This window comes from Lepisma saccharinum, chromosome 1 (genome assembly GCF_977018435.1).
Source record: "Lepisma saccharinum chromosome 1, izLepSacc3.1, whole genome shotgun sequence".
In the NCBI taxonomy this organism is placed as follows: Eukaryota; Metazoa; Arthropoda; class Insecta; order Zygentoma; family Lepismatidae; genus Lepisma; species Lepisma saccharinum.
Window position 1 is genome coordinate 145,619,394 of NC_139229.1, and position 72,089 is coordinate 145,691,482.

At 39.1% G+C, this 72,089-nt stretch overlaps 1 protein-coding gene across 2 annotated transcripts; it reads right to left on the minus strand.

The window, feature by feature from the left end:
* Positions 1-12,280: 12,280 nt before the first annotated feature.
* Positions 12,281-45,205, minus strand: LOC146002201 (BOS complex subunit ncln). Of its 2 annotated transcripts, none has more exons than XM_083139921.1 (13): positions 44,919-45,205; positions 36,914-37,101; positions 34,956-35,100; positions 32,899-32,993; positions 28,845-28,928; positions 28,187-28,396; positions 24,299-24,406; positions 23,089-23,238; positions 21,984-22,133; positions 19,012-19,133; positions 17,986-18,084; positions 15,543-15,621; positions 12,281-12,617 (listed from the first exon to the last, which is right to left on the minus strand). In XM_083139921.1, exons 1-13 carry the CDS (start codon positions 45,091-45,093, stop codon positions 12,552-12,554), a joined length of 1,671 nt encoding a protein of 556 aa, XP_082996047.1. In that variant the 5' UTR covers positions 45,094-45,205; the 3' UTR covers positions 12,281-12,551. The 2 variants fall into 2 exon arrangements, with proteins under 2 accessions (XP_082996047.1, XP_082996052.1); XM_083139926.1 differs by lacking the exon at positions 44,919-45,205 and adding an exon at positions 44,414-44,789.
* Between the last annotated feature and the right edge of the window lie 26,884 nt (positions 45,206-72,089).

Genomic DNA, 72,089 nt, shown 5'->3' on the forward strand with positions numbered 1-72,089 from the left:
CACTGACTATGTACTACACATATGTATTCTTCCGATCGAGAAAATGCATTTTAATTTTTGAATACCCGTACCAAAGGCACGAAACATGCCTAATGTACACAATGATTGTAATCATACGCAAAGCATAGAAATAAGACTTATCTGACCACAGACAAAAAAACAATGCGACTTACGTTCATTTACCCGTCAATAAGCCTGCGTAGAGGAAACTGAAGAAATCGTAAGTTGCCGGTCAGTTTCATGGAAAGTGCCTGCTTTTGTTCTTCCATTTTTTCTTTAATTTGCAACCTGTATTTTATGTACGTATTCTTCTGAATCTAATTTTTACAATGGTGTAAGATACATATTACCATTTTCGTTGAATAACCCTGTCACTAAGAACAAAAGGTATCCTTCTTTTTTTTGTCCCTGTCAGCATTATCTTGTCGACTTTGGACATCGTTATTGTTTTTTATTTGTATCAAAAGGTATCCCATGCGGTCCGTTTCCAATACTAACTGCATGGAGAAAGCAGGAGAAAGTACGGACAGCGCGTTGTATATTGCCAGGTATAGCGTTGCTATGGCAACAGCGCCGGAAGTGACATTCACTAGACCAGCGTATTATGTGCAAGGTAAATTACAACAGAGCAATGTTTACGATATTGCTACATGGTGTTGGAAATATGATTGTATAAATTTACGAAAATACATGTTACTGGCTATTTACACGACATGAGAATATAAATATATAAGAATTAAGAAATCAAAAAATTCAAATACTTACCACAGTACAGTAATAATAGAAATAATAATAATAATATATCTTTATTGATGTCCGTGTGCACGAACGAAGATCAAATTTTAAACTCGGATTGGGAAAGAATCACTGGAAAATTCCATTGCACGAAGACGGTTCAACACTTGATCGCGATCTAGGAACATCAAAATGAGTTTATCTTCTGATCGGCCATTCGCGACCGTTTTGGTGTGTGATCCTGGTTCACGATACTGACGCTTCGACTGCAGGCAGTTGTTTTTTAATATAAACAACAGCGGAAAGTGATATCGACGGTGTGCAAAAATGCCTCGTGAAGTGATCACCTGTATCCTACGCCTTAGAACGGGACACGTGACCACAAACGAGCATCTGGCACGAATTCATCAAACCCCCTCTCCCAATTGCACCTGCGGAGAACATAAACAAACCCCCACCCACTTATTTTTCCAATGCCCGCTATGGAACACACAACGACAGGCACTCCTCCACAGCCTCCTTCGACAAAAGGTTGCTTTCCCCTTCTCCTTGCCCACTCTACTTTCATCTCCTTCCCCCTCTATAATGTGGATTCTCTATGGATTTGCCCGACAGTGCGACCTTCGCTTTTGATTCCCTCCCTCATCATTACTGTAGTATAGTGACAGTGAAGTGAAGTGTAAACCAATAGTGTGCTGTTTCTATTAGTGCGCGAAATTATAGCCCTCAATGTTCTCAGACCGTTGTCCAAGACTGCTACCATTCAAGCGGTGAGGGGCATGAAGAAGAAGAAGAAGAAGAAGACGGTGTGCAAACGCTAGAGATGTTGGATGTACAGTGAGATCCATGAGTATTACCGTGCAAATTGTCCATGACTATTTTCATTAACTTTCCTCTTACATCCCATGTGTTTTTAAGCGATGGATTTTTATGTATGCTGGTGCAGAAGTTGTCAAAAGCTTGTTTTGAGTTTTCTTTTAATTCTTGAAGCTCTTATTGGGTCAAATAAAGTACACAAACATGGTGATGGACAATTTGCACGATAATACTCATGGATCCCACTGTACAATGCTGATAATTCGAGAACTATGTAAACTAAAAACTGCCAAAATAACAATAATAATTTGTGGTTCTGTGGTACAAAGTCGTAATGTTTTTAAATACTGTACTTTCTATCCCAGAAAACAAAACATATATAAATGTCATATATTGCGTGCAAGGTAAATTAGAACAGAGCAATGTTTACGATATTTGTACATGGTGTTGGAAATATGATTATATAAATTTACGAAACATACATGTTACTGGCTATTTACACGACACGAACAATATAAATATATAAGAATTAAGAAATGAAAAATTCAAATACTTACCACAGTACAGTAATAATAGAAATAATAATAATATATCTTTATTGCGGGCGAGGTTCAGCGTACGCTGTTAAAAACATATATTGCTTAAATATGAAAAACTCAATATGCTGACCAAGACAGAAATTTATTTTATTATAAAACATAAACTAAACGTAACGTTTCAACCTTCTAGCAAGGTCTTCTTCAGACTCTGCACCCAGTACAAATGTAACAAGGTACAAAACAGGACGATATACGAGGGAGAATCAAATGAAAACCGCAAAACCATTTGAGGCCAGCGATACGCACAAAGTGAAGGGGATTCCTGAGTGCAGGTGTTTTGCTTCAACATGATAACGCCCGTCCTCATTCTGCTCGTGCAACCATGAAAACCATCGATGACCTACGCTTCAAGTGCCTACCACATCCGCCATACTCACCAGATTTGGTACCATCTGATTTCCACATCTTTGGTCCAATAAAGGAGAACCTTGGAGGGCAGAGGTTCAAGTCTGATGAAGACGTCCAATCAGCGGTGCAAGAGTGGCTACACAGTCAACCGAAAGAATTTTTCTCACGTGGTATCGAATCACTACCTATCCGATGCTGTAAGTGCATTGAACTGGGAGGGGACTACATGTAGAAAAATAATGTACAATCAAACATTATCCCTGCATTAAAGTAGTGGAAAAAATTAATTGCGGTTTTCATTTGATTCTCCCTCCTATATAAACAAACATTACTCCCCTCCAGACTATTAGAAAGTTGTTCTGGAACATTCTAGCAGGTGGCTTTCCCTTGTCAACTGTACTTTCACCTAAAAGGCTAAACATATTTTCTTCCATATAGAATGTGGTTCGACTCTCTATCTCACGCTCTTTTTCCTTCCTTCTTCTCTCCTCTTTCTCTCTTGTCCTTTCCACTCTTTCTAACACCATCTTCCATTCTTTGTTTATCTTCAGTCCCCCATTCCAGTAAATTGTGTCTTCTTCACCTTTCTTCTCTATTTCCTTGGCCTCCTTCCATTTTCTCACTAGTATTCTCTTCTCCCTTCCTATCTGCTTAGCCTCATCCCACTCTATGTCATGTCCTGTTTCTCTCGTGTTTAAATATCGAATTTCTCTCTCTCTTAAATCGTACATCATCCATATGTTGTTTCAACCTGTCTTTCAGCCTCTTTTTTGTTTCTCCTATGTACACACTCTGACATTCTTTACATTTCACTTCGTAGATAATCCCTTCCCCTTCCTCTTCTCTGTTTTCCTATTTCTTCTTTGCATTCTTCGCTAATCTTAAGATGCTTCTCCCTCCCTTCCTGTAAGTTTTAATGTCCGCTTTCCTAAGCACTTTGCATATCTTTTCTGTGGTCTTCTCCTTATTCCAAACCTCCTCTCTTTTTCTTTCTCTTCCAATTCTCCCCTGCCACTTTTCTTCCTTCTTCTGTTTATGTCCAGTCTATCCTCCTTCTCATAGCCATTCTTTTCCAGCTGTTTCCATAGGCTATTTATTTTGCCTTCTTTTTCACATTCTTTCGTGCATATTTTCTTGGTTCTGTCCTCCATATTCTTTTCGGTCCAGGAACCTTTTTTCCAGCTGAATTTAAATACGGTCCATGAACCTTTTTATGGCTCTATTTAAATATGTTTTGTGAACCCTTTTTCAGACTGAATTTAAATTCGCTCCAGGAACATTTTTTCCGGCTCAATTTAAATATGGTTCAGGAATCTTTTTTCAATTAAACAAAATGCAACTTCGATCGAATTTAAACTATGAGGAAAAAGATTCCTGTCCTGTTATGGAACCAAATAGAAATCATTAGAATGTGTGGATTTCTGGATCCTTAATAATCCCAGGGTTGTTAATTTCCAGGAATTGTAAATAAATTCAATTCCTGTCCGGAAGAGAAAATTAGCAAGTGTAAATGGGTTCTAGGCCGTAAAGAACCTTTTTATGTATAAAGTATTTTAATTCGATGGAGGAACCTTTTTTAGGATGAATTTAAATACAGTCCAGGAACCTTTCTCCACGCTCAATTTAAATACAGTCCAGGAACCTTTTTTTTTCTGGATCAATTTAAATACGGCCCAAGAACGTTTTGCCCAAAAACAATGAAACAATACGCAACTTGTACCGAATTTAAATTGTGCGAGAAAAAAGGTTCCGGTCCTGCAGCGGATCCCATTGGAATTTATGTGTTCCTGGACCTTCAACAACCCTGCCCGAAACACCACTATGGGGCTGTTTATTGACAAACGTTTCCGCTTGAGGCACCACCATGTTGTGTCCCTAAATAATTTCATCTGGTTGCCCTAAGCTTTACATTGGAGAGCAATAGGATGGCTATTCAAACGAAAGTAAGAATTTCTCGTGTAAATCGATAACAAAAATGTGTTTAGCAAACCTTTAAGATTATGTAGCAAGTCATATAAGTTTCCGAAAATAGCATTCTCTTGAACCTAACAATAAATATATTAAAGTGCAATGGCAAGCTAGCTCAGATGGGCTAAATAAGAGCACTAAACTTGACGTAATTTTGGTCATCCCTAGCTGGCATGGGTCTATAATACAAAAATTTCAATTTTTACACTAAACTGTTATGTCTCCTCTTGTTGCGACTTGTATGTGTAATTCAACAGCGGGAGTAGGAATCGGAGAAACTACCCAAATTACAAAGAAAAATGTATTAAGTGAGTAAGCGCATGTTATTTATTATTATACACTATGCTCTATCCGATAACTTAATATTAACATTTGGCCCCCATATTTGAGTCCTTTTTATTTTGGGTTACAACAATTTTAAAATTATAATTCCTGTAAATAAGAAAGCCCTAGAGGTTGCAAGACATGAAACAGAATATAAAATATTTTTTTGTAATAACTGTTCTCCTCGATAAATGTGTATGTATAAAATAGAGAACCATATTTACTAGCCATGAGGAAAAGTATGATATCACGTAAAAAAAGGAGTAAATTATTAACAACAATTATAAAAATAAAAGTACAGACACATGGAATTATTATGTATTATTCTTTTCCAGATTCAGAACAAAACACTTAAATTGTGAAAATTGCAAGTGACTTAAACAAGTTCTGTGCAAATTTTAAGGCTTTTTTGAGTTTTTTCTCTTGTTGATGATCATCTTATTAAAATACTTAGTTTCACAGCACTGAATTATTTATCTTTCATGTTCAGACATAATTTCTGAGGTTAAAATCAAATTAAACTTGCAATTTAATGTAATAGCAGCACGTTCAGCATGAAATTCCTCATGTATTTAAATGGGAGAACAACTGCCCATCAAAAGTGTGAGGACCCAACAGGAGTGCTACCACCTGCAATAGTTTGCTTTGACCACGCCCATTCGATTTTACACATACTTTTCCGAGAGAGAGAGAGAAAGAATAATACCCCAAAAGTTGTCTGGTATGACAGTGGAGACGCAAGCGTTAGTATTCTGTGCCTCTACACTAGTGTGACTCCGTTCTTTTATTCTACCATGATAATGAGGTACTAGCCTCAAAATATAGACATTTCCTTTTATTTGCGGTAAGTGTTTACGGTCTCCTACGCCATTTTTGAAATGTGCATTTAATATATATAAATCAAAACAGTCAATTTTTTTTTAGTCAATATTATGGTCACATACACTAATGGGGAATGGGCCTAAAGTTTAATGTGGAATCTAAAGTACCACCACTGTGCAATGTGCCTTCATTGGAGATCGAACTGATTACAAGGCAACAGCTTCTGCACCATCAGAGAGATCTGAAAGGAGCAAGATGTCATTCCGAAAAGTTGTCCACTTTCATGTTCTCTGCACACACTACTATTCATTAGTAATGTATGGCAAGAACATATATACATGCCCACCCACGTATGCATTTGTGTGTGTGTGCACAAATGGAACACACAGACATTTATGCATGTACACACCATATGCTGGCCACATGTCTGGTTCATTGGTCTCCTTAATTACTACATATAACCAGGTGACTGCACTATGTCGTAACTTTGAAAGAAACATTGCATATTTAGATATTTTTCTTCTTCACAAAAACAGAAGTTATGAATTACATTTTAACATGCATAAATTCCGAACACAGACACTATAACCTGTCACAGCTAACTGTGGAGCAGGGCCGTGCATAGCGGCAGAGGAGGAGGAAAATCGAGTGGTGAAAGTGCAGCATTGCCAACCGTAAGGTCATTACCGTACATGTACAGAGGTTTCATGGCATGTACGGATGTACGCTAAATGAACAGCTTGTCAAAATTTGCACTTGCTGTTTTATCCCTCCAACATTCAAATGTTTACTGTGAACGTGTTTTCAATAAAACAAATCTGATAAAATTAAAGAACAGGAACCTCTTTTCTACATCAACCATTAATTGGTGTATGATTTGTACTCAATGCATCGACAGTGACTGTACATGCATGAACTTTGGTTGATTTGTTGTTTTAAGTTCACTTTATACACAGAAAGGCTAATCGGGACTGTACCTACAGTTCAAAGTGGGATCCGAACCAATGTGTCATGTACCTGTACCATGTATCGAAACCGGGACACATTGATTACAAGGCAGCAACATTATTTCTACAAATCGGGGAGGCCTGCATGAACTATACGTATAAACCAACAGGAAAAATGAATAAGTCTGAGTCAAAGATGTCATTATATGATTCTAAACCTGGACCCAATTCTTCAGATACAATATTCCAAGACGACCAAGAGAACTCAATCAGCTTTGATTGCTAAAGTTTAGAAAGTCTATGTTTTTTCTTTTGTGTTGTTTACAAATGAGTCATTCCATGCCAAATCAACACAGATATGTGCAATTTCCAACCTGACCATCTCCGATTTTCATGAAATTTGGGGAGTTGAAACTTTGCATGGAACTTAGTAACTATGAAAACTTTTAGTCTCGTGCGTCTTGTAATTGTTAAATTATTCAAGGTCCAAGTTCGCGTAAATTGCCCTTTTTGAGCCTGCTTAGCTGCACTAAATGTGCTGTACCTCCGTCAATATTTCACCTAGGAAGCTCAAATAAAGCTTATTGTACAGGGAATTGAATAAGCTTTCCAGTGATATATAACAAGCCCACCTATCGATAAAAATATAATTTTGTCATGTGACCTTGACCTTTGACTTTGAATATCTCAAAACATGTCATCGCCAAAATGCGTGAAAAAAATATATTTGGCCCCTCATACTCTAAAACATATGAAAAAATTATCTGGGACTGACATGGGATCAGAAGATACAAAATAATATGTGTAGCTATGTGTCTAATAAATGCTTAATTACATTGTAGAATGTGGCCCGAAAGTTTGGAAAGACCCACATATCCTGCAAACCAAGGAAGGTAAGAAGTAAGACACCATTTGCCAGGAGCACTGTGGTATTCAGGGCCGATTACACTATTATGCAAGGATTCGAAGGTAACAAATAGAAAAATTAAGATGTTTGGTGCATAAGGCAACAGCTTATTTATTGAGGTATTTACTAAAGCATTAAATTAACTAAATGAGTTGAAAGTAATTAGAGATTACAATGGACAACCAACTAGAATAAGAAGTAAATTAAACAACACACTTGTGACTATAACTATTTCAGTAACATAACTGGACGTCTGACCATAAATAATATAACAATACATTACAAAACATGCCAAAAATACAGTTGGTATGAATCCCCAGAATATCAAAGTTCAAGAAACATATTTAATTTAAAATGAACCTTCAAACTGCAGAAGGTATGAACAATCACTTCAAGTTCAAACTAACTGAAAAAAATAAGAGAATGCACACAGAACTTACACCAACATCAATACTGACATACAAGATATTCGACCCTTTGTATTTCTTGTGGCGACATAACGTAAGTTCTTCTTGTTGGCGCTCTGACATCAACCTTTGTAAGGAAGGCTACCTTGTCCACAGCGAATATGTCAAGTTTCTCAGGATATGTAAACGAAGTGGATGGCCCATGAGGATGGAGAAAGCTGAGTGTAACCCGATGTGTATCTTCGTGTACATTTAACACACATCATAGCCACCAGTGACATCGTGCATGCACGTAACAAACCCAGTAATATCAGTGGGCTCTGATTCATGTTGCTTTCTCGTCAGTGATTCCTGTTTCATGTCAACAGAATGTGAGAAGACTTTTACATGAATAGTAGTGTGGCTATCTGGCACAACACAGTGTATCTTTTGTGTACCTGCAATTGTACGAATCTTTTCAAATCGCTGTTGAAGGAAGGAAGCCTGTTCACCGTATTCCATATTAGTGGTGAAATGAAAATAACACAATGTAATATTTTGTGAACACCATTCAAATAGCTGTCTTCGCGTCATGATCTGAGAGTTGTATGAAGACTGCAAACTTGCACGGGCAGCAAGTCTCTTGACAGTACCAGCGATACCGTCACATGGTCCATTGCCGTGTGATGTGGCAAAGAAATGCCACTCTGCCGAGACACTGAAATCAGTATAATGGTAACATATGTTAACAAAATTCTTCCGGTTCTTATACTGGGCTGCAGAACCATCAGAAAAGTAATAAATATGCTTAGGTGTTCTATTGAAGTGGGATATAAGAAACTTTATCAAATGGCGCTGGAAAAGATGCACACTGACAGTATCATGCTGAAGGCATTCTGATATTATAACAAAAGAAATGTGATCTAATGCACGGGTTTCACAATTTCTGTAATAAGCAACAAAAGGATGAATAGTGGCCTGTGCATTGTTCCAATGGAACCCCTGTACTTCATCCTGAAGAACAAATGCATAATTCTCTGCAAAATCACACAAAATAATGTATTCATTGTCGCAAACCTTCTCCTTCAAATCCCTTAGGAAGCGAGACTGCTGGGTTGCAATGAAAGAATGAGACAGGAGCTGTTGCAATTTTTCTTCAAAAATTTCCAAAAAGTCTTGTACAGGAGAGATAACTGATTGGAGAGTTGTCCTGTCTGTAGATGTCCACATGTGGTATGTTATTTCATCAATTCCGTTTACTTCAAACAATTGAGCTATATATTCTATTAAATGAGATGTACCAGGGCAGCTCTCACACGATGACAGGTAGCATTTTGGCTGCGCAGGATTACATATTATTTGCGCAAGACAGTGTTTATACGTGTTTAGTGGCCAGTGTGCATCCCGTGTCAACTCTCTTATTCTCCAATCCTGCAACATTAGCTTCACGTTTTGGTGTATAGTGCAAATACATACACTATGGGTACCACTTGCACCAGCCAGAACACAGTTCTTGGGTCGTAATTGACAAAATTTAGACAGTCCTATTTTCAGTTCCGGATTCTCATCTTTAAAGGCTCGATACACTTCTTTCAGATTTCCTAAAACCAAACGCTTCTGCTTGTGCACCCTGGTTCCATTTTCCTTCATGGACTTCCAGGCAAACATCGGCTTATGTCATCACTGTTATAGAATGCCGTCACCTCGAATACAATATTTTCACTTAGGACTCGTCCAGGTCTAGGATTAGGGGTTGCTAGTATACCACATTCTTTTACTAACTGTTTCACCTTCCTTACTAAATAGCTTGAAGCTTTGAATTCGTTCTCAACCTGTCGAATGCTCCACCTTTTTGGTAGAACTGTCAATATCTCAATCTTTTCACCGTTTGTAACACTACTATTGAATTTCTCTTTCAATTGATTCACGATTTCCGATTCCACATTTCTTTCACAACTTTCATTTCTTTCCACATTGGATACGTACATATTTGTCTGTACCTGAGTAACTCTCTTAAACTTTTCCTTTGGATATTGTTTTCCTTGCAATTTCTTCCTTTTTACTGGTGACTCACCGAGAAATTTAAGACTTGCATTTAATGAATCTAAAGCAACACTTGAGGCTACTACATAAGTCTCGTACGTCTCTGATGACAGTGGACTAGAAGGGTCCTGCAATTCTGTGCTTCCTGCATCCTTGGATGTACTTGAAGATGACAATGGCCCTTTCATCTGTGAGAGTTTCTTTCGACATTTGTCGCATATCTTTTGCTCCATACTTATACCATTGGCTATACGAACCATTCACACTTGCACATTACGTAGATATTTCTTGTATCTTTTGTGTCCATCTTCCCGGAAAGGATTACAACAGTATAGCAGCTTCTCAAAATCCATCTTCTGGGTTTGTTTTCTCACTAACAGCTTAACTGCTGTGTCCTGTGTAACTTAAAAATACTATTAATGGAACCCTGACTACTTTTTCACTAACAGGTAATGTGTGATACGTTAGGAATTCCTGTGATTGGCTTAGTGACATTGTTAGCTCACTGCGATTGGTCAAAATAAAATGCCTGTGATTAGCTTGTTGGCATGTCAAGCTTACTGTAATTAGTCTAAATAGAAATGTGTGCTATTTGAGTAGTCAAAATTTATAAGTTATTGGAATTGACCATAAGAGCAATGGGATATTATTAAAGATCACATTGAGTGACCTTAATTACGACCATCATTGTTTAGTATATATTGGAATGATATTATTTTCGTCTCTTTCAATATAATTAACAACAAAATGACACCAATTCATTGCTCAGATTGACAAAAATTAACAAAATGTGGCTTTTATCAGTCACATAGCTACACATATTATTTTGTATCTTCTGATCCCATTGCAGTCCCAGAATGATTTATTGATATGTTTTAGAGTATGGCATGAGGGACCAAATATATTTTTTTCACGATTTTTGGAGATGACATGTTTTGAGATATTCCAGGTCAAAGGTCAAGGTCACTTGACAAAATTATATTTTTACCCAAATGTAGACTTATAATATATCATTGGAAAGCTTGTTCTCTTCCCTGTACAATAAACTTTATTTGAGGTTCCTAGGTCAAATAGGGGCGGAGTTACAGCACATTTAGTATAGCTAAGTGGGCTCAAAAAGGGCAGTTTATGCGAACTTTGACCTTGAATAATTTAACAATTACAAGAAGCATGAGACTAAAAATTTTCATATTTACTAAGTTCCATGCATAGTTTCAACTCCCCAAAATTCATGAAAATTGGAGATGGTCAGGTCAAAGGCTGTGTTGATTTCGCATGGAATGACTCAAATACAGTATGCGTTATTTGGTGTCAAAACTGGGGGTGCAAGGACAGTTTACTTTTTCTTGGCAGGCAAGCCACCGTACAGAGGTATATTTTTACCATTTCAATCCGAGTGCTAATTTATTGTAATTTTTTTATTTTGTTCAGATACGATTGTTTGCAGATGTGCATCATTCATTATATAAGGACAGTATGTGGCAAATTAGATATTTTAAGTCCAGTGATTACAACCACAAATTACCCAATTCGAGGACATTTAGGTGATCTCAACTTAGATTCCATCCATCTAAAATACGCCACTAGTCTTAAGTTATTAGGATGCAGTTTGTCAACAATTTTTGACTATATCGTGTTTCTAGCATATAATTGTATGAAAGCCATTAATATAATGCTAAAATATATAATCAACCTTGAAAAACAGGCGTGCGTGTGTGTGTGTGAAAAGGGGAGTAAATATTTCCCTAAGACATTCTTAAACCAAACGTACAGACCTGGAGACAAAAATACTGTCTCCTTGCCATGTGCATACGGTTTTATCGGTTTCAAAAGTTGACAAAGCTGCCAGTGCAAAGCAGGGAGAGCACGCAACTCCAGTAGCCCATTCCGCAATCCCGTTACTCTCACTGTTCATTGGCGGAGCAGTCTCGCATCACTACTTGCACAGAGACTTGTTCTCGTTCGCCTGTTCTACAGTTAGCTGGTACAGGGTACATGTACAGTATAAGTAGTTAATAACAATTTCCCTGAGTGGACTGAGAAAAGTGGCTGTGTGAGGTTCCTATCGCTCTATACCTTAATCCTCTTGATTTCTTCTGGAGCATGCTAAAGGAGATTTATTCAGCAAAAATCAAGAAATACAATAATATCAAGCAATACATCACAAATGAATGTGATACAATCAATGGCAATACTGCAAAACCACATCATGTTCATATTAATTTCATAAAGCATGTAATTACTAATGGTAGAAACTGTTCAAAATGCCCATATTTGCCTGTTTACAGACTTTATGTCTACCCTGTAGAGGCCATAGCAACTTACCGAAAGGTATCATTCATAGATACCATTGCTTTATTCACTCACACAATCAGCTTTCGTGAATGACAATTCAAAATATTTATTACTCATAATTGAAGACATTATACAGTCCTTACAAAATATGCAGCAAAAAGGGCTACGGAACAGAACAGTAACAAAAAAATGACTCCATGATTACATATTACAAATGTACAGCTTTACAATAGAAAGGCACTTTAAAGGGAGCACATAACACAAAATGTGTTGGCATAAAAGTACATTGGAAGATGAGGGTACAAATATAAGGTGAACGGAGATCACATTTGTTTCTTGGTATGATCCATTACTACTACTACTACTGTGACTTTGACTTGCTTGCAGTAGCAAACCTTGATATTGCTGAATAAACAAGTGAGAAGTTCTGAAATGAAAAAGATAAGCTCAATTGAAATTTTAGTTTCATCAAAATGACATACTGTACACAGCAATGTGTAAAATCTAATCAGAATATCTATGCAAATATATTCACAGCTGGTTTGATAGTTTGTTACCTATCAAAGTAAAACAGCGATGAAACACTAATTTCTACAGGCAACATAAAGGTAAACTGGATGAGAGAATAACATGAAATATGACAGACAAATTAAGAAAACATCACATTTTCCAGTTCTTTCATCTCTTTTCAATTTTTTGTTTTAAGTCCATTTTGTGCACAGATAGGCAAATTGGAACAATCGAAACCACTATGAGCCTCCACCAGGGACCCCTTCACTACAAGGTGACAAAATTACCACTGCACCATGAGGGGGCTTTGTCCATATTTCAGTTGTTCATTTTTTGTGTTTATGATAATCTAGTTTTTATCTAGTGACTATGGAGTTCCTTTACAAATGTTTGATGTAAAATAATGGTAAAAAGCAGAGTTCTTCCCAGCGCATCAAAAACACAGAGGCATGTGGAGGTAGGGCTTCACACAATCTCAATTTGGAAGTGCTGTGATCAGTGCCACCCAACGGCCATCTAAGATACACACTGATGGATGGCCGAGTCATGCAGGGATGTTGTGCAATCATCCAGAAAGGGAATAGAAGGCAGGGCTCCCACATGACCATCAGATGCCCTACCAACTAGACTGCTGAGGTTTAAAGTTTCTTTTGATTCCATCAAATGCACAAACAGGCTAAACAGGACATGACTTACAGGATATAGTGGAATTTGAACCATTGAATTAAGGTCTCGGCAAGAAATGAAGTTTATAAAAACTAGAAAAGAATAGCAACACCTATAAATATGTAATGAATACACACACATATTTTAGGTAAATAAAATAAATTTTGCTGTTATAGCAATGAAAAAGCAGCATATAAAATGACATTTTGGTTTTAAAATTTTGAATATAATTCTAAATTTGATTTAAAAACTATGCTTATTACACAAAATAAACATATCCCTTCTAATAGCACATTTATGTAGTTACAAGAATATTAAGTTTATTCCTGTATAAAGGGGTCCATTTTTGCTTCTTAAATATTTACAGCAGAATTAATCAATTTTCTGTGAATTGCATAACTCACAGGATAAAAATCAAACTTCAGAAATTGTCGAATCTGTAAATAAACACTAAATTTCGTGTTTAAGAGTCTATTTTGCATTTTACAGTTAATTTCGCATCATTTTGTGACAAAACAGGGTAGAAAAATGCACCTCACACCATTCAGAAAAATGAACATTAGAATATGTTATTTCAGATTTCGTCAAAAAACTAAATATGCATGTCTCTAGTAATGAAACAATAAAGCCTTAAAAAAAACAGTTCATCAGTTTCTTTTATGCAATCTACAAATTGGTTTCAACCAAGGCTCAAATCCTGAATTACACTAATGCTGTCCACCAGTCTGGACAACCTGGAAAAGTCATTGAAATGTAAGGAAAATGTATAGTTTTTCTGGAAAAAAAATCAACAGTTTTGCAGTAGTGCACTAAAAGCATTTCTTAAACATCCTAAAAATGAAAATGACTAGTAGAGATACTGAGCATTGCCAGTAGTTACAGGAATAGAAATTGTACATTAAATACTCTATGAAAGGGGTAATCTTTGAAACTTATGTAAAAATCCACTACAACAAGTGGTTACTGGTATTTACCTCTTTCTTGTTGTAATTTTTGAGAACCGTTTGCTAGAGTAATATAGTACTAAATTTTACTGTAATGTAACTATGTATTATTTGTAAAGGGTGTCCCAATAAAAGCGACTGATTTAATATGCTTAAGAATATATATTGTATATTTACAAAATGGCAAATATTTTTACATCATTACAACAGGTAAATGTTCCAATTTAAGAATAAAAGATTTTCTTTGGACTTGCAATAACACTGTCACGCACAATAACGATGTTCTCAACAGACCGGCTAGATTGAGAGCGCGGTGTTTTAATGTCTGCTGTCGAACCTGTTTCCTCAAATTTCTTGATCAACTTGCAAACTTACTCTCACTAGGTGCACATTCACATCCAAGGATTGCTTTGATTGATTGAGTTTGTGTTTTAAGTCCACTTTATGCACAGTAAGGCTAATCGGGACTGGACCTACAGTTTAAAGTGGGATCCGAACCACTTGTGCCTCCACCGGGTATCAAACCCGGGACTTCTTGATTACAAGTCGGTGACGCTACCACTGTGCCATCGGGGAGGCCCACATCCAAGGATTGCACAAAGCTTCCTTACAGTCTCTGTATAACACCCACCATTCTTGAAATGAGTTTTCATTATCAAAACTCGATGTTCCTTTGTGTAACCCTCCATGTCAACTAAGCTTCAATAATCACTGATAAAGGTATTGTTAGAACATGTTGCGTGAATCAAACTTGGCATCCTTAAATCGGAGCATTTACCCGTAGTAATAATGTAAAAATTATGTCATTCTTCTTTAAAAAGTGTTCTATTCAGCATATTATATCCGTCGCTTTTATTGGGACACCCTATACTATGATTGTTATGATGATTTTTTTAGGAAAAAATCTGTTAATCATTAGTCAATATATTCCAAAGTATTACATGGGAACTCACTCCTTTCCTCCCCTTACAGGACAGTCAATTACTGCCTATTCAGTCTTTCTTCACATTATTACTTTCACATTGGTTAACTAAGACATTAATTAATTGTAAGTGTTAAGCTAAAATATAGTGACCTCCTTCCAGACATGTTTGAACAATAACTACTCTAATGATTTGGTCGGAAATAAATGGAAAAGACAGGGAACTTTATTTTTATGAAATTGTACACACCTCTAAGCTTAATCTCTACACATAATATCTATAATTCTAAAAAAGGAGCTTCAACCTTACCTGTATGAAAAGATATATGACAGCGAGATAGACTACGATGGCAATGGTAAGGAAGAGATCAAAAACAGCTGGCTTCACACTGAAATAATACAATAATTCTGACTAAATACAATAATATTTATTCCAAAACATGAGCACAGATAGGTTTCACATCTTCATGAAGTACCTTCTTGTTTACTTTTCAGACGAGTATATACCATACTGTTCATACTTTATCTTGATTGCTTGCTTGAAGTTTGTTATTTAGCATCACTTTTCTGCCAGTGTTGGCTAATCACGATGATGAGGATGAGTGATGACATGATGAAATTGATGAAGGCACACTCACAAAGAACACCCATGCCAATGCTAGGATTCAAACCCGGGACCCTCGGGGTCCTTTATTTTGATAAAAATTAAATATTACGATTTCAATTTTAATATAAAACAACAATAATTTAAATCTTGTGTTTTACATATTGCTACAATAACCATCTTTATATTTTTGGCTTTGAAAGAAGTGTCTTATGATGGGAGATCAGGATTAGAAATGTAATTATGCTTACACGAACTGCAGTTACTCATGGAAAGTTTGTTTTTATGTGGACAATGTCTCACAAACTTACTGTCATGGAAACAAGACATGAAAATCAATGATAGCTTCATGAATGCATTTCTCGCAGCAATGTGCAACAATTAACACAGGTGATCTTTTTAAAATTTGGTAACAGTGAGAGTTACCAGTTTTGATTAGGATGTGACCTGTCTAACAATAAGTATCCTTTACATTCAGAAGGCATTTCAGGAGGTTCACCTGTGGCTTTTCATGTCAATGGTGGCATAGGACCAAAACATTGGAGTAGACCTAAGCCATGTTCCAAGCTTTCTAGTTGAGTTTAATGTTATGCTACCCTGCAGTGAATAAATATACAAGGAAGAAGACAATCATTTATACATCATCTGGGAAGTGAGCTCAGAACCACTCGATGCACATAAAGTCAAAATTTTGGAGAAAACCATGGTGGCCAAGTGTGCTTTGATTTTAACTTAAGATCTTCATAACTTCTAAGGTAAGGTACAAGGTAAAGTTCCGCACGCATATAGCACCGTGCCATGAGGGCACATTTAGAGGATGTGGTGGTAGAGCCCCACATATTGTGAATCTCAGGGTATCTACCAAAATAACACATCCGAAATTCTTTACTTATTCATGACTTGTTCTAGACCTTTTTTCCCTCTTTCCATACATTTATGGAATAGCCCCCTACTTAGGTATAGTTGGAAATTAAGAAAATATATATTTTATTGAATGAAAAACCCCTACTACAAGGCTAGTTAAGATGAAAATTGAAGCTGTACTTTAACAAGAGATTTAGACTTGCTTTAATTATTAATAAAAAATGTAAAGTGCTCCCCTGTGCTTTGCACCACGCCATGAAGGAGTGAGTATAGGGGTGTGGAGTTAGGGCCCCACACTTTCTTGATCACGGCTGAAGATGGGAATGATGTGATCAGCTCCACGTCCCTGGCTGCCTTTACCCCCCAGAGTTTCCTCCAGGTACTCATTTTATACGATGCTGGGTGGGTGCCGGAGCCACTTGAACAGGTGGAAAAAATCCCGATTCTTCCCCACCGGGGATCGAACCTGGGTCTCTCGCATGGTAGTGAGATGCCCTAACCACTGAGCTACCTCGGCATTATTATTATAATTTTTACTTTATTATTAATGCATGTAAAAATTAATGCTTCAAACTTCATCCTGGATGGGGAAACCACAGTACTTTAATATTTTTACAAAACTTCACGCATTAACCACAACTAAATAATACAATTTTAGATTTCCAAATATTCAATTCTATCAAATCCCAGTACCTGCATACAACAATGTAAATTCACTTTACTGTAAAAAAAAAAAAAAAAAGCATAATTTCTTGAGTTTTTCTTGAGGTGATGCTCTAGAAACCATTAGCCCCCCCCCCCCCCAACTAGCCACTGGTTTGAGGCTGGGTGAGCCCTAGAACTGTATTATGCAAGGACAAGGCTGGAAAAATTCTGACCTTTTATCACCTATCCTGGGTCTCCCCGCATGATAGTCACACACACTACCGACTACACCACAGCAGCTTCTTTGTTTCTATTTTGGTTATTTTATGTCACTTTTCTACCTCTTAAGTTAATTGCAACAATGAGGATAAATGAACTGTTGAAACAAATAATGGAACGAACACAATAATACATCCATGCCTTGACCAGATTGGATGTAGGAGTTTGTTGCATCTTACATTTTATTATATCTAATCATTATCCATCCTCACCATCGTAATTAAGCTAAAAGAGGTACAAAGGAGACAAGAAACAAAGACAAATGTTTGGAGTTTGTGTGTATCTACCTTGATCGTATGAGAAACCACCACTGTACCATATGTAATGCATTAAATGTGAAAAATGCTAAACAAATGCTTACCCGTATACATTCACCACAGACTTGGAGACATCATAAAATACAAATTCGGGATCTCTTTTATCAGGCACCAAATAGCTCACTTTCACTTCTTTGAGGTACCTAGAAATAAAATAATGTAAATAATGCAAAAGCCATGAAATTCTAATCATATGACAATTTCAATACGTAACATTTTTAAGTAAGGTATGTTTGCCAATAACTTGTTACATCCCGCACAAGTGTAGTACTTCACATGCACACAGACTACCGGCATCCCTTGCACAGAAGCAGATTCCCACTTTAAACTGTAGGTCCAATCCCAATTCGCTTATCAGAACATAAAATGTATTTCAAACATGCTTTTTAATGGATCGAACATGGTTCTTTGACATTCTACTCTACCAGCCAAAGCCTCCCACAATTTATAGTACTTAGATCTGTGTGTAACTGCAAGAAGTAGTATCATATTTCAAATGGACATAGCAAAGATGTGGGAAGGGCCAGGGTTGTTTTTGTAGCTTAGAGGTGCTCCAACCTTCGTGGTGGAGTATCAGAGCACAGATTCAAATCATGGCTAAGGTGTGGATGCATGTGTTTGTCATGATGAAAATTCAGTACAAAATGAAGACACATGAAGGGCACAACACACAGACATATGTAGAAAATATATTTATACAATTAAAATGAAGTTAGATAGTACTGGTACACAATGTCAGAGGCCCATATTTGATTCATACTTGTGCACAGTTTTCCCTAACTTTTCAGTATGTTATTCATGCTGTGTGTGCCAGTAAGCTATTCTCGTTGTTAATCCAGTCTGTAAAAAATCATTTCACAATTGGAACTCAGGCCCACCAAACATTTGCCAAGTATAACAGAAATTCTGCTCTTCAAACGTTACATGTTATGATGTGATCTACCTTCTCGGATAAATACATATTACAATATATGGGTGGTAGTTTATCTATACTTATCTCTTTAAGAAAAATATGTTTTTTTTAATATGCACATTTTTACAACTTCAAAATTTTATAATTTTTTCCTTACCTTGACATGACATCTTGCAATGTTATAACGACTGGATTGTGTTTCTCTGCAAGCAGCTGGGCTGACCTTGGGTGAGAAGACAAAAAGTCCATCCAGGCTTCAAGAGATTCAGTTTCCACTCCCTGCAAAAGAGGAAGCTTGCAATAAGGCAGGTATGGTGGAATTTCGAATATGTTCCATGGATGCTCCTTACAAAAAACAATTAAGTTTACATCTTTAAAATTACAAGATATGTCAATACAATGTAATAACCTATGAAATTACAAAGGGTGAACTCAACATCTGGTGATTTTCCGATTGTCTGAAACTATGAACCATGGAAACCAAGACTGAGGCATAATATTTTGTGAGTTCCCCCTGCTTAACCTTATAAAACAGGGTTGAAGATACCCAAGCTATGATTGTTGAGTATGAATAGCAAACTCAACAGCCCCCTCCCTGGTGTAAGAAGAGTCAGTGTTAATTCCGAGCATGAAGGCATACTCAACTGACCCCTCCCCATTCAACAGCTCATGACAAAGCATGCCAGTGTCAAGAACATTCGTTTGCCATTGGTATCCGAGTTGTTTTTGTAGGTATTGCTGCTTTTTTTGTTTGCTTTCCTTCCATATGAAACGTGATTTGGCATTCTGGCCAGTCTGATGAATTAGTCTGTGCATAACGGTGAGTGAGTGTAGTGAAGATTTATGCACAGAAAATATCTCGAATACCCAAAAAGTGGATGTTAAATGTCAATAAATGGAAGCAGAATGGTCAAGAATACATGTCAATAACCACAAAGAGAATTGTGCCTGATCTTCAACTCGGACCTCATTGCGCTTGCTGATGCTTTGCAAAAGTCGACCTTAATAAGGTACATGCTATTTTTATGCATCCTGGAAAATTGCAGTTTACGATTTCCAAAATGCATACTTATTGAAAATCGTGAAAAATAGGAATGTTAAAAGATCTTATGTTAAGAGCTTACCAAGCCAAACTTTCAGATGGATTGTTCAGAGATATGAGGTCTGCTGTACAGCTTTATACAATATACACGGAATTTCTGAAAAGTGAGTGTTTGAAAAACATTTTATCCTTGCAGACTGTCTCTAGCCACAACAACCATGCAAAAAGTTCACACCGGAATTATCTTCCTGTGGGACTCAACAACATACACGTTTTGCATTCACTCTATGTAGATTAGCTGAAAGACAATTAGCCAGCACACAAGCCAGTCTGCAAGTATTATTGCTGTAAGAGAGTTAACAACACCTTATCAGATTTCAACCACCAGGAAGTGCAACTTCTATGAAAAAAAAATTGATGCTATGATCAAGAACTTGAAAAGAATGATCCACACAATACTGCTGAAATACTGAAACTTCAACAAGAAAAGGAGGTGCCCTTAAATGCCAAGCTAAAACACGTCAGACACTAATGAAGACGTGAAAAACTAATACTCTTTTATTCATAGCTTTTGATCTTCAACAGGCCTTGCGAACTACAAAACTTATGAATGTTATCTAGTACTATGTAAAGGAAGATGTGGACATACAACTTTTTTATCCACAATATTAAAACAAGGCAACTGATACTGTGAAGTGCAGATCTTTGTGAGATAGCAAGCTGTATTCCATTATTTCTCTCATGTTGATGTTAATATTAAGAATGTTGCACTGTTCAGCAATTGCTGCCTAGACAGAACAAGAACTTAAACATGGTCCTCCCCATTTGGTCTTCATTCATCCATAAAGGTTCATGCAAATAAAACACAATGGTAACTGGTTCCTCATTTCTATCCTGTGATAGGAAGATTAGCCATATCGAAAAAGAAGTTAGACATGCATATGTATACTCTATGGACCACTATGGCTAGCTACTTCATTGAAAAATGTTGCACTAATATACCTTTTCAACTTGTTGACTTCGAAGAGAATTTCTGTTTATTGAGATTTGACAACCACTTTTCTGGGTGTCTACGTAACTGTCCACTACACACTCTTCTGCACTTATTATCATGCACAGACTGACCAGAATGAAAAACCATGCTTCATAGACAGTAAACAGAGATAGCAAAAATGCCCACAAAACAAGGCTACCAACACAGGAACCGATAGCAAACAAAATGTCTTGATACTGGCATCCTTTGCCAAGAGCCACTGAGTATGAAGGAGGTTATGGAGTTTGTCCATACTCGAAAGAGACAGGGAGGACAGCTGTTGATTTCCCTCTTCATAGCCACAGCCACATTGCTCACAACCATAGCTTGGCTGCCTTCGGAAGCAAGTTACCAAAGCTTAGTTGGTAGAGGCTTCAATATTTTTAATGCTTGTGAAACCAGACTAATAAAAAAGTGTATTTTTCGTGTAGTGACTAACCTTTTTTTTATTCAACATTTCAACACATTCTACATGTGTGTTTTTCAAGAGTTTAAAATGAATGAAATACATTTTATTTTGTTCTTCTATGACTGACTACAAGGATAATCTACCAAAAAATAAATTACACTGTTTTCATAACATGATGGAACTGTGATTTAAGAAGAAGAATGCAAAAATGCTGCGGAAAGATGCAAACAAAATTTCATGACCTTTTCCCTGATCATTCCCACACCCTTTAAAGTGGAGTCCACTCCCCAATCTCTTTACCATCATAAATATGGAAATTAAACAAGAGATGAGGACTCAAATACATCATCACGGAATGAGGACTCTCTTCATCACTTGTGATCACAACAATAGTCCCTCCCTGCTTAACTACATAAAAATAAAAGTCAGGACCAGAAAAAAAAAATCCCATCCTGATCCAAGCTTTCTTATTGTTTTCAGTAATTTCAGAATGGTTGTCTATTAAGTGCATTTAATTCTCGAAGCTTTTTCCAACAGGAAATTACTTCTAAATGGTAGGTTTCGGAATACATTTTTATTTCCAAAATGATCCATCATGCACACTATTATGAACAATATAATAAATATATTAAAAAATTTGCTTACCAAAGCGTTGAAGAAGACTTCTTCTACTGACAGGTTATAAATATGCCTCGCTAATGCTTCAGCAACAATCTTTGTGTTGCGTGTCAAACGTTCTATGTCCACCATCTCCTTCGTGTCAAATATTGTAGATCGCCTTGAATCCTTGAAGGTCTGTAATAATAATAATAATAATAATAATAATAATAATAATTACATGAAGAGATAGAGCGCTTCCATGCTATAGCCATCTATCAGTGGCACCAGTTCCCAGAAATAAAAACTGCAAATTTCTTTGATCTGGCACAAACACACTGCATTCCACAGTGCAGTAAAAATGTGCTGTTCGGGAAGAAGCACTAAAGTAAAAAAATGCAATTTTACAGCAGACAGTCTCTTTTGATAACAAACACTACAGACATGATATATATGTTGGATCACCATTGTTTAGAATTTTTGCACATTTAAACTTTTACTCATAGGTAATAATTTTTTTAAACTGATTCAGTGTGACTTAGATGAACACCGAGAGAAAATCACAGTTTTGTGACATATGTGCCTTTCCTCAAACACACTAGATACGGTATATCAGAAATGCTGCACTTCCCTTCCTAATGAACAAACTAAATCCCCTAAAATAAGAGCTGTAGTACGAGCATCATCTTTGAAAATTACAGGCAATTTTCAATTTTTTTGCCCACGATAAAAAAAAATCCTAGATGGATAGAATGAAGAGATTTCTTATTCATCCTCTCTCTCTCTCCCTCTCCCCCCTTTCTTCCCCCCTCTCTTTTCTTTAACATAACTATTTTCTTGATAAGAGATGCTGAATGCTGGCATATTTTTTGTTTTCATCTCCAAGTTGGTAGATGTAGGACATAGACCAGCCAAAACCCTCTTCACTCTGAGGAATTGACCCTTAATCCCATAATAACCACTACTAAATAAGAAGCATAATAAAAGTTTGTTTGCCACCAGTCAATCTACACGCTAAGAACTTGACCACTCCACCACAGTCTGGCTTAAATTTAAATCATCACGTATCTCACATCATACATGAAACAACTTAAACTCAGCACACAACAAAACAAGCAAGAATAAATAACTATGAAATATACTTAAGTAATACCTGTAATGCTGATAAGGTGAATGCAGGCAGCCGCCTAATACTGTGTCGCTCGTGTTCCCAAGCCAAGAGGTCGTCTGCAAGATTAATCTTCTTGTGAACAGTGTCCACTGTTACATTTGGATAATGCTGACTAGCTACAAACTTCATTTCCTGAAAATGAAAAATTTAGCAGTTAAGCCTAGGAAAGATATTTGTTGACATCTGCTCAATGCTAAGTCCTATCCAAGTAACAATAAAAATGTGAAAACTGAACAAGACTTTGCACACTGTAAAAATGTGAAAAACAACATTCGTGACCTCTCAGAGAGGAAGATTTCCAAGCGGAAACAGTTCAGCCACTCTTGCAACCACTGCAGTGTCTGAAACGTCTGGAACCACTACGGCTATCAAACATATGATTTATTACCTATGCCAGTGGTTTCCAAACTTTTTTCACTTCACGGCACCCTTAGCACCCTAGGGTGCCACGGTGCACATTTTGGGAATCCCCAAAATATGCACTGCAAATTCTCCTTTTCAGTACTTGGTGCTTTTTCACAGCCACTGTAGCACTTTCCATGAAGCTGCGGTAGCTCAGTCGTTAGGGCATCTGACTACCATTCAAGAGACCCTGGTTCGATCTCCAGCAGGGAAGAACTGGGATTTCCTCCACCTGTTCAAGCGACTCCAGGGACCACCCAGTGTTGTACAAAGTGGGTATCTGGAGGAAACTCTGGGGCTAAAGGCAGCCAGGGGCATGGTGCTGATCACATCACCCCACCTTCGGCCGTGATCAAGAAAGTGTGGGGCCCTAACTCCACACTCCCTATACACCTTCATGGCATGGTGCAAAGCACAGGGGAGCACAATAATTAACTTTACTGTAGCACTTTCCTCTAGAAGTCTTTTCACACAGAGAAGTCTGTAGCAGCACTGTAGGTAGATCTCTTGAGGATGACACACACATGGGCACCTTAAAGAACACCTATGTTCTTGTGAGTACAAATTCCACTAGTTTATCAGGTAACAATGTTTACATAACATTCTCTCCACCAATGGCCCCATCCCTTAATTCCATACTTTTGGACATGCTGAATACTTATTTATCAAATGAGGAATGCCTTTTCCAAACATTCAACTTTTTATTTTCTTCTGGAATATTCAACATTCATTTACACACAATTTAAACTTAAAAAATTGTAAACATTCATGATTTCATTTACTTACAAACCTTGAAAAGTATGTCTCCTGGGCTTCCTTCCTTTGGAGGTTTAGAAACATGCAAATACAAGCCATCACCAGAAGACACGCTATCCAGACACAATGTGTATGAAGCATCCTGGAAATCACAACAAACAGAAACTACAGCCATATGAAGAACCTATATATGATTTACAAAATAAACAGAACCAACTACATTTCAAAGCATGTTTTAATACTAAAGTTTTTCCATACTGTATATGCAGATGTAGTATTAGGCGCATCCAGAAAGTAAGTTTTCCTGGGGTCGTGCACAAAAAGGAAACATTATTTCATTCAATGATTTATTGCCACAGATACAGAACTTGTCCAGTTACTTTGTCAACATAATTCCCGCCGGAATTCAGGCACTTGTCATAGCGTGAGACCAACTTCTGTATACCTGCGTCGTAGAAGTCCGCCACCTTGGTGCCGAACCACTGTGTGACAGCCGTCTGAACCTCTTCCTCTCTGTGAAAATGTTTACCGGACAGGAACTTTTTCAGGTGCAAGAACAGGTTGAGAAAGTCATCATCACCATGGAAACGCTGCAGAAATATCAGCACTGTGCCCCTGCATTTTCCTTTGTGTTCGGGCATCAGTTGTTTCGGCACCCACCGGGCACACAATTTCCGGAACAAGAGGCATTTGGTAACAATGTCGTGCAACAATGACCGAGAAATCTGCTGGAAAAGATGCCGAGTTCCGTAATCGTGACGACCCTCCAATATGCGCTGCTGCACCTGGTCCACAAGCTCGTCCATAACGGCCGATGGCTGCCCACTGCACTCGTCGTCATGCACATTTTGCCGTCCTTCAATTAATGTCCTGCACCAACGATGCACCATCTGCTTGCTCATGACGTCTGGCGCAGCTGACGATGAATTTCCATCGGCTGTATGTTTTGCATTCAAGAACTTGATCATCGAACGAACCTCGCACGCGGCGGGAGATGGAATAAGAGCCGCCATGTTTCATCACTGCCGCGTAGCTACTGATGACTTTCGGGAGGCATCTTCTAGGACATTCATTAGCCAGGGCATGTGCCTCGCATGCATGTGCAAAACCGGTTTCAATACGCATGGCCTGTCATGTGTAGGCGAGTGGGAAACTTACTTTCTGGATGCACCTAATATATATATATAGAAATTGAGAACACAAGAATAAAAAATACCTTGAACATTTCTTTATTCCCTTGTACAAGGTGCATTCAATGAATAACCGAAAAAGTAGTATAAAAAATCTAAAATAGGACCGTGATTGTTATATGTTTGTTATTTTGTGAAGGCATCTGTAAGCTATTGATAGCTGGGGCTGGCACGGGATGCTTGGAAACAGTTACACAAGATGGCGGCAACCTTAGAGGAGTGCTCCAAGCTGGAGCAGTGGAGTGTCGTCAGATTTTTGTTGAGTGAAGGCATGAAATTGATAGAAATACATTGCCGCATGACAGTTCAGTACGGTGACAACTGGATGAGTTGATCACAAGTGTACAAGTGGGCTGAGAAGTTCAAACAGGGCATAACCAGTGTTGAAGATTCTCCTCATCCAGCTTGCACTGTTACTGCAGTCACGGAAAGCAACATTGCTCAAGTAGAGGACTTAATACGGGAGTGTCAATTACTGTCAGTGAAATTGCTTCCCAGATGGAAATAAGTGTAGGATCAGCCCACCATATCAGTCATCACATACTGAGGTTCAAGAGTGTGTGCGAGGCAGAGTTCCAAAATGTTTGACACCAGAAATGAAGGAAAGAAATGTTGATGTGTGCAGGGAGCTTTTGCGCCATTATGAAGCTGACGGTGAGGCATTTCTTCATTGTATTGTCACTGGAGATAAAAGTTGGGTTAATTTCTATGAACGTAAGAGGACAACAATGGCATGGTGACATCCTTCGTCTCCCAGACTGAAGAAGGTGTGTGCTCAATGGAGTGCTGGAAAGGTCATGTTAACTTTGCTTTGGGACCACAAGGGGCCAATTCTTGAACATTACATGCCTAGAGGTCATATTGTAAACAGTACCACCTACTCCAACCTTTCGCGATAAAACAAATGAAACCAGCCATTCTGCAGAGACGACATGGTCTGGTGTCTACTGATGTGCTTTTGCTCCATGAGAATGCGACACCACACACTGCCAGTGTCACATTGTCTACCATTGACATTGAAGACCTAAAGTTTGAGTGCTTACCCCAAGCTCCATATCTGCCTGATCTTGCACCTTCTGATTTACACACCTTTGGCCCACTGAAAGATGGACTAACTGGATCGAGATTCCAGAATGACGACGAAGTCCAGTCAGCGGTGCACGAGTGGTTACACACGCGTCCAAAATATTTTTTTTTCCTGTGGAATCAGTGCCCTTATCAAGTGCTGGCATAGGTGTATTGAACTAGGGACGGGGGGGACTATGTTGAAACTTAGTACTGTAGATCTGTTGGGGCTTGTAATAAATATTTGTTACAACATATCTGCGGTTATATATTGAATGAGCCTTGTACTTGTGTAGCTTACTCACAATGATGAGTATAGAATATAAATTTACAAACTGAAAAGGAACAGTAACACTGAAGTATTCATGGTGCTTCATTAAAAGTAGCACTCCTCAATTCAGTTCCCACTGATTTGAAATTTCTTAACTTTCCGGGTGCACTTAAGTGTAAACTAAAGGCTAAAAGATTAAAAATCAGCAACTTACGTGTGTGAGTAAGTTGCTGATTTTTAATCTTTTAGCCTTTAGTTTATATTTAATTGTGAGTAATTCGCACATTATCAGTATGTGCACTTAAGTGGAATTACACCCATACCTGTAATGCTTTAACCAACAAATAAGTGTTACATCTTCATTATCAATGCTATTGAACTTTAATCATGACTGAAAATAAATGAATGAACACTTAAAAATGTTTTGTGTGAAATATCACAAATTATGAATCCTGGTTAAGGCACTCCCGAAGAATTTCAAAATGCAGCATGTGTGAGCCTTTATTCTTTTCCATGGATAGGATTTCATTTCATATGAAAGGCCTTCCGGATGGTGTAGTGGTAATCTATCCCCTTGTAATTAGGGGTTCCCAGATTTGATCTTCGGCTCTAACTTTAAAATGTAGGTCCAGTCCCAATTAGCCTCTCTGAGCATAAAGTAGACTTAACCTTGCGTAGGTTGCGCACGGTCTCTAGTTCCGGGTGTGTGGTTTTAATGTTGTTATTTATCAATGATTGTCTTGCCAACACACCCTCTGTCTAGGGGAGTTTCTAACCTTCCTCTTTTATGCCACAATTTTGTTTTCTGTGTTAGCAAGATCTTCGAGCTGCTAGGGAGGGTTCGTTGAAGCCCCTTGCTGCGAGTCCAAGCGCAACTACAGGCGTACCTAGTTTTTACTGAAAATCCAGTCTGCCATTCCATGCCCAACTAACGAAGAGTGCCATTTCATAATTTTATAAAATTTCAATTGTTTAATTTTATAGAATCTCAATCGTTGAAAGAAAAAATCTAATCATAATTATTGAGGATTTTAGACCATTAATTTAGCAAACCTTAAAAACCTGGTATCTTGCACCATGCACGACCATTGATGTAATTCTTCTAGCATTACCCATGAAGGGTTAAATAAACAAACTTTGACAATTAACCTGATGGGAATTTTTCTCATTATAGTAATTTGTAATTGTTCATAACAAAATATGTGCACTCAATGTTAACTACCCACAAAAAATACAGTATTTTTTAGAATGAATGTATGAAAGCACTGGCCAAAGTTACATGGAAAGTGTGTTTCCTGCTTATCTATAAGAAAACCTCAGCTCCAAAATGGTTTTTTCAAATGCAGTGTGGCCGAAATGTCGGAATTCTGGTATTTAATGTTTTCATAAAACTTACCTGTAGCAAACTGCCTTCCACCCCATCCAATTGGTCCTCCAACCACTTCTTGCTCCCCTGGTAGTTGAATTTACCCCCTCCAGAGAGGAGGAAGAGAATATTGAAGCGTGCATGTGTCCGAGAGCTTGTGTAAAGGTGAGAGAAGAGCCTCGCAAGTTCCAAGAGCATTGCCACTCCCGAGCCATTTGAATCAGCACCAAATGAAAGGTCCTGCAAGGCAATATAAGCATGCAATTACTGAAGGAGCAGTCAAAGATCATATCAAACTGAAAGCCAACTACTTCTCTAGCTGGCATGAGTTAACTGGGGCAAATTTGCAAATTGAAACACCTTTCAAAAGAGGGTGAATTACAAAACTTGTTACCCAAAGCATGTCAGGAATCCCCTCCACAATTAAACTCTTTCTGGCACAAAATGCATGTGATACAAGTTGAAAAAGTGATGTTATGTCACTTTACTTTGCTGTACACTTTGTTAAATAAATAATATCACCCTATTGGATAATTTACCTTATTTTGTCAAAAATCAACCAAATCTGAGGTACTGTGGTAACATGACATTTGCAAAGAATTTTGACAGAATCTTATACCTTCATTTCTAGATAATCCAAACAAAAGATTGCATTCGTTATTAGAAATATACTCTTTGCTGTACTTACTGGAGCAATGCCAAAACTATCATAATGAGCAACTAATGCTACTGTGGGAAGTTTGTCCTCAATTCCATAGCCAGACAATTTGCCCTGAAAGAAAATTCTTTGCTTTATACAAGGTGTCATATTAATATAATATACACAATTTGCTGAATGCATATTAATCTCTGGTATCAACATCGTCAATTCACTACTGCGATGGTATTGTGATGTTCATCAGTCTACCCTAGGGCTGAGCCTACACCACTTTGGGTCCATAATGATATCAATACTGATACACTTACCGATTAACACCAATACTGATAAATATACTTGGAAATTGAAACATTTTAATACATTTCATACTTTTCAGAACAAAGGTTTTAACCCTTTTGGGGCAGGGCCTCTAGATGCCAGAAGTAACTCAAGGACGGACGACATATATTTCGTCAAACAAATGTTTTGGTAATAAAAGTTTAATAAACAGGATCCTGAATTAAAAAAAAACACATGGAATCTTTTTTGGTTTATTTTCCAAACTTTCACCTCACATCTGCCGTCATCGCCGAGTAGACTCTGACGTCATTCTTGCGTCGCCAGGTTAATTGTTGTGCTGTCGTTTTCACCTTTATATAACTTGGGGCAATCAGCGACTAGTGGTGGTTTGCCCTGATCGATGGGCATTAGCCAATGGGTTCAATTTTGAGTTCTTTTTCTTTCTTCTTTTATAAAATTTACTATTTGTACTATCGTTTTCGCCTTTATATAACTTGGGGCAATCACTGTATAGTGGCAGTTTGCCCTGATCGATGGGCGCATTTCTGATGATGTCACTGCGGCCAGTTGCGATGAAAATGCTCCTTGATTTTGAGTTTTTTATTTTTATTTTTTTTAAATATACTATTTGTATTATCGTTTTGATACTACGTATTCGCCTTTATATAACTTGGAACAGGAGTTTCCGGTCAGTTGTGATAAACATTCTCCTTGACCTTAAGTTTTCTTCTTCTTCTTCTTCATTTTTTAAAAAAAATACTATTTGTATTATCGTTTTGATACTATGTATTCGCCATTACATAACTTGGGGCAATCAGCGACAGGTGGTGGTTTGCCCAGATCGATGAGTATTACCGAATGGGAGCTAGCCAAACTTTGAAAGAAGAAGGAAGAAAAAAAATTAAATTCCTCGGTCTGTTGCTTCCAAAAATGGGTACACATCGATATGTTTTCCTTACCGAACGAAAGCCTTGGAAATTGAAACATTTTAATACATTTCATACTTTTCAGAACAAAGGTTTTAACCCTTTTGGGGCAGGGCCTCTAGATGCCAGAAGTAACTCAAGGACGGACGACATATATTTCGTCAAACAAATGTTTTGGTAATAAAAGTTTAATAAACAGGATCCTGAATTAAAAAAAAACACATGGAATCTTTTTTGGTTTATTTTCCAAACTTTCACCTCACATCTGCCGTCATCGCCGAGTAGACTCTGACGTCATTCTTGCGTCGCCAGGTTAATTGTTGTGCTGTCGTTTTCACCTTTATATAACTTGGGGCAATCAGCGACTAGTGGTGGTTTGCCCTGATCGATGGGCATTAGCCAATGGGTTCAATTTTGAGTTCTTTTTCTTTCTTCTTTTATAAAATTTACTATTTGTACTATCGTTTTCGCCTTTATATAACTTGGGGCAATCACTGTATAGTGGCAGTTTGCCCTGATCGATGGGCGCATTTCTGATGATGTCACTGCGGCCAGTTGCGATGAAAATGCTCCTTGATTTTGAGTTTTTTATTTTTATTTTTTTTAAATATACTATTTGTATTATCGTTTTGATACTACGTATTCGCCTTTATATAACTTGGAACAGGAGTTTCCGGTCAGTTGTGATAAACATTCTCCTTGACCTTAAGTTTTCTTCTTCTTCTTCTTCATTTTTTAAAAAAAATACTATTTGTATTATCGTTTTGATACTATGTATTCGCCATTACATAACTTGGGGCAATCAGCGACAGGTGGTGGTTTGCCCAGATCGATGAGTATTACCGAATGGGAGCTAGCCAAACTTTGAAAGAAGAAGGAAGAAAAAAAATTAAATTCCTCGGTCTGTTGCTTCCAAAAATGGGTACACATCGATATGTTTTCCTTACCGAACGAAAGCCTTGGAAATTCTGAATAAAACGAGCCCTCATTGGCATTTATCGTGTTATTACAACTTTTTTTAAAAAAGAAAAACATTTTCCAACATTCCCGTCCTTGGGGAATTTCCAAGCATGACGAATATTTCGTCATACGGCTTGAAAGGGTTAATTGAAGCTATGCTGCATAAATCTAACCAATTTTTGCTCTAAAACATTCATAATTATTTAATCACAAAATTCATCCCCTATCCCCTCGTACTGTTAACAAAATAATGAAAATAATGGATTTCGCATAATTTCCAATATACTCTAAGTGATCAGAAGTATCCGGACACCCACTTGAAAATGAAGTACAAGTTTGGACCACCCTCCATTGGGAACACTGGCAGTCAATGCGGTGTTGGCCCACCCATAGCCTTGATGACAGCCTTCACTCTCACAGGCATACTTTCAATCAGGTGGCGGAAGGTTTCCTGGGGAATGGCAGCCTGTTTCTCAAGGAGCGCAGAAATGAGAAGAGGTATCGAAGTGGGTCGGTGTTGTCTAGCACGAACTCGGCATTCCAAAACATCCCAGAGATGTTCCATGGGATTTAAATCAGGACTCTGTGCAGGCCAGTGGGACATTGTTGTTGTCAAACCACTCACTCCCCCACAAGCCCTGCAGTAGGGATGGGTGCTTGGTCGTGTTGAAAGACACATTGGTCATCCCCGAACTGGTCTTCGATGGTAGGCAGCATGAGTGTGGTTAAAATGTCAATGTAAGCTTGTACCTAAACATTGCCACGTAAAGCAACAAGGAGTCCAAGCCCCTTCCAGGAAAAACATGACCACACTATAACCCCGCCACCCCCGAATTTCACTGTCGGCACTATACAGACTGGTAGAAGTCGTTCGCCAGGCATTCGTGCCACAGCCACACCCTTCCATCGGATCAACACATTGGGTACCATGATTCATCACTCCACACAACGGTTTTCCACTGTTTTATGGTCCAGTTTCGACACTCCTTGCAGCACGCGAGGCGGCATTTGGCATTTGCCTGTTGATGTTTGGCTTATGGGCAGCTGCTCGGCCATGGTAACCAAGTTGCTGCACCTCGAGCGGAACAATCATGGTGCTTGGAGTAGATCCTGATGCAGTTCGGAATTCCTGTGAGATGGTGGCGATGGATGATTGACGATTATGCTGTACGACCCTCTTCAACACTCAACGGTGTCTGGAGGTCAACATGGGAGGTTTTTTAGGAGGGTGGAAATCTCATGCACAGACTTCTTACACAAGTGGCACCCATCCACCTGACCATGTTGAGAGGCCATGAGTTCCTCAGACCGTCCCATACTGCTGTCTCACACTGTCTGCAGACTACTGACATTGCTGACCATGTATTCCACATGGTAGATGGAAGTACTGCGTCACCCTTTACGATACACAATTCACGGTGTGTCCAGATACTTTTGATCACATAGAATATAATGAAAACTACACACAAATGTTGTGTGATATCTTTGCAGATTATGAAAGACACCTGGACACTGGCAAGTACCGACCTATACATCAACACCGTGCTCAGTACTAGTCTACCACAACATTTGAAGTCATTATGTTGCAAAATCAAGTACTTTAATCATCCTAATTTATCTTTAATTGCCTTCACCTCAATTTTATACATTACTGTTGGGAAGCATAAAAGGTGCAGAATGAATATGTAACTTGTGTATGATAGGTAGGATACAAGCTATTATAGAAACTGTATGAGCTCCCTATTGCTTGAAAAAAATAATTACCGCATTAATACCTAATACTCCAATCATGACCCTAACAATTTTCTTTCACTGAAAAAATTAATATACATATGATTCAAATGCACAGAAAAAATGCAGTGAGCTTGAATAACAATTAAGAGCTTCTTTTTTATATAGTAAATGTCAGATTAACTTACCTGTATGTTTGCTATTTGCATATCTGATTTTGCAGAAGCTGAACTGCTTCCAACAACCACCTGATACCCATTAGCAGAGATTGAATTTATTAGAGCTGGAAGGGGAAGACAATTGTAATTAATAAACCCTCATAAACATTCTCAGCAGATTTTTAATGGGTAAAATTATTTTGCTTCAAAGCAGAATGTTTCCACTTATGGGAAGAATTGCACCAGTCATCTATATGTGAAAATTACTCATTTCTCTGAAACATTCCCAACTTTACCTACATGAAGTTTCATGTTTCCACCTTGCACAATTGGAGTTTTTTTTTATTATTTTTATTGATTTCGGAGGCTCACAACTGCAAATAACAGAACTACACCACACCGATCAACACAACGCAACAGAAGCACAACCCAGCAACGCCTCTCGGTGACAGAAAGAAGAAAGCACAGCAGACATCCAAAGCAAGGAAAAACAAACCAGCACCACCAAATGTGAGAAAATGCAACTACTGCCACCCAGGAACTAACAAAGAAGTGACGTGGTACCATGCCATATCCTTAGTGAATGAAGGCAGGGAGTCTTCAACATTCATTGGAAAAAACTTTCGAATTCTGCAACGTGGAAACATGGAACTTCTCGTTGGTAATACTTAAACTGCGTTTACCGCATCCACCATGGATCCCAAACTTTGTTGTGAACATCATTTACCATTTAAAAAATGAGTTGTGATGTTACTTAGGTATTAATATGCAAGCTTGAATCTTTTTAGAAAGAGTCGCAGTGATGGTGAAAGTACGTGAACAAGTCAGCACAACTGGTGGTTTAAGCTATTAAAGTGAAGGGGGAACTGCTATTGTTTTCTTTATTTGTATTTGCAAGTGCTACTCTTTGATTCTTTCCTATCTCTGCCTGCTCTCTCACCCTAAGCACTTGAGCCACAGCAAAAGATGGATTTCTGATAGAACTTTGGGAGACATACAATTGTACATACAACTAGAATGCAGAAAAACTATGATGGAGGATTAAGTTAAGAAACCTCATAAACTGATAAATGTGACCAGAGAACAGAATAAATACTGAGAAATAAACAATGCAAAAACAAAGTTTTCAGTTCTCATTAAAGGCAAATATAAACAACATATATTAACCCCTCCTTGCAGCAACGTTGAAGGGAAGTGTGTCCAAAAATAAATCATCTATATATAGATGCAACTGCAAATTCGTTTAATCATAAATAAAAAAATAACTATAAAAAGACTTGCTGCATAATGAAGTTAAGGACAGCAATCAATATACAGACTGCTGCAAATAAACATTCCATATTACGTAAGGTAAAAGGTAAAGTTCCCCTTGCATACAGCACCATGCCATGAAGGCACATTTAGGGGATGTGTAGGGCCTCACCACATATTGTGGATCTCTGCCATTTTGGAGGTGATGTGATCAGCATCATGCACTGGCCACCTTTACCCTCCAGGGTTGCCCCAAAGTACCAATTTATTTGAAGCTGTGTGAGCCCCAGAGCCGATTTTTGCAGGGACAAGGCTGGTATAATTCCGATCCCAGGAATCGAACCTGGGTCTTCCACATGGCATTCAGACACCCTACCGACTAGACCAGCATAGCTCTAATTCCATGTTGCAAATAAATATTTTTCAGAAACCGACAAAGCATCAACAATGGATTGTTTGATTTACAATAGCCCATATAGACTTGTAATAGCACGGAAAAATGGTGTCTATAAAAATGACTTGCTGCAATACAAGAAGTTAATTTTGAAATACCGTCTATATATAGACGCTCTGCAAAAAAAGGACAACTTTTAGAGAGTCTATATATAGATCCACCACAGGTAATGGGTTAACATAATAAAAATGAATAGAGCAATTACTGTGTGAAAAATTCTTGCACTCGCTACCCCACATGGCACTTGCACACTCGTGGCTTCTGCAGCTCAAAACATCAGAAGAAGTGCACGTGACATCACAAGCAACAAACATCACATAATTGAAGTTGATAAAACATAATTTACATATCCCTGTTGATGATCAATAAAAGTGTGGTTTACCTTCTGCAGCAGAACTACTGTGGTCATCTGTGAAGCTATGAGAAATATCATCCAGTATCATCTCAAGCTCAGGCGTGCTCGGGATGAAATAGACAGGGATAGAAACCTCCAACAGCATCAGTGCAGATTCCAGTTCAATCAGGTGCTTCAGGAAAGAAAAGAAGGTAAATGTTAATTTATAAATGCCGTGTATTCTGGCATTCACCAAATTTCATAATGGATCAAAAAGCCAAGAATGCAATAAATTTAGGAGAGGAATGCCATTACAGTTAACTTATACATACACTCCACAGAGAGTTACAATGAAAGAATCCAATGGAAATCACAATGGAGGCAACTGGAAACACTTTTAAACACTTGTTATTTAGCATTGCTTTTCTGCCACTTTTTACTAATGATGATGATGAGTGATGACGTGATGAACGGGCACTAACAAACGATATCCACGCTCAAGTTGTGATTCAAACCTGCGACCCCTGGCATCCTAGTATGCTGTGCTAACCACTCCACCATGGAGGTCAACAAGTAATGAAAGAAAATAATGCAAAAATTTTACAAGAATTCCATTACTAACTCTGCAAAATTCTTTAGAAAATAAACATAATGTATAGATAATATATAATATGAGATATGCATCAAATCAATGGGTATGTGGTGGCAACCCTGGTAGGTAAAAGTGGCCAGAGCATGGTGCTGATCACATCTTCTCCAAAATGTGCATGTGCATATGTGTATGGGGGGGGGGGGCTAACCCAACAACCCCTAAATGTGCCTTCATAGCAGAGTGCTGTATGCACGGGGAACTTTACCTTTCATGTCCTCATTGAATAAGTTATACCCTGTCCAAAATATCTCTGAAGCACGCAAACGAAAACAAGTTTGTGCTAAAGTAGTGATGCAAGAAGGCTACACCAATGAACATTTGAGGAAACGGGAATACGTGGAGGTAGAAAGTGAATGCAGTTACCAGCCTTCACAGCAGCGTGTACTGTTTCACTCTAACCACTTGATTTCTTCCCTTTCTCTGCCGTTATGTGCAGCCTTGCTCTAGAGATAAATGGGACATGGTATAAGTGAGGGAATAAAATACAATTATTCAGGAATAATTCTATTTTAAATATTTGGCCAATCACATTTGCAGATGTTTATCTGCGATTTATCCCATTCATTCAAAGCAAATATGCTGGGACGGTGCCTTTAATTTCTAATTATTCATCATCATCACATCTCCATCTATTTCACACACAGTTACAATTAGCCTGTCTGTGTACACAGAAGTACAGTTGCCTAGTGTATCTCATAAATGTAGTGCAGTTCATTTTTTCAATTGGAATTGAAATGTTGTTTTAACTTGATTACAAATTTATCACTACACCATCGGGGAGGTCTGCAGTTTTTTTTAATTGGCAGATTCAGAAATGGTTAAACCACCTGCTTCACAAATATTTTATTCTGGATTTTTCGTATGAACTATACATTGGGTAGATGGTAACACCTTTTGTTCCCTTGGATTCATATTACAACAAATCACATGGATGTTCCAATGATTTTTTATCATCATTGAGCCCTAAGTAAAGCTACTTAGTATTCATTGCACTGTGTCAAGAAGTACATATTGGGAGGGGGTGTAGTGTCATGGAAAGAAATACTTCCCCGTACGACTAATGGTATAAATTCTCTATGGGAAGTATTTTTTTTCCATGAATGTACAGTTAGGGTGCCACAAATTTATGATCTCGGTCACTTGTGGGAGTGATGTGATCAGCACTATGCTCTGACAATCTTTACCTCCAAGGTACCCATTCATCAGAGGATGGGTGAACCCCAGAGGCATTTTATGTTGGGGCAAAATTGGAAAATAAAATATTATACATTAAGAACCAATGCTTAATGCATACCTCTTTGAAATATCTGCTACAAAAATTTAACAAAACAAGGGCATTAAACAACAAACTAACCTGTCTTTCTTCTTCCATAAGAGATGATATATCACCTGGAAGAATGACAAGCAAACCCCCAGCCTTTGAGATGATTTCATGAAATGTATCCACTGTCAAATCTTGCAGCTGTGTCACAACACAATGTCGAAAGGTACTCCATCCACTTAATGGCCGAGCCTCCATGTTCAAGGAAGAACTCCGGCATCCTGAAATGAGAATACTGTTACCTAAGCATACAACATATTCATGTGCATTTCTTATTTACATTCTAAGAAAATATACAAAATGTCTGAATTCTCTCTTCATGATCCGGACGAAAATGGTATTGGGGGAACATATTTTGCTTTTTTAAACAGGTAGCACATGGGTCATAAAATCAGGGTCATTCCAAGTGAAATCAAGAAATGTATATGCACTTTTCAACCCCACATATATTGATTGATTTGCAATTTGGCATATTTAATGAGCCGCCTTTGGTAGTAACCTATGCAAGTTCAGATACATATCTTTTGCATTTCCGAAATCACAGGTGTGCAAAATGTGCGACATTAGCCAATTTTTTCACAATCTCGTTAATTTTAAATTACAATATTTTGGCAATCAGGGCACCTACAGAAATGATTCAGGTGCCGTTGGAAAAGTCTTTTTGAATAGCACTTTCATGTGAGATTCTTACATTTCTATGTCAGGGAGAATAAATTTTGAAGGATATTTTCTCAAAAACGGGTCTTGTTTTTTTTTCAAAATTGGTAATATGATGTAATGCTCTTCCCTTCAATGTTTTATTTGAAAATATAACTCGTAAGAAAATATCTGATATTTCTTTCAGTCCAAATTTTGATTGTATAATTCAGATTTCACAATGGTATTTTTTTCATGGTTCAAATTTTATTTATGTCTGTTAACACATACTTCGGAGTTTTAGTGATTACTCAAGGCACGTTTACTTGATAATTGTTCAGTACACTCCTATATGGTTCCACCCATGCAACCACCCATTTATTTACTGTCATCTTTGTTACAGACTTCTGCTGACATCTAGGTCAAACATGTGTAGTGCAAAGGGATTTTGTAGTTAGGTTAGACTAGTCAAGGTTTAGGGCTCTTAGTAATCAAATAACATCTAAAAATGTTTTTGTGGTTAGGTGGGTGAAATTTAGGGCTTCTAGCATTACAATAATTTCCCTAAATGCTATGAACATCTCATTATGTTGGTGTCAAGCACAACACTCCTTCAAGCTTCGCTCGTGTCAGGAGTGATCTGTGGAATGCCTTGTCGATGGGAAGCAGAGATATTTGCATAATGTAGCTTTTACATCTTCTCTAGTCGATAACTAGGACTTTTCAGAACTGCAAAGAGTGTTAATTACTTACAGAAAGCTTCAAATTTACTTTCACAATCATTTCCCCGATACTTTCTCTTTCTTCTTTAAACAAAAATGCCTTGTAGATCGGAAGTGCTGATGCTTGTGTAAGGTAATCTTTACTTCTTTTTTTGCTGATAAATTATACTTTTCGGAACTCCAAACAGTGGTAATTAATTTCACCAAGGTTCAAATTTACTGTAAAAATCATTTCTATGAAACTTTGAGAAAAAAAAAATCATTAAACAATTGGAACCGTTACCTTACTTTCTAATAATATACAAGGTACCAGAATAATATCCTTTCTTTGTCTGCAATCGTATCCTGGATTTCCACTCACTAAATCTAGCAACCCTAAGAATACACAATCCCCCAAATGAAAGTTAAATGACTAACATACCTTTTCTGATTAACATGGTGGTCTAAAAATATTCACATGTCCTAATACCGGCAACACAATTTGTTATTGCACGTACTATTAAATATAATATAATCACAGCTTTTACCGCAACATTTAATTTATTTTTGACTGACACCACTTTATTACGAATTATGAAACAGAATGCTGTGTGCTCATCTATCCCGTTAACACAGAAAATTAATTAAGAATGCCTTCACATAAACGACATAGGGCTTGAACCAGGCAAGTTGTCGGTACCACTCGGGGGGGACGGGTTCTAATATGATTTTTTGGTAAGGTTGGGATGCCAAGAGATGGAAAATATGTGATAGCATGTCATAACTCTTTGCCTTCTTTGTGTTATCACTCCACTTTCCATATAACCTTGATGTAAATGGAAAGTTTTGATAATTTTGATCTAAATTTATAATAATGACAATAATAATTAAGATTATAATAATAACACTAATTAAAATATGTGAATTTTTTAATAATTTAATTGACAAGTTGGATGGTATTTAACAGTGGCGTATACTGATTCCAAGATCTGGGCTATCTAACTATGTCACGTGGTCCTAGGCTATGAATAGAAATAAATTTACCAACTCAGAAGAAATCAGGTTACCAACTCATAGGAAATCAGGTTGCCAACCGGTAAGAAATAAGGTTGCCAACTCATAGGAAATCAGGTTACAAACTCATAATAAATCAGGTTGCCAACTCCAGAATCAGCATCATCATCTCACTGATATGAATAATAATATTTAAAATTTTTGATCGATTTTTCTCCTGAATTTTATTCTCTAGGCTTCAGGCTTCGCAGATAGCCTAGTTAGCCGAGAGTATACGCTCCTGGTATTTAACACCATCACTGGAGACAATTGGATATTTGCCCATCATTAATGCCGATATCTCTGAATTAACAACTGAAGTGTGCAGCTGTGTGTATGACAGTAGCAGTCCAAGGACAGTGTAAGAGTTCATTGAGGAGCGTGGGCAAGTGGTACAATGCTTCTAAAGTGCGATTTACCTGAATCAATGGCGTGGAGAGCCATAGGAAGGACGGAAGCTGGACAGACAGTGAGAGGTATCTGTAGCCCTTGGAGTCTCTCAAAATCCATTTCTCGCCTATAGATTTGGTTCCAAACAACGAGAAATGTGCGACGAAGGCAAGGTCAAGGTCGCCCTCGATCAACAACAGGTACCTCTTGTCAACAACCGATTGGAACAGAGGACAGAATGCAACAAAGCTATAACATGCCATACTCACAGAAATAGGGCACAGATGTCATCTCAAACTGTCTGCAATCACTTCTTAAAGATGGCCTCTATGCATATAGACTCATGGTGTGTGTTCCATCACCGTATAGCTTTCAATCCGTAGAAACTTGGCTGAGGAACATCGCAATTGGGGCCACAGCGAATGGGGTTGAGCGGTGTTCTCTGATGAGTTGCGATTCAGCCCCTAGCCTTACAATAGACGTGCCTAATCTGAAGGGAATGTGGAAAATGCTATAACCATGTTTTTCTTCAAGGAACATTCTAAAATGGAGGTGGTGGAATGATTTTGTGGGTTGGAATCAAAATTGTGGGACGTACGGACCTCCACGTCATCTAGATATGGATACGAGAATCTCAGACCTCTTGCCATACCGTGCAAGGTGCAATAGGTGATAGTTTCCTTTTCATCGGCTATAATGCTCATCCTCACAGAGTTTGTTAGTGCACAACGTGCCAGGGGACGATGGAATACTGAGTATGGAGTGGCCACCGTGATTACTGAACTTAAATCCCATAGAGAATGTCTGGGATGCACTTGGCAGATGCATTCTCCCACTCCCTCAACTCTACCAGAGCTTATATTGCTCAAAGTGAAGAGTGGCGAGGAATCTACCAAGCTCTCATCGATCACCTCATCAAGTCCATGCCACACAGATATGAAATGGTGTTGGCCGTTCGAGATTACACACCATACTAAGGGTAAGTTACTACTGTGACCATGTTCGTTTCTGAGCTGTTCTATTGGTACACACACACATTGCTCTATAGTGACACACATCATGTGAGCATTGGTTCAAGCAACTGTAGGGTCTTTCTGTTACCTGTACTAATCCATACTCTACTGTATATGTTCTCCGAATATTCTTTCAGTTGCATAAACATCGGCTCTACATGATTTCCGTCTAGTTCTTTCTGTTCCTCTCTTGATCCAAGAACAAGGCAGTGGATAGTAATGGCAGGTCAATTATCAGACAAGGCACTATTTGCTCGAATTATTATGACAGCACAGAATCGAAATCTTCAAATGGGTTTTCTCTTATAACCATTATCATGAGCTTCAGAGACATACTTGCAGAAAAAAGTCACGTAATGAATAAAACAACTCTAATTGCATTTCTTGTTAACGAATGTAGGAAACCAGAGCATTTGTAATTTTTTTTTAATAAAACACTTCGCAGACTGTGGAGATAAATGGTGGAACATCACATCTGAAGGGAGCTCCAAAGTGCTCAATCTCAACAGTAAACATGAAGAAGATATGGTAATTTGTTGGTGAATACTGCTGCTGCTAATGAGAGTTATGAATCAGTAAAGAGGCTCAGATGACACAGATGTGTGTACTGTGTGTTTGAGATTCCATGAAAGAATCATGGTTAAATTCTTTCTGAAATATAGTACTAAAATACCCATGTGGATTCTTCACATTAAGAAAATAGATTCAATTCATATGAAAAATGTATGTCGAGATATGATAAGTCTCCATGTGTATTTGCAGGAAAAGGAAAAGTAAGTGCATCCTTCCTGCCAACAAACACAGGAAATATTTTCGCACTCTCGGAGATTAATGGGATGTCAATGAATTAATAATGGGCAAACTGTAGTTCTCGTGCTTACTGCATGCTCCAAAATCTTCCGTACATCATGCGAATGACATGACATGTCGTCTATGCTGTGTAAAGAAGGGTGAGATAGACACTTATCAACTTGCAAGAAACATGCTAAACGTGCGATTATAATTATCAATCCGCTATAAGCAAGAGAAGGTGGACATTGAAAAAAGAAAGAGCTGGTAATGGCAGCCAGCATCTTAAACTCTGTTGGATCTACTAGCTTGCAACTCCATTAGAAACTGTCTTCCCGATGGTGCAGTGGTAGCATCACCGTCTTGTAATGAACAGGTCCCAGATTCGATACTCGGTAGAGGCACATAATGGTTCGGATCCCACTTTATACTGTAGGTCCAGTCCCAATTAGGCTTACTGTGCATAAAGTGGACTTGAAACAACAAATCAATCAACCAACCAATCCATTAGAAACTACAAACTGCGTCTTCTGTCTAAATAACTTCAGTTGCACTGACAGTGCAGACTACCCACATGTGATAATCAATGAATGATGACAACTATTCAGAAGATGATGATGATGAATGTAAATAATAAAATCTTGTTTATGTTAAATTTTAACATACATGCATATTTAACATTAAGTCACTATTATTATTGAAAATTGTTAAGTAAAACTTATGCATTTAATCTGTCAGTATATAAGCAATATAATAAAGTTTTATTATTATTATAGGGATTCTATTAATATTATTACACTTAATAGTTATAATTATTATAAAATAACATTGAATTTAATAAGTCTGATCAAATTAAATTTATTTATTCGGTAACAATTACATCTCCGAACAACGGATTTCTTCATTTTTACAGAAGAAAGTACTTACTGAAATGAGTTTTTCTAACATTTAGATAGTTCCTGGAGGTATTTTCTTACGTTGTTGAATGTGCTTGAGTGGGAATTCATGCGTTTTTCACGAAAAATATCTCTCCGACGCACAATTGCCGTTGCTGTCCTTTCCTTCCTCTACGAGAGCCAGATGTTGTGCACGTGTGATGACGTAACCTCCTATCAGTGTTTCCAGCCACGCCGTTGTGTTGCAAGATGATGAAAAAACTAAATATCCATTCCTGAAATTACTACGACCCAAAATTTTAACTGTTTGCCTAACCTAACCAAACCTAACCTTGCCAGAATGGTTCGTAGGGCTTTCCGTAAATGGTTTTTGGGGCGAAAGTAAAAAATGACGAAATAAACAAGTGAAAGGTGTTGTTTGGAGATGTAATTGATATCATTTATTCAAATATTGTGATCAATATATAGGCCTATATACTTTATATAAAAAAATATTATTTTTCGGCTATGGTTACTAATTCAATAATAGGTAAAACTATCAAAGCCAGGAATCCTCTAACTCATTTATTCTGTAATTGTTTACATTCGTACTTACTTATTCTGCATTGGGAAAGATTGTATAACAAGGGATTTAGCTTTTTTTAATGAAATAGGGAGCGATTTTACAATACCGGGAATTTCTCCATTTTGTTTGAAATTCGGCACTCACTAAATTAGGGCTCCTAATCACGAATCTGAAGTTAAAATTTGGCCCTCATGTGTCAAACTTGCAAAATAAGAGGGCCAGTCATCGCAACCGACATTGCACAATTGCTCATTATTTATCACAAGATTTTCCGTTTCGAATACTTAAAGAACGAAATATATATATATATTCCTGATATTACTACGACCCTAAAATTTAACTATGTTTCTTAACCTAACCACGTGCCAATGGTTCGTGGGGCTAGCCTTAATTCAGGAATTTCTATACGTGAGCACCAAATTTTAAGTGCAGATTCGTGATTAGGAGACCCAAATTAGTAAGTATCCGAAATTTCAAACAAATTGGAGAAATTCCCTGTATTGTTAAATTATACCGAAATTAGTATCTATTGTAGACATATTGAGTAATTATTGATCGTTCTTTTCTCGCTTCCTGAACATGCAAAATGGCGGGCAAATCTTGACTAACGTTGTGTTTCAAACGGCAAAGCAGTGTTTCAACCTTCTTAACAGAAAAATTCTCACATAGCTCCGAAAAATATTCACGCATAGCCCCAAAAACCATTATGGGTACTACTTTACTATACCTGAGACACCTGGGAATCATTTATTTCACACTTTTTTACATTGCTAACGTACTATTCTGCATTCCGGAACACTTATTTAGGTGAAATAATTGAATTTGTTAGGAAAGTAATGTATATTTCTTACATTTACGAGTACTTACTGTTCTTGTTTATTTCCACACACAACATGGCGATAGCTTACCGTTGATCGTTCCTTGAGCCAGAAAAACCATTGACGTTAGCCCAAAAATTCACAATAGCCCCACAAACCATCACGGGGATGAGGTATGCCTACTAGGTTAGGTTAGGCCTGTTAGGTTTGGTTCCATTAGCATTCCTTTCGTTCAATTTAGCATATACGGACAATACGAGAGCGTATTGTGCTCTCATGCACGAAGCAAATGGCGGCAGCTGCAATAGCACATCGGAAATAGATTTTCGTACAAAACCACATGCATTTGCATTAAAATGAATCAAAATTACATTCCCGAACATCAACAACGCTACAGAAAATGATTTGCGTAAGTACTTTCTCCTGTAAATTTGAAAAAATCTGTCTCAGGTATAGTAAAGTGTTACCCCATTATGGATAGTATGACCATCTATAAATAGACCCAAAAACCATTCCCGCATATCCCCAAAAACCATTCTGGATCGTATAACAATCCACGAATTGCCCCAAAAACCATTCACGATAGCCCCACGCACCATCACGGTAAGGTTAGGTTAGGTTGCTTTAGGGTGGGCAATATAGTGAAAAAACTGTGTGTTTGGAAACACTTACCGGGGATTACGTCATCAGATGCTCGCAACATCAGGTTCAAGTACATGGATGTAAATGCAAGCAACAGCTTTCGTGCATCAGACGGACATTATAGAAAAAAAACATGAATTAGCGGCCAAATACATTGAAAAATGTGAGAAAACACTTCTACGGACTTGCGAAATTACACACAAACTCAATTCCTAAGTAAGAAATCGGATTCCCGGCTTTCATAGTTTTACTCAATAATATTATATAAAAAGCAAAGAGTTATGAGATGCTATCACACATTTTCCAGTTCCAGGCATGTACACCTTGAAAAAAATCATGAGAACCCATCCCCCCCAGTGTGGTACCGATCGCCTAAATTTGAGGTCCTGGCTCACGGACTAACAGGTTCGAGTCTAAAATTCATGGTATAGCAATGCATGGAACCACAGCTTACATAATTGAAAACAGTACTAGTATTCACTCATAAAATAAACATTAGAGAGCATTACACAGATAACTTAATTAACATGTTTACCATGAGGTACTCCATGTAGATCGTATTGCTGCATACGATATACGGGAAATTCATGAGCGCCAGCTACGGGATTCACTGGTGATATAATGATAAAGATTGGCAATGCTATTATAAGATAATATGGAAAATATCCACGGAAAAGTTCTGCTATTTCGTCCATTTCCTCAAACCACATTTTTGCTACAAACACACTAAAAAAAAACAACTAAATAAATTACATTCAGCCTATCACAAAACACACGTTAGGTCCTCCTGAGTGCTGTCTGCTCATTCTCACAGACACAACAGTACGATGGCTTCTTCTTATTCTTCTTCGAAGCAGCTCCCTCTGTCGGTTCAATAAGGGCCGGTTTTTCAATGTTCAGTTAAGGTTCATGTTAGCACGTAACTGGAAGTTAGTGAAAATTTCGGTTTTTCAATGTACAGTTAGCTCGTAACTGGAACTCTGGTGGCGATTCTCTTTACTGGTACTTCTTCTTGCAGTTACCAGCCTAACTGGAAGTTGCGATAGCCGGAAGATTATTGCAAGATAAAAATATCTTGAAGTTGATTAGGTAAATTTAAAATTCTTATAGAATTAACTATTTTTCGTAGATTACTATTTCCCGTAACATTTGTGACTTGTGTTTGTAGACTATAGTCCCGAGTAGCAGTGGCGTGCCCAGGATTTTTGTAAGGGAGGGGTTAGCTACACTTTTTCTTGGTAGTCCTCCCTTATTTTGTCATATTTTCCTACCATTGACATTCTTTTTTTAGGAACATTGGCCCAAAGGGGGGGTATAACCCCTACCAACCCCCCCCCCCTTGGACACGTCACTGCCGAGTAGCTATGTGAAATGACAAATGTAAACTCCGCGCCTTAAATTATATATATGTACCGTCCAAGTGAATTAGAATTATTGGATTCATTGGAATCGCACAAACCATATATTGTTAATATAAGTATTTGTTTATGTGTATGTGTGAGGGTGGTGAGAGACGGTAAAACCTTAGTTTGAAATAGAGAAAACATCTGCTTGAATTTTTGTAAAGTTCGCCTTGAAAACCGGGAATTATACTTGAATTTTATTATGGTCCTACAGTAGCCACCCTCATGAAAAAACTCAACCATCTGTGTGCCATTATTGCATTGAGAACATTTGAATTACAAGAATACTAATAATAATAATCCGTTGCGCAACAGCCCATGAAGGGCTTACCTACCGACTGCCGATCTCCCTCCCACGCTTTCCTTCGTCACCTCTAAGCGTGGAGATCTTCAACCAGTATTGGAATAGTCGGCGGGTCAGCCCGACGTATCCCCAGCCGTTATAGTAGGTCTTCTCGACCGGATTACGCTCACTCACTCGGAGCTCCCCAATTTCCTCACGATGGTGGGTTGCCACCGGCCCTATACGCAGACCGAATAAATTCCGACCAGCGCCGGATTCGAACCTACGCCGTCCCGCAGCAAACGATCTCAAGACGAGTGAACGCCTTAACCCGCTCGACTACGGAGGAGGACACAAGAATACTAACTTTATGAAAAAACGTCAACTTAATCTACGAATAAAGAGATGAAATAGGTCACAAAAAATATTTTTTTTCTGATGACTCATAAATTTATTTTATCAAATTTTTATTTGTTGCGCATCAACAATTTTATTTTTAATGTTTTCTTTATATTATATCACATTTGCTTTAAAATTATTATTTTCATATAATTTTAACGTGCCTCATGTTTGTCACTTCTGACAATTTGTAATACAGTATATGTATCGTATATTTATTTGGTTCATTTCAATAAGGGTTGAATTTTACTTGATCTATTGTATTATATTAAGACACCCATGCGAGGGGGAGCAAGTGCAGGTGACCTGTTTCCCTGCCTGATTTATCACCGCATGCCACTGAAGCCTATCTTTAATTTCCAATACATTTCGCCAAAAATTAAGGGCGCAAACTTCCTCACCTTCATTACAAATAGTTGTCGCGCACCCAAAGCCTTGCATGGCGAAGGTTTTATGTAGGGGTGTGCGGGACAGAATTCTTTGGATCGGGACGCGAAATTTTTTCAATACCGACATTCGGGACTGGAAAAATTAATTTTCGAGACAGAAAATGTTCGAAATTTTACGATGCTCTTGAAATCTCAAATTCTAAAAGTCATCTTCACTTTATGTGATAGTTTTTGCATTTCAGGAATAAAAACTAACAATTTCCGATAGCCTAAGTTTCAGACACTTGCAATGCAGAAAACGTCGAGAATGACCATTCGGTATTTCCCGATTTTTCATTTTTTTCGAAATTGAAAAGTGGAAGTACGAGAAATTTTTCGAAAAACATTTTTTTTTTCGAAAAACGAAAACAATTGTTTTCGAAAAACGATTCTCCTTTTCGAAAAATATTTTTTCTTCGAAAAACGAAAACGATTTTTTTTTCGAAAAAGCGAAGAACTTATTTTCGAAAATCGAAAAACATTTTTTTCGAAAAATCCATTCCTAGTTTAAATCTCTATCTTCAAGATAACAATTACCGGCCCCGTGACGGAGTGGTTAGGAAATCGCGCTAGGACGCCAGGGGTGGGGGTAAACTAGGTATATTTCCCCCATACTAATAAAGTTACCTCCTCAAAAGATACAAATTCAATTTGAAGTTAACATTTTTCTGCAACGCCCTTACAATAATTAACATAATTTGATGTGACTGAAATGAAATGATATGTGTGAAATATATTCTTTTATGGTTGACATTCATTTTCCAGGAAGAGTTTCCTGCCATTGCCCCTTCTGGACATCCATGGTCTCGTTTAAACTCCATAATTATGCTACATACTACTAAATTGTTCTGCGATCTACATATTATTAATATTTATTTGTAACAAGAAATAAATATAAATTCGAATGGTTCAACCAACGGGATGAGTTCGACGTCATACGTGAAAAGTTTGAGAAAATTCAACTACCACGAACAGCGGCCCTCTTTTTTAATTTATATCCCCAACTTCCAAACGACTTTTGAAACTTATGCGAGATTTAGCACCATTATGCTTGGCTTGGCTTCACTGGCTAACCGTGAACACGCGCGAGCGAGACCCAGGTCCTGCAAGAGGAGGGTTCTCCAGCGTTGTCGGGTATGAATGAATGGTTGGCTGCAAAGGAAATTTGAGCCAGTGGTGTTTCAAGGAGGTTTTTTCCAGGAACAGGGAATTCTGAAGCAAAAAACTAACAGGAAGGGGAAAAAGGAGAAACATCTAAAAATGAGCGAGAAACGGGAAAATTAGATATACAAACGCTTGTTTCTGTTTTTCGCTTGTAGGAGAGCACAAACATTGGAAATATTAAGATTTCTGTTTTTCGTTTATATTCGAACTCAGCTGGTAGTAATAACTTTTTCAAAAATTAAATTGTTTAATTAAAACTGAATATTGAACCAGTTTTACAAATCTCATGTCAAATGTGAACAAAATATTATTAATTACATAGTCCGTGGTTTAAACACTCTTCGAACAACGTACGAAATGGCTGATTATGGTCTTTCAGGTGCAGGATTTTCTTTTACACTACCCTTAGATAGCACTTACATCTTCTTTCACAGAAATTTCTGGATAAATCCTCAGAATTAGCGAGCATTTCTTTCATATTTTATTTTGTCTTTCTTTTTTTACGAAATATAAGGAATTTTAAGGCAAGAGAGGGCATTTATTTATGTCCGAAAGGGATATTCCCCTCTGAGTCCGAAAGATCAGTGCATTGAGCAGTGACCGCTTCTGGATGTGATTTGTTTTTGTGTCCCCTTTCATGTGTTGTGTGCATGGTTAAAGTCTCGCGGTATTTCTTTGCGACTTCCATCCATTGGCTGTCATTCCTCTGCTGTAGTGTTATAGTGAACAACAAAAATTGCATTATGAAAGAAAACGAGTATGATTGTGCGGTGGGGTGGAGAACTTGTTGAAGACGCCGTTGTCCAGCAAGGATTTTGCTGCCAAGAAGAAACTTGTGGATGTAGGTAGGCCCACCCACCACTTCTCTAGCAGGCACGGTAACAGAAACGAAAAATAAAGTGCCCCGATTTTGTGATTCATGGTACGAGCTGATACTTGGTTATGCAGCGGTTGTAAAAAGTATTCAGCACTTTTCTGTTTCTTTCTGTTTTCGTTTCTTTATTTTCATTTTTCTTCATTTTATCTAACATTGCATTTTTTATGGTTACGTTACTCATTGTGATAGGAATAAAACTGACGTAATTATCAGTTGAAATGTAGGAGATATACAGCCTAGCAAAGAAAACACCAGGCTCAGGGATTTATCCAGAATATTTAATCTGATTTAGTGTAACTTCATTTTTAAAGGGTGTAAGGTTAAATTTAGTGCCAAAATTAGGGTTTTGTGAAAAATGTCAGGGAAGTGTTCTGAAAAAATGGGGGAGGGATTGATGATTGTGGATAAATCACTGACCCAGCCCAAAAATAAACACAAGCCTTCATCATGCTAGGCTTACACTGTTGGAAAGGTCACGCTCCGCCACTGATAAAAATATTATAACTTTTAAAATACTCATTACAGATTTCTGAAAGAAATATTTTATAAAAAACTAAACTGTTCCAAATAATTGATATGATTCAGATCAAATTACATATTCCTTAAGTGTAATACATTTTGACGTTGCTTGTAAGGCATGGTATTTTAAAACAGCCTTACACGTGCATACGCAATTAAAAATCAAACTAATTTCTATGTCACTACAGTTATTTATTTCTTGAAGAAAAGTATGTGGTTCTCTACTACATCGCAGTTCACATCCAGGTACGAGAGTAAAATTTAATTCGAAAAAAGAGCACTGCTGCATGTATACAATGGTATCTACTACAGCGCCTTGAATAACGGAGTGTGGAAAACGACCCAAGAAACTGGTTCCCCGAGACGATGACAAGTAGATGGCAGTGCGATCGACCCAGGTGCTAATTTTGTTATGAAAGTAATGCGGCTTAGTTAGTTTTTGAAATATATTGTGTAGATTTGTTTCTCTAGAAAGGCGGTACGTGAATTGATGGAAACAGTTATATTTGTGGAGTGATTTGCAGTCACGAAATGGCATTAATTTAGAAAGAAAAGTAAAATAAAATTAATAAATAGTAAATAGCATGCGTAACATCGCAATGTTATTCCGGACGTCAGGTCTTGGACTGTGTATTAGAGATTATTTTTCTATGTTTTTAGAATATAAATAGTATCCTGAGAGATATTTCATATCGAGGCGACAAACCACAAATGTCGCTTGAAAGCGAGCAGTCGGAAATGAATGCAGCCTTTCGAACCGTAGGGACAAAAGCTCTGACTGCACCGTTTCCTCAAGGAGATTTTACACCAAAGCGACACGCGACAAACGATACGAGGATTTCACACCAAAGCGACACGGGTCATTCGGTCCAAGGCAACTTTCATACCGAAGTGACACATGTTGCTTGGAAACGAGCCAATCAAGAGCAACATTTCACATCGTAGCGGCATGACGGGAAGCACAGGCCAGCGTTCGGTTGGTGAAATCCTCAAGCGATAAGTGTCGCGTGCCGCTTGTCGCTTTGGTGCGCAATCTCACTAAAGCAAGACACTCATTGCATCGCGTATGCGCGAACAACAAACCACGGCAACATGTTGCAAGCTATTGAGGAAATGGTCCAGTTTGAGCGACGCAGAAGCGACAAAGCGACACGTGTGGCTTATCGTGTCGCCTAGATCTGTTGTTGTAATGTGCGGTTTATCGTGTCGCCTATCTGTTGTTCGCAAGCAACCACGGGCGGCGCCAGAAATTTTCGACCGGGTGGGCAGAAGCTCCATAGTGATAGATTAGGGTGGGCAGTATAAATGTAAGACCATATATAGTATATATGTGTATGTAAGACGTATGTATCCCCCTCTCTCTTACACTCCCGATTTTCCTCTTACTTCTTTTCCCTTTCCTTGTTTTCCTCTTTATTTTTTTCTAATCTATTCTCGCATCTTGTTCCATTTCCTTTCGTTTTATCTATGATGGACACTTTCAAGGAAGTGTTTACACATGCGCAGCCATACCCCAGCTATACATTCTAATCACATTCTTTCGTGCATGTTAATACAGTGAAATCAATGTGAATTACGTTTAAGCTTGTGCTGCAAATACAAGGCACATACTTGATTTTATGTATTCGGCGACAATGATAGAAAGTGCGATGGTAGACAATTGTGAAGTTTCTCGTAATTTAAATGCATGTTCCTGAGCATAGTACTTTCATCGTATGAGTTTTTGACTGAAAGAGTTTTCTTACTCCTTGGGGGTCACTTTTCTTAGCTTACAAGGTTTGTACAACTGACAAATCTATCTGAATGTTTGTAGTAGCAGCGATTGGGTGTCAACATTTGAGGGGCAAGGACAATATACGCAGGGGTGCCCATCCCCCCAAAGGCCAATGGCGCATCCCCATAAAATCATGTCCATGTAATCCGTCCCTCCCCCAAATCATATCATTTGCGCCCTGAAACTATATTGTAATCCATACACCGAAAGTAACTTTTTGCTTAGCTTTTTGTTACAAATGATGCACCTGCTTTAAAATAAGCAGTAAGCACTATATTTTAAAAAGTGATGTTACTCATGGATATGGAGAATATCGCTCATGTCTTGTAATGCAGCTATAGCATAAAAATTCACATCCAGCTCAGTAAAGCGCCAAACACGCATTGTTGTAACAAACACATTATTGCGAGCGAAGCAAGCAAGAACATTTTTACATCCATTTCTTTGCAGGCTTTCAAGAATATTAATTTAACGGGGTGTCAATACTTTCTTAGGATCCCGGGATATTTAGTCTTTTCCAACTTCTGTTTTGGCACGTTCGGGGTCGAAAACGTGTTGATACCATATCGCTAAGTACAGTCTCCAAAATTTAATGTTCAAACTCTCTCTTCACTACAGAAATCCATTGACAAACTATAAGATTTAACACTTTATCAAGAGCTTCCTATCTCCTCATTTATATTTAATACTCAATCCTACCACAAAAATGTCCATGCCAAGTTTAGACTTACTGTTGATATTGAAGACTGGATATTGCCTCCTCCAAAAAATTAATTCTCAGTCTCCACACCAGAATTTTTGCAACATTCTAAGACAATTGTAATACACAAGAATTGGATACCTTAATGCTCAATGTCCCTCTAACTAAAATACCCGCCATAATCTAAGACTTAGAGTTGAATACTGTCCCCGCCAACGTTTAATTCAGAATTCTCCCCAGAACCCACGTGTCAATTAAGGCCCAATATATAAGAGTTGGATATTTATCCCCCGCCCCTCGCACCTTCAATAATGACCTTAAACGCTTTCTTTTCTTCATCTAATGGATTAAGTATGGTGAATTTAAGGTGTAAAATTTTTACCTGTATTTTGGAAAAATATATAAATGTTCAGTTTTACCTTATTTGAAGGGAAAAAATCCCCCAAAGAATCTCGATGGCGCAGCCTGCGCCATAATCTCCCCTGTGGGCACCCCTGAATATACGTTTTCTTGGTAGAAAAGGCTTAGCATAAAGAGGCCATAGAGCGGGGGCAAAAAGTGGGAAAATGTGGCTAGGGAACTGCAACCCCCACTTCCCGCTCCTCCTAATCGCCGCCACTGAATGTTTGGATTTAAAATGAACGTCTTATTAGGAATGATTTAAAACACACATGGAAAACCAATTATTCTTTGTTCATTGTCTATGAAGTATTTCTAGGCTAATGAAAGGCTTTTTTGACAAAATATCACTCATAAGTAATAAAGAAGTATGATTGAGAAATCTGTTCAGAATTTAAGAGATTATTAGCTAAGTTGCTATTCGTTTTCTGAAGAACTGCCATATTTCTAATGCGAGAGAAGCAATACACGTATGGTTACATGAACATATTTTTTGAGGTAACAAAATGATTTAGGACACAAGGAATTCATCGCAGTTGGTCATCGTACCAGTAATACTTCACCTATTTTTCATTGGGTTGTATGGCATGACCATTTCGAACACACTAGAATGTCAACCTCTATTCTGTGCAGCATACCCTGGAAAATTTATTTTTTTCAGGGCAACGAGTCCCTGGCGCCTGGAACCACTCTCAAAGTAATAATTTATGAGGGTTTGTACTTTGAGTGTCAGCGTGTGTTTGTTTTCGCCCCTTCGTTACTTTCATCTAATCACCATTGAACCTTATAACGTCGTCATTATTAAAATTAGCAGAAAAATGACTTACAATAAAACAAATCAACCAGAACTTACTCTTCCAAAAATGGAGTTTCATTAGTATATACCTCTTAGAAAGTTGAGGTGGTAATTTCAATCGCACAGCGTTTCATTAGTGGATCAAGGCAGCTAATTCCGTGAACAATGACGTTGTTTTCCGAAAGTCTCAAATATTTGTCTCAGGCAATCACCCTCTTAAAATAGACGCATCTTCTGTGGTGATAAAGTGCCACGTTTGGTGCGAGTTCTTTCTGTATATTTTCCCCCAATGGCATAACGCTGTCGTATTATAATGAAGAGGCCCTGTGTTTGACTCCCCCCTCCTCTGGTAGAAGCACAATGCACACTGGTTCGGACTACACGTCAAACTGTAGGTTTAGTCCCGATTACCCTATCTGAGCATGAAAGTAGGTTTAGAAACAAACTAACAAAATCGTCTCTATATACTTCGTGACATAACTTTTTTTTCTTTACTTCACCTGCATCTACAGATTCTGTTGACATTTTCGGCTGATTCATGTGACAAAATTTATGTGTGGAACGAGGATTTCTAAATAGGATAAGCCACTCATTAGCAATTGAATAATTCTGTAGCTTTTTCCATATATAACTGATTTATTAAAATTTATTCACTTTGGTATTGTAGTGATTATTGTGATTCCTTCTTATTAGTAGAACGAATATAAAGTTGATATTTCGTATACCATATTGATGTTTGAAGATGACAGGTATATAAAAATTGTAAAGAAAAAAAGGGACGCTTCTGGAATTTCAATGCAGAGCTTATTAAAATTATATTATACTCTACAGGGTGATTCTAAAGGTATAGTACAAACGAAAACCACAGATACCTCCCATGAAATAGAGACGAAAGTTCCCCTTCCACTTTGCCGAGAGATGCCTCCGTGAGGAGCTAGACAACGCCGAAAACGTGTGAAAGTGAACTTCACACCTCTGTACAGCCAGTACCAGTGAAGATAGAAAGGCGGAACAAACGAAGTCAAAAGGAACACCAAAGTCGCCCATCCGAAAAACACTAGGCGGCAGCTGCGCAACGCATGCGCATGGGGTTCCACAAAGGAAATAGGAGTGTCCCGCAAGACAAGTGAAGGGAAAGGGTAGCGATCGACAACGGTAGGGAGAAAATAAGCTATGAAGCATGAAGTAACAATTGCACAGCGGGAAACAAACACCATGACTGAAGCAGTGCAGTCGAGAAAAGTAGTGCGGGGTTGCAGAACCACGGGAGGACGACGTAGGATGTAAAAACTCACCGAGAATGCAAGCAAAGTGGTCCGTGACACTCGACAGGCAACAGACGCGTACATGGTTCGGGGCAGAAATGGCGGCGCTGGCGGTCCAGCGCAAGGGGAGTCCCCAAAACACAGTGGGGAGACACCGCAGCAAGAACAAAGCACGGTTCAACAAAAGAGAAAGATGACCGGACGGGGAATGGTACCTGCCAAGGAGACAACAAATGCGGGACGAGGGATTCCCCGTAGCAGCACCGAGGGGATGTCACACAGAGGTCGTGCGCCAGCAGGACAAACACAGCAACTACGGGCACAGGAGGTTATTGCTAATGAAAGGTGCACGTACAGATAGGACCACGTACCCCGTACTGACGTTGTAACAAACGTCGTGATGGGGCCCAATCAGCCTCTTAGAAATGAAGCCGGAGGCACATCGCTGGGTGGGAGCGGGCGAAAGGCTGCTGGAAGGTCGTACGGACCCCACCACTCCGTACGGTGGACGACACTAATGGACGAGGTCGGAATGTTTCCATCCCGATCACCAGGTCCATCGTTCCCAGACCTGACGCGGCTGCTTGCTTCCGAGCGCAACCCCAGCCGAACAACTCGAGTCCCTCCTCGGCCGCAGCCTTCCGCTCCGAAACCAAGCGTGGCCTCACACCACCGCAGCCGCACACTGCCGCGTGGGTGTGAGACCGGGCCGAGCAAGGCTGGACAGATAAACTGCGTGGGACAATCGTGTAATGAAGCTACGTGGGGGTATGCACGTCTGTTCAACTGCTGGGTTACCCCACATTGGTGTACACAAACACCACACGAACGTACGTAGTGCTCCCCGTCGGCTCGAGCAAGACGGACGAAGTACGTGTTGTGGGTGAATGGGGCAAGAATGAAGGACGCTCCATGTGTTCCACGATGACAAGGCCCCAGAGTACATGGACCCACCTGACGGCAGTGGTCAGGTAGTGAAGAGCACAGGCACGGGTGGCTCAGGAACGTCAGCTGATTGTACCACAGCGCCGTGCGGACGTGTGGGCTGATTGGAAGTGCAGGTGTGCAGCGTCAGAGAGCGTGTCAGTGAAAGAGCCGGTGCGGTGGTGGTGTGCTTGACGTACGACAATTGAGTACGTTGTTTCGAAGCCGTTGTGACCAGTGTGTGTGTGCCACCTGTGCACTGCAGTACAGTATTCCATAATTGGCACTATCCTCACCGTACCATGGAACGCTACACATTTGTAGAACTGAGGGACATGCATTTTGCCTACGGCCTTGCAGATGGCAATGGCCGAGCAGCTGCACGCCTTTATCGCGGACGGTATCCGGAGAGGCGACAACCCGACAGCAGGTTGTTTTCGAACGTGCACCGTACCCTTGGTGAATCGGGTGTGTTACGTGCAGGCCATCATGTCGGTCACCCAAGACATGTGCGCACCGCGGCGGTCGAGGAGGACGTACTTGCTCGCGTGGACGACACACCGTCCACTAGCACCCGTAGCATTGCACGTGCAGTGGGAGTATCACAGTCGACAGTGTGGCGTGTCCTTCATGATGATCTGCTGTATCCCTATCATCCACAGCGAGTCCACGCGTTGCAGGCTGGGGATTACCCACGACGTGTGGAATTCTGTCAACGACTGTTGCAGTTTTGTACCGACGATCCCCGTTTTTTGCGCCATGTGCTTTTCACGGACGAGGCAACATTCACCCGTGAGGGCATCTTCAATTGCCGAAACAGCCATGTGTGGGATTATGAAAATCCACATGCAGCAGTCGAGGTGCACCATCAGACCCAGTTTGCAGTGAATATCTGGGCAGGTATCATTGATGAACAGATTATCGGTCCATACCTGCTGCCACCACGTTTAAATGGCCGCCTCTATCGCACCTTTCTTGCATCAGTCCTCCCAGAGCTGCTAGAAGATGTACCCCTCAACGTGCGACATCGTATGTGGTTTCAATTGGATGGAGCGCCTGCACATTTTGATGGCACAGTGCGAACCCTTTTGCACCGTACCTACCCACAGCGCTGGATCGGCAGAGAGGGCCCCGTCCCCTGGACCGCCCGTTCGCCTGACCTCACACCAATGGATTTCTTCTTGTGGGGCCATGTGAAAACACTCGTCTACGAGACCCCGGTGCCTGACAAGGAAACATTGGTAGCGCGGATACTTGCAGCATCGGCCGAGGTGTGTACCATGCCAGGGATTTTTGATAGGGTTCGCCAGAATTTCCTGCGACGCTGCAATGCCTGCATTGAATGTGGTGGTCGTCAATTTGAGCAACTTTTGTAACAACGTCAGTCCGGGGTACGACTACGTACTATTCCTATCTGTAAGTGCACCTTTGCTTGGCAATAAACCTCCTGTGCCCGTAGTTGCTGTGTTTGTCCTGCTGGCGCACGACCTCTGTGTGACATCCCCTCGGTGCTGCTACGGGGAATCCCTCGTCCCGCATTTGTTGTCTCCTTGACAGGTACCATTCCCCGTCCGGTCCTCTTTCTCTTTTGTTGAACCGTGCTTTGTTCTTGCTGCGGTGTCTCCCCACTGTGTTTGGGGACTCCCCACGCGCTGCATGTGTTTGTTTCCCGCTGTGCAATTGTTACTTCATGCTTCATTGTCCCTACCGTTGTCGATCGCTACCCTTTCCCTTCACTTGTCTTGCGGGACACTCCTATTTCCTTTGTGGAACCCCATGTGCATGCGTTGCGCAGCTGCCGCCTAGTGTTTTTCGGATGGGCGACTTTGGTGTTCCTTTTGACTTCGTTTGTTCCGCCTTTCTATCTTCACTGGTACTGGCTGTACAGAGGTGTGAAGTTCATTTTCACACGTTTTCGGCGTTGTCTAGCTCCTCACGGAGGCATCTCTCGGCAAAGTGGAAGGGGAACTTTCGTCTCTATTTCATGGGAGGTATCTGTGGTTTTCGTTTGTACTATACCTTTAAAATCACCCTGTATAGCAGGCATGTCCAACTTCAATCAAGCAGTGATCTACTTTTTATTGTCACAACAGGCAGTGAGCTACTATTAATCGTTAATCTTTGCAAAAATTTGTACCTATACTGAGCCATTATACATTATAGAAGTTGAATTCAAATAACGTATATTCGTATAATTACAATATATAACTGCGATCGACCAACAAACGCCCGCGATCGTCCGGTCAATAGCGATCGACATGCCTGTTCTATAGCATACTTAAACCCGAAGGTTTATGGCTGCAGCAACACAAGCCTTCCATCTGTCCCTATTCGGGGCAAGATCAATCCAATCTTTCCCATCCTTGCCGATTTATTTTAGGTCCATCTCAACGTTATCCCTCCATCCTCGTCTTAGCCTTCCTACTGGTCCCTTACCATCAGGTTTCCAAACAAGAATCCTGTAAACTATTCTTTCCTCTGCCATTCGTGTCACATGGCCTGCCCATCTAACTAAGTCTTCTTGATTAAATTATTCTAATATTAATTAAAAAGTAGAAATAATTTATTGTGTTGCTGGAGGAAGTAACGCTAAGATGATGTTTAGATTTGTTTATTTGGAGATTATTTTAACCATAGCCAGGCCGGAATACACACTGCTGGACAAAAAACTCCGGACACTTGCATTTTTTGTGATAACGCATAAATTCTGATTCGAAGGCTAACTAAATTATTGCAAATATATTCAACAGAAAACAAACTTTGAGGATGTTCTACATTCATTATTAAGTTATATTAGAACAAAAACGAAAGTTACAGAAAACTACCAACCTGAAAGCTAAATTTATAAGTAATTGCAATTCAGATGTCAAATATTAAGGTGTCCGGTTTTTTTTTGTCCAGCAGTATATATACGTAGTGGAGGCCCGGAGCTGCAGTCCTCAAGTTCACACTAAATCCTGATTTAATCTTCATCATACCCTGCATAATTTTGAGCCTCCTAAGCCTACTAACTGCTTTTAAACATGGAAGTATTCATTTGATCACAGTTTTTGTTTAAACAATGACAAAAGTGGCTTTTTTATGGGTTGATAATATGTGAACATTTCCGGCATAGATAATATTCACAAGTAAAATATACATGTTATGAACACCAGGTTACACTTAAATATTTAATCATTCATATATCCCCGAGTATATGTACTTATTGAATTTGATTGGGTGGGCAATCGGGTGGGCACAAGAATTTTTGGGTGGGCGCTTGCCCACCCATGCCCACCCCTGTCGCCGTCCCAAGCAACGCTTGCTAATAGACTGAAGGCACCATGTCGCTTGTCACTTAGTTGGGAACTCCCCCTGTAGCGCGTCGCTTCGGTCTCAGCACCCTTCCTTTAAGGAGCTTTCCGACCGAAGTAACAAGTAGCACGCGAATACGCCATATGAACGTGTCGTTTGCTGTTTGGACCCTCATGCGCAATGAATGCTATTTTACAGTCTGGAAGTGTGTGTCACTAGTGTGACAGTGTGAACATCCCGTGTCGCTTGTCCCATTGGTTTGAAAGTTGCCTTACACTCATGTCGATGGCACTAAGAAAGTTTTGTGGGGTTCCCCTTGTCGTTTCATGCAATCATCATTATCATCATCGCCGCGATTAGTTTAAAGCGAAAAAAAAAGACAGTAAATATCCAAAATACAAATGCTTCAGTGTGTATATCTTTAAAAGAAATGATGATGATGATAATAATAATAATGAACCTAATTCATACACAAAAATTTAGTTGCCAAGAACATTCCACGCGTATTTTTTCTCCCGTATTATTAACGAAAGTATGACGATAACAGGACGTGGTCGACTGGCTAGAATGTTCGTTAATATCTTCGCGACCACTGTACCAAATATCATAGCAATTATCACATTCATAGAAATGCTTCATGTAAAAGAATCAGACGTTGCAGGGAAAACTCCATTTACTTCCATTATAAGCAGTCGAACACCAAGCACCGGGGTCAACACCAGCGCCTCTAGCGGATCATTTTCGAGTGGAACCAGCCAGAGCGTGCAGAACCATGCCGTTTTCCACACTACGTTATTCTAGGCGCTGTAGTATCTACAGTAGATATCACGTTTTACATGAAAATAGAATGTACGTGGCCAAGCACAGTTTTAGTCGCATTATTGATTGGCAACCTCTTCATTCTCCTCATTCTTAGTCTGTGGTACATATTCTGGGTCATTATGGAATCACATACACATTCTAACTCGTTCTCATCTTTGCTGTTGCCTCAATACTCGCGAACTTTCTGACACACGTTGCAATTCAGTAACAGCCGTCTCGCCGCCATCTGGGCTACTTACCATACTTTACATGAAACAACTGGTAGATACCATAACTTTCAACAGGTCTAGCTCTGTCATCTGTTGACGAAACGAAACACTTCGAGTAGGATTAGACTCCATTTACGATGGACTACACGATGCACATTATAACTCCAAAATGTCACTTACCATGTTTTGCACCCGAGCCTTTCAAATATCTCTCAGGATACTATTCATATTCTAATACATAGAAAAATATAAACTATTACACAATGTTTCATCTTGTGTTACGCATACTATTTATTTATTTTACTTTTCTTTCCAAATTAATGCCATTTCGTGACTGCAAATCACTCCACAAACATAACTGTTTCAATCAATTCACTTACCGCCTTTCAAGACAAACAGATCTACACAACTAAGCTGTATTTCTTTCATGAGAAAATTAGTTGCAGTACTGATTGCACTGCCATCTACATTGTCATCCGCCTCTGGAACTAGTTTTTCAGGTCGTTTTCCACACTACCTATTCAAGGCACTGTAACCAAACCAATGATATACGTATATATATATATATATATATATATATATATATATATATATATATATATATACAGGGTGTCATTTTAATGGCGCCCACGGACCACAGATTCGTATAGAGGACATCAAAACAAACAACTTTTCCCAGTAACATTTTTATCGTTGGTGCGTCGATTCGACGCTACAGCCGTTCAAAATAGACCGTTTTGCCGCCTGGATGCTGGCAACCCAACACAACATTTGATCGTACCTGTGACGTCATATCCTGTGGCGAAACAGCGCACGGCAGGGTTGCAAGGAACACACAAATTTTGTGAAAAATGACAATCTACCATCCACGTTATTAGCTGTAAAACGAAGCGAGAAACGCGTCCAGCAGACCGAACATCATAGCCTACCAGCCAGAAGATCAGCAGTTATCTCAGGGGAAGGGGGAAGTGAACCAACGATATGAGAAATGGTAAAACACGTATTCAAAATGAAATGTCAATGTCGGATTTTGTCTCAGCCTACATCTAAAATATCAACAACAATAAATTTTATTGGACTTACAGCTTACACGTGGCTGTTTACGCCCAACTTCTTGTCAAATATTTGCAAATCTCGTTGCAAGGTTGATATCTACATGTTTGTGTCCAGATGCCATGCGGTACTTTTGTGCTGATAACGGAAATATCCGAGGTTCACGTTGTTACATTACGGCTAAAACAAGTACAACCACAGTAACAATCTAATGATGAATCAGTACCGAATATACTGCCCTGTTCACATTTGCAAACTATTACATGTGTATCCGGTGCATAGATAAACACATAGTCGTCTTAGAGCTTGTATTACTACTACTTATATCCCTGTATTTTCAATCATTTTTGCCACTTGTCTCATAATGCTCTGAATATACATTATATTATCTGTTGCTTACCTTTGGAATTTTGAGTTCTTTCATTTCTATTTTGTCATCTGTTCAGTGTGTCACAGACAACTAGTATCAGAAGGACGAAGTGGATAGACTAAATTGTAGATGCCAACTTGGTAACTAGATTTGCAAATATTTGACATCAATTATATTTTCTTTCTACTATTTTTCGTATCGTTTGTTTACTTCCTGTTAGGGTACAGAAATTGTTTTCTCGTTTTGTTTTACGGTACATAATGTGGCTGATTTAAGCTATGTCATTTTTCACAGAGTATGTGTGTTCTTGGCAACCCTGGAAGGCATCGCTTCACGACGGGATATGACGTCACAAATGCAATCAAATGTTGTGTGTGGTTGCCAGCATTCAGGCGGCAAAACGAGCTTTTTTGAACGACTGTAGCGCCGAAACGACGCACCAACGAGAAAAATGTTACTGAGAAAAGTTGTTTGTTTTGATGTCCTCTATACGTTTCCGTGGTCCGTGGGCGCCATTAAAATGACACCCTGTATATATATATATATATATATATATATATATATATACAGGGTGACTGGTAATTAGATGTATTCCCTGAAAGGGGTTAAAGTAGAGACAATTTGCAATAAATTTGACCATATGATACCCCGTCCGAAAATTAGTAGTTTTCGAGATAATCGAGTTTCTATTGTTTTTTCTAAAAATGACAATTTTCCACATAAAAAGATGAATTGAGAAAAAACTGCTCATTGTATGGAACTTATTTCAGCGTTTTCTGATAGCTAACAAATAAGTGATTCGTTGAAGAAAAAAAAAAAAAAAGGTTTTCCCAAAAATAACAATCACATGTAAGTACCGGGTGGGTCTAAACTTACAAGTGATGATAAAAAAATGCACTCTTAGTTTACTTGGCAACGTATTAATAACAAAAATGGTATGACACGAACCGTACAAATTACTTAAATTACTTCCTTGAGTCATCAGCTATCCAACAAGGTACAAATGTTGCTAACATTTACATTTGTGTACAAGAAATAATACTTCATTCATCTTCATGTGTATGGAATCAATGAACAATACAATTAAAGAACATTACACGTCTTGCTCAAAGTGGGCACCTCCGTTACGAATGCAGGCACGCAGGTTTTTACGGGTCATTTGGTCTCTTAACTCGTGATGTGATGGTGGCCTTGACGTGTTGACCAGCTGTTAAAATCCTCTCCCTGAGCTCTTCTTGCGAGTTTACCGGTGCCTTGTCATGTGGCTCCAAATGTAAAAGTCGCAAGGCGTCAAATCGGGGGATCGAGCCGGCCAGGGAATCGGTCCACCTCGGCCAATCCATTTCTTTGGGTACTTTTCATCCAGCCACTGTCGTACGCCCAGGCAGAAGTATGGATGGGCGTAATCAACAATCATTTCATCGAGCCATTTTTCCTGCCCCAAATCTTAAATGGCATCACTTATGAACATTTTTTGCGGAACGGGATGGCAATGTTGTTGGAGGATGTGCCTCTAGCTACAAGACGTGACATGATTTATCAGCATGATGACTGCCCAGCTCGATCCCCCGATCGATTTGACGCCTTGCGACTTTTACATTTGGAGCCACATGACAAGGCACCGGTAAACTCGCAAGAAGAGCTCAGGGAGAGGATCTTAACAGTTGGTCAACACATCAAGGACACCATCACATCACGAGTTAAGAGAACAAATGTCCGTAAACACCTGCGTGCCTGCATTCGTAACGGAGGTGCCTACTTTGAGCAAGACGTGTAATGTTCTTTAATTGTATTGTTCATTGATTCCATTCACATGAAGATGGATGAAGTATTATTTCTTGTACACAAATGTAAATGTTAGCAACATTTGTACCTTGTTGGATAGCTGATGACTCAAGGAAGTAATTTACGTAATTTGTACGCTTCGTGTCATACCATTTTTGTTATTAATACGTTGCCAAGTAAACTAAGAGTGCATTTTTTTATCATCACTTGCAAGTTTAGACCCACCCGGTACTTACATGTGATTGTTATTTGGGAAAAACTTTTTTTCAAAGAACCACTTATTTGTTGGCTATCAGAAAACGCTGAAATAAGTTCCATACAATGAGCAGTTTTTTCTCAATTCATCTTTTTATGTGGAAAATTGTCATTTTTTTAAAAAACAATTGAAACTCGATTATCTCGAAAACTACTAATTTTCGGACGGGGTATCATATGGTCAAATTTATTGCAAATTCTCTCTACTTTAACCCCTTTCAGGGAATACATCTAATTACCAGTCACCCTGTATATATACACAGTGTATCATTTTAATGGCGCCCACGGACCATGGAAACGTATTGAGGACATCAAAACAAAGAACGTTTCTCGGTAACATTTTTCTCGTTGGCGCATCGTTTCGGCGCTACAGTCGTTCAAAAACGCCCGTTTTGCCGCCTGAATGCTGGCAACCACACACATCATTTGATTTGTGACGTCATATCCTTTCGTGAAGCGATGCGTTCAAGGGTTGCCAGGAACATACATATTCTGTGAAAAATGACATAGCTACAATCAGCCACATTATGTACCGTAAAACAAAATGAGAAAACATGTTCTGTAACCTAACAGGAAGTAAACAAACTATACGAAAAATGGTAGAAAGAAAATAGAATTCAAGTGGAAGTGGTCATATCGTATTTTGTATCAGTTTACATGTCAAATATTTGCAAATCCAGTTACCAAGTTGGCATCTACAATTTAGTCGATCCACTTCGTCCTTCTGATACTAGTTGTCTGTGACACACTAGTACAGGTGACAAAAGAGAAATGATAGAACTCAAAATTACAAAAGTAAGTAACACATAATGTAATGTAAGGTGTGTTGCAAAATGATAAGAACGAATCAAAAAGTAAGTGTGACACGTTTACTAAGTTACAGGTAGAGGCACACAGCACATTACAATGCTCACCTAATGTACAGAAAGATAAAACGTGTTGACCAGAAGTCATGTGCAGGCAAGGAGAAGGTACAAAGCAACGAACCTTAAAAGTGACCATGTTTACTGTTGCAAAATGATAAGAACGGCATCCCAGACCTGCTTTAATAGCCAATACACGAACCATGGCAGTACACCATTTTGAAGACCTGATCACACATGCTGTCCACCAGCGTTTTCAATAGATTAACATCAAGGGCATCCCATGCAGTAACGATAGCATTCCGCAGGTCATGAACGTTGTTGTACTGGGTTCCATTGGCGTACACTGAAGGGCACAGAAGACCCTACAGGTTTCCCATGGGGTTAATGTCAGGGGAAATCGCACATTCCTGTCAAGAAACCAGAAGATAGAGGACTCAGCAGTGTGTATAGTGGCGTTGTCTTGCTGAAAACGCCACTGATGGCCACCAATGCCATTGGCAAATGGCAATAGATTGTCCGTTAGGACGTTTTGGTATCCGAGCGCATTCATACGGCCTGTGGGAGAGGCTAGATTCGTTTTCCCATCATTAACCAAATCCACCCCACACCATTAGAGACTGTCCTCCTTGTTGTCTCTTGGAGAAGATCTTTTCCTCTTTGCGGAGATCATGCCAATAGTATCTCCAGCCAGCAGGACCATCCAAATTGAATTTCTTTTCATCACTGAAAATTACCCGCCACCATTCATCCTTCCACGCCATGTGCATCTTGGCCCAGGACACACAACGCTCCTTGTGTTGTGCTGCGAGTCGTAGCTGTCATTTGGCCTTGCGATATCGGAGACGATTGCTGCATTTCACAGCCCGTGATAGCGTTGATTGATGCACATGAATATGAGGATCACGAGCCAACTGTCTGAGGGATGTTTCACCAGCAGCCAGCTTCCTCAGGACTTCACGTTCCTATCGGGGCGTCAATTTCCGTGACCTTCCCGGTGCTTTCTTCATTCCATACCTGTCTCTAAGTTTTAGGAAATTGTTCACCACACCGGAGCTGCGACAAATTCGGCATGCAATCTCATTCGAAGACACTCCCTCTTCTTTATATGCCAATATCTGGCCCTTTTCACATTTCGACAATCCTGCTCGACGGCCCACTCTGCACCTTCATCAAAGCTGTCCTACTCCTCAACAGGGCATGAATACCTCGCGATCTGCACGCTAGCTGCAACAGCGCCCTCTGTAGCCACTGGCAACGACATCTATACTGGGGTAACCGCATCCGTTCTTATCATTTTGCAACGCTCTTTTGACTTCGACCTTGCCTGCTGTTACACATGCACGTCTCCCTGAACAGTACCACGTTTCTCATAACATGCTTTCCTCTCTCGGTCAGTTTGCATTACTTTCGTTTCCGGTTTCCTTTTTGTTCCCACGACATGTTCAAATTCCATACCGTTCTTATCATTTTGCAACGCACCTTATATCCAGGGCATTATGAGGCAAGTGACAAAAATGGTTGAAAATACAGGGATATAAGTAGTAGTAATACAAGCTATCCGACGACTGTATTTATCTATGCACCGATGGTTTGCAAGATGTGAACAGGGCAGTATATTCGCTACTGATTGATCATTATATTGTTACTGTGGTTGTATGTGTTTTAGCCGTAATGTAACAACGTACACCTCGAATACGTCCGTTATCAGCACAAAAGTACCACAAGGCATCTGGACACAAACCTGTAGATATCAACCTTGCAACGAGATTTGCAAAAATTTGACATGTAGCTGGGCGTAAACAGCCACATGTAAGCTGCAAGCCCAATAAAATTTATTGTTGTTGATATTTGACATGTAGGCTGAAACAAAATCCGATATTGACTTAATTTTGAATACGTTTTTAACAATTTCTCATATCGTTGGTTCACTTCCCCCTTCCACTGAAATGACTGCTGATCATCAGGCTGGTAGGCTATGGTGTTCGGTCTACTGCAGGCGTTTCTCGCTTCGTTTTACAGCTAATAATGTGGTTGGTAGTTTGTCATTTTTCAGAAAATTTGTGTGTTCCTTGCAACTCTGCCGTGCGCTGTTTCGCCGCAGGAAATGACGTCACAGATACAATCAAATGTTGTGTTGGGTTGCCAATATCCAGGCGGCAAAACGGTCTTTTTTGAATGGCTGTAGCGTCGAATCGACGCACCGAGAAAAATGTTACTGAAAAAAGTTGTGTTTTGATGTCCTCCATACGAATCTGTGGTCCATGGACGCCATTAAAATGACACCGTGTGTGTGTGTGTGTGTGTGTGTGTGTGTGTGTGTGTGTGTGTGTGTGTGTGTGTGTGTGTAGTCTTATACACATCATTGAACCAAACCCAACAAGCCTAACCCATTGCGATTATTTCCTCCTGGGAACATGGGAAGAAAACATGGCAATTCCATAAACTAACATGTAATTACTCGCCTCTTTGCTTTTGGATAGCACAAGAAGAAACATAATTTAACCATACTTATGCATTCAGTGCTATAAATGAATGCCTTAATTGCTTCTTCGCTACATTAATAGTTGACATCCAGTCTTAAGTGGGTTGAATATGGTACGGTCGTGTTCGGCATTTGGACAATACTACTACTAATAATAAAATGGTCAAAAATTTACACATTGTTTAGGTAATTTCCCAGGTGTCCCCTTTTATTAGTATCATTATTAAAATATTTGTATACTACAAATAAATGTATTTATTAAAAGTTGACGACTAATTAAATGTTATAGCAAAAGCTTTCAATTTTTATATTTATACCCACGTGTTTCATACACTGTCAACCAAGAATAATGTAACTAACTAACTCCCTAGCCTTCTCAAACCCGAAGGTTCATGGCTGCAGCAACACAGGCCTTCCATCTTTCCTTATCTTGAGCAAGTTCTATATACTCTTTTCCATCCCTACCGATTTCCCTTAGGTCCATCTCAACGTTGTCCCTCCATCTTCGTCTTGACCTTCCTACAGGTCTCTTACCATCAGGTTTCCCAACAAGAATCCTGTGCACTCCTCTTTCCTCTCCCATTCGTGCCACATGGCCTGCCCACCTAAGTCTTCTTGATTTAATTATTCTAATAATATCTGGACATGAATACAAATTATGTAGTTCTAAATTATGTAACCTTCTCCACTCACCTATCTCCTCATCCCTTTTAGGTCCAAAGATTTTCCTAAGGATCTTATTTTCAAATAATTTTATTATCTTTATTAAACTTTGTAATCACCAATTGGAATTTTTCATACTTATAAATATATGAAATTAATTGATTCATGGGGAGAAGCTAACCAGAAACAGCAAAGCAAATTAAAATAATTAATCTCTGGATAGACGGTCATAAAATATTAGTTTTATCTACATGCCATACAAGCAATTTGGGTATTATTGTCATGTCAAGCAGTAGTTCCTAAATTTTAATAGTGCACACAAAAAAGTGCCTCAATATTATGGCCTAAGTTCCACACAATGTATATTTCGCAAAATGCACAGGAAGAAAAAAAAATGTGTGGAATCTTTGAACTAAGTGTTAAATATGTTTGAGATTTTTTTTCTGAGTGTTAATTGTGCATTAATTTTGTGTCCAAAAGCATGCTATATGGGTGTCTACCAGCCTGGAAATCCTAGAAAATTAGGAAAACTTGGTGTATTTGTGGAAAAATCAATGTTTTCATAGTATTGCAACAAGAGTAGGTTTTTTGAGAAAGAAAAAGGACAAGCAATAAATTAAAAATATCTTGCAGGCAAACTCTACTTCAATTTGACATACTGAGTATAACTAGTAAATACAATACAAATTGTATATTAAATACTCTAGGAAAAGGTAACGTTTCCAAATTTCCCACTTTGTTTTGCAATTTTTAGGTTGTGTTTGGTAGATATGAGGAATAATTCAGATACTTTTAGTCAATTTTACTATAATTATGCATTATTTATGATATTTTATGTAAAAGAAATCTTTCGTTAATCACAAATAAATACATGCCAAGTATTACTTAAAAGCTCACCCCTGTTAACCCTTTCCAACAGTCAGTTTCTATTCAATTACCCTTCTGTTATCACTTTTACAAGTATTTTTTATCCTTTATAAGGTACAACCTTAGTGACAATGAAGTTCGACCAGAAAGGAATACGTGATTAAATGCACAGAGGCATAGGCGGTGGAATGGGTGACCCACAGAAGTGACGCATGTGTGTAAGAGGAAGCGTGTGAGCAGGCAAGAATCGTGATCCCAGCATGTTGCACCCAAGGTCACGTAAAGAACGAAAACAGGGAACTATACGCGTGACATTGAACTTCGACCAGGCACCAGACCCATACGGAAAATTCCAGATAGTGGCGCATTCGACGGAAGCATGACGTCACGAACACGGTAAGGGAGTCCGCCGTATATAAGCGCGTGCTGTGTACCGAGGAACCGCAGTGCATCATCACCATGGCCAGGGGCAAACCTATTGACAACACCGTGAGAAGAAGAGTGGTGGAGTTGCGAAGAAGAGTGGTGGAGTTGCAACGGGATGGACTCAGTGAACGGGAAATAGGGCGCCAACTGAACTTACCCAAGTCAACCATCCTCTGCATCATCAAACACCACCAAAATACGGGTAATACAGAGCCAGGTAAGGTCCCCGGTCGAAAACGCCTGCTGAGCGTGCGTGACCTACGGATATTTAGGCCCTATATCCAGACCAACAATCAAATTTCTGTAGCCGAATTACGACTGTGGACTCGAGAACGCTTTCAGATTGAAGTGTTAACCAGAACCATTCGCCGTTACCTACAGCGATGCGGTTACTGAGTGTACAAGGCGAAACGTAAACCCTTCCTTTCCATGTTGAACAAAGGCAATCGAATACGGTGGGCACGAATGTACCGGGGATGGACATTTCGGCAGTGGAACAGGGTTTTGTGGACGGACGAATCCATTTTCAATGTCGTGTACGGGAAAATACGGAAAACAGTCATTTGTCGGAAGGAGGAACAGAATGAAGCAAAATGTTATGCACGTCGGGTACAGAAACCTGCGTCAGTGATGGTATGGGGATGCATGACGGCATCTGGGGTTGGCCCACTACACTTCTGTGAGGGCATTGTGAATGCACACGCCTATACACGCATATTGGAGCGGCATCTTCCCACAGTGCGAAGGCACCTGTTCCACAGGCGGCGTCTCATCTTTCAACACGACAATGCCAGGCCTCATACAGAGCGGCTGACAAGAGAATGGTTGACTCGCCATCACGTGCGAACTCTGCAATGGCCACCATCGAGTCCCGACCTCTCGCCCATTGAGAATGTGTGGCGTGTTCTTAAGCGACGTGTGCAACAGATGGGACCCACGACAGTGGCTGCTCTTATCGCCTGCCTGCAGGAGGAATGGCACCGCATCGATGTGGAATACCTTGAACGACTCGTCCGCAGCATGCCCCAACGCATTGCCACAGTTATTCGCCGATGGGGTGGCGTCACACCATGGTAAACAGGATCCCCTCTAACAGTGGTCGAACTTCAATGTCACGTGTAGATGGACGAAAATGTTTTATTTTGTGTGGACACCATACATTGCTGCGTTGCAGCGGAAATTTATGTTTTCCTTTGTTCCATGTAGCCTGCTGAATAAAATATGTTCAGCATATGCATGTGTTCTCCTTCTTTCACAACGCACTCCTATATTTGTGACTGGTCGAACTTCATTGTCACTAAGGTTGTATTTTGCACACGTTTTATCCAGAACCCCAAATTGAATTTTTATAAATTACATATATTCCTGTATCCTTGTAGAAAAGCTTCGCAGCGTATCACAGAAATTGAATGTTTATGTTAGGAGATTTTTCAAAGAAAGTAGAAGCCGTTTTCAGCTGTCGAGACGAAAGGTCCAGCCGAGCCTTCAGGAAGGTTGGACATATAGAGGAACTTGCATGTGTTAACTAGTTTTAGTCCTAAAATTCACATTCCATGAATATCAATCTTGCATGAAACACAGATGGGAAATCAGGTTTTCTGAAAATCGTTAGACCTATGCAGGTTTACAAAGTTCAACCACAGATGTCAATAATTTTGATTTAGTTTATAAAGGAACATTAACCTTATTTCAAGATTCTCAATTAAAAATCAAGAAGAATGTTCATTCTCATGCATTGTGACAATATTTGAATTATTAGAACTTCAACTTGGAAAACTACATTGATATTAGCAACAATGAATGCCAATGCACAAAATGGACCATTTCATTTCTACATAAAAAAATTAATAAATAACTATTTCCTGTTACTTGCAAAATATATACGAGGGTTGGGGCAAAAGTCATTGCAACTGTTTTTTTTTATCTTGCAGATATGTGAGCGCAGCACAAAGTGCTATGTGTCGCGTGGAAGCCATGCAGGCATAGTGTGTATGCACAACAACAGATGGCTCTGTGATTGCAGGAAGTAGCACAGAGAGCGCTGTGAAATCAGTTGTGTAGCGAGCTTCGTGCGAGATGGATGTAACCCGTGTTCAGCAGCGCTAGTACATCAAACTAGCCGTTCGCCGAGGGTTAAATGCGAGAGAATGTCACAGTGAATTGGTGGACGCCGTTGGTAATAATGCCCTCCAATACTGGACAGTAGCATGGTGGGTACGAAAGTTTCATCAAGGACGTGTGTCAACCGGTGATCAGCAACGCTCGAGACGACCTATCAGTGTGCGGACCGACGTGGCACGTGGCAGATCCTGGAGGAAGACAGACGATGGACGCTACTGGAGTTAGAGAGGATAAGTGGCACATGGTACAACAGTGACAGCCGAGTACTACAGGAACTTCCTCGTGTGACAGGTACGACGTGGCGTTCGGGAGAAACGTCCAGACTTTCTGGACAGTGCAATCATCCTGCACGACAACGCTAGACCACACAAAGCAGAGTGTGTACGGCAGCAACTGCAACGCTGGGGATGGGAAGAACTGGGTACTCTCCCCACATTTCGCCCTGTGACTTTTATCTCATATGCAAGGTTAAGGAACCACTACGTGGAAGGCGGTTTATGACACGAGAGGACATTGCCAATGCTGTGCAACAACAGATGACCAGATTCACACATGGTGCGGCCAATGGTGACGCAGATGATATTCCGAGTCTCCCACATCGTTGGCAGCGTGTGGTACACATGACAGGTGACTACTTTGAGGGCCTTTAGCCCCAGTTTGTTCTGTCAACTGTAGAACAGGTATGTAATGTTTTGCACGATCAAACCAGTATTGCCCTGTACACTATCGTAATAAATATGTGGGGCACAATGTTCGTGTGTTTTAACTGTCCCCATATGCAGTTCCCCACTTGTCCTTTCATCTGTATATGTCGCATTTTACAACCGGGCTGGTATCTGAAAGAAAAAAAATAGTTGCAATGACTTTTGCCCCAACCCTTATATATCTTAATCACATTTTCATTTTTGTCACCATTGTCGGAATTCACAATTACCTATCTACAGTTCTAGGGCCCTATTTGTGTATAAATTATAGCAAGAGCCACAGTTAACATATGGTAGGGCTACCATATTTTGAAATGCTAAAAAGAGGACATTTTCTTCTAAAGCCACACACACCATTAATTTATTCACAAACACGAAAACATTACATAAATCACACAATTTATCACCATTAAATAAAATATTATTCACCATGATATTATACTGCCACTAACCTAACCTGACTTTATAGTATTGACGTCCACCGTTATATTGAACTAACCATTCTTATGATTGTGTATTCTGGATTAGTCTTTTTATATATAGAAACACAGTACCTCGTTATTTGTTTCCTTCCAACTGCTCCTTGTTCACAGTAGCCCAAGCATACTTTTCTGTAGAACTTATCTTCTTCAACAATTCTTTTTCATTCATCAGGTAGGCATGGAATTCTTTACAGCTGATGTCCTTGTAATTGTACTGCACTTGCAAAATTCCTCGAAGTGACTCCACAGACAAACTGTTTCTTTCTTTTGTCCACTGACTCTGCATTAGGGAGAAGAGTCTTTCTAAAATTGCATTGTGGGATGGAATGGCGAAGAAAAACTGAGCAATTTTCAGCAGTTCCGAATGGCAGGAAGA

Bases quoted from the DNA above. Each gene is read 5' to 3' on its own strand.
- LOC146002201 (XM_083139921.1), bottom strand. From the start codon at position 45,093: ATGTGGTTTGAGGAAATGGACGAAATAGCAGAACTTTTCCGTGGATAT. The intron at 18,085-19,011 runs GTAAGGAAAAAA...TTTTATTTCTAG, and splicing joins TTGCAAGATGTCATGTCAAG to GTACCTCAAAGAAGTGAAAG. The intron at 12,618-15,542 runs GTAAGGTTGAAG...TTTTCATTTCAG, and splicing joins TCATATATCTTTTCATACAG to AACTTCTCACTTGTTTATTC.